This window comes from Crinia signifera, chromosome 4 (genome assembly GCF_055691185.1).
Source record: "Crinia signifera chromosome 4, ASM5569118v1, whole genome shotgun sequence".
NCBI lineage: Eukaryota > Metazoa > Chordata > Amphibia > Anura > Myobatrachidae > Crinia > Crinia signifera.
The window spans coordinates 27,863,182-27,935,270 of record NC_139220.1 but is presented as its reverse complement, the minus strand read 5'-3'; the positions used below and the strand labels follow the sequence as shown (position 1 = coordinate 27,935,270).

General features: G+C 44.6%; 2 protein-coding genes across 4 annotated transcripts in view; both read right to left on the bottom strand.

Moving 5' to 3' along the window:
* MRNIP (MRN complex interacting protein) overlaps positions 1–1,168 on the bottom strand; it is an 8,654-nt gene extending 7,486 nt beyond the window's left edge. Inside the window, exons 1-2 of the mRNA XM_083181480.1 lie at positions 985–1,168; positions 846–905 (exon numbers count right to left, since the gene is read on the bottom strand). Of these exons, the coding sequence (XP_083037606.1) occupies positions 846–905; positions 985–1,044 (120 nt within the window). The 5' untranslated portion in view covers positions 1,045–1,168. The remainder of the gene's footprint in view (positions 1–845; positions 906–984) is intronic.
* A 14,313-nt stretch (positions 1,169–15,481) lies between these two features.
* On the bottom strand, positions 15,482–59,919 carry TBC1D9B (TBC1 domain family member 9B). 3 transcript variants are annotated; one of them, XM_083181476.1, is made up of 22 exons: positions 59,608–59,919; positions 55,284–55,394; positions 49,984–50,102; positions 47,631–47,859; positions 44,500–44,758; positions 43,017–43,224; positions 41,250–41,474; positions 40,643–40,786; positions 37,539–37,689; positions 35,696–35,910; positions 34,527–34,644; positions 32,592–32,877; positions 31,988–32,117; positions 31,751–31,849; positions 30,542–30,610; positions 29,463–29,703; positions 26,500–26,565; positions 25,431–25,502; positions 20,884–20,934; positions 20,435–20,494; positions 18,715–18,824; positions 15,482–16,865 (listed from the first exon to the last, which is right to left on the bottom strand). In XM_083181476.1, the coding sequence occupies exons 1-22, from the start codon at positions 59,723–59,725 to the stop codon at positions 16,182–16,184; spliced, it is 3,765 nt and encodes a 1,254-aa protein (XP_083037602.1). In that variant the 5' UTR covers positions 59,726–59,919; the 3' UTR covers positions 15,482–16,181. The 3 variants fall into 3 exon arrangements, with proteins under 3 accessions (XP_083037602.1, XP_083037603.1, XP_083037604.1); XM_083181477.1 differs by having other exon boundaries at positions 20,896–20,934; XM_083181478.1 differs by lacking the exon at positions 20,884–20,934.
* Positions 59,920–72,089: the final 12,170 nt, after the last annotated feature.

The following is a 72,089-nucleotide window of genomic DNA, read 5'->3' as shown; positions in this document are numbered from 1 at the left end:
AATGTGACAGCTGGTGATACCATTTATAATATTGCTAAGTGTGTATGCTCACAATCGTCAATAATGGGTGCTCCCATGGGTCTTAACAATGCCCTCCGTCATCTATGTATAGATGAAAGAGCACAAGTCCACCCTCCACACACACACACACACACACCCCCACCAGTGTGGAAATAAACGATTTCTTAAGAAGGCATTATCTGTGTGGAGTTTGTATGTTTTCCCAATGGCTGCACAGGTTCCCCCTGGCCACTTGTTTCCTCCTACAGTCCAAAATGGACAGGTTAACTGGCTTCTCACAATAATGTATGTGTGTACAAGTGGCAGGAATTGATGGCACCTCTGGTGGCAGGGAGTGATGTAAATGACTGAATTATTCTCTATAAAGTGCTGCACAATATGTGCGCACTATATAATACCTGTTAATAAAGTGTTGCATATATGCAGAGATGAAATGCTAATAACGCTTTGCTGTAATTATTTTGATAAAATGTTATATCCCCTTCAAAAAGGAGAATTTTCATGTTAACAGCCGGCCTAGCATATAAGTGAGCATCGCCGTTCCCACCACCATAGCCGTAGGTCACAGACTGAATGTGGGACAGACTTTTTCAGAAATATGGCAGTGGTCGTGAGCAACTCCTGTTTTGGTTTGCACACATCTGTGGGTGATTTATAACCTGGAGGATATGTGTATGGTATTTTGAACATAACTGGTGCTAGACTTAGTGCCAGTCAACCATGAAAGGCCTCAGAGGATGAATGCAGCAAACAGAGAAGTACAATCGATAGTAGGATAGGAAGGGGACACAGTCCCCCATTCCTGCAGCCACATGTAGACTGACCTTCAGCAGTGACTGCTTTTCCCCACACAGCTTGCATGCCCATTTCCGGCTCTTTCTAACCTAAAGAGAAAGGGTGGGGAGTTACAGAAGCCAACAGAGACAGGAGTGATCATACCAGTGGCAGCCATGTAGTCAGTACCTGGTGCACTTGGAAGGTCTGACAGGAAAAGCATCTGAGGACTTGGAATTCCTGCACCATAATACTATGGGGTGTATAAGTGCAGAGCAGTAGTCTGTAAGAGAACTCTGATAACTTTACAGCCAGAACTACAGCAGGAAGCTGTCACTGTGTGTTCAGTGCTGTGTGTGTGCATTCTCCAGTCTGCAGCACCTCCCAGTTCCTGCCCAGTGCTCAGTGATGATGACTGTCTCTGAGCTTAAAGTTATAGACACACATCATCTCACCACCAGTCACCATCACACACGTAGCAGCCCTGGCAGGACACAGGCTGACAGTGCTCAGTGCTAGCTGGTTGCTCTCACTGTCCCTAACCTTATAATTGCTGCATATTTTGGACCAAAGACTATTGAGTATTAAATAAAATGTCTATCAGTATCTCCAGAAACAAATAGAAGTTTGAGGCACAGAGACTACCTCAGCATTGTTTTGGGTAGAGACTAGATCCCCTTCAGTTTTGATTACAGGATGTGATGTTCAGTGAGGGCGGAAGTTGTTAAATGCCCTCCCAACGTTTTTTATTTTTTTTATTTTATCTGTAATTCATGTAGGTGTAGGTTATTTTGTTTTATTTTAGCTGCATTGTACCCTCGCGGTCTCGCTACGCTCCCACACTTCGGCACGGTGTGGCTCCCTTCGCTCGCCACAGATTTATATAATTCCCCCTCCAGGTATACATGGACCCAAGGGCATGTGGGGAAAATTGTCAAAACTGAAGGGGATGTAGACACTACCCTGCTTTTTTTTGTACCAGGGATACATCATATCCTGAAAAAATATATAGCTGCACTGAGGGGTTGTAAAATTTTATAAGCCAGTAAATCTGTTTATCTACAGAAATATATACAGTAGAAAGTAAACAAAAAAACATAATAAGCACAATCTGGCCCTTAATCTGATTAATTTGCAAAGGCAAATTCCTTCTCAAATGGACAAAACCATGTGCACTGCAGGGGGGTGGGGGCAGATGTAACATATGCAGAGAGATTTGGTTTTGGGTGAGTTATTTTGTTTCTGTGCAGGGAAAATACTGACTGCTTTATTTTTACAATGCAATATATCTCACTTTGAATAAAAAAACCCCACCCAAATCTAACTCTCTCTGCACATGTTACGTCTGCCCCACCTGCAGTGCACATGGTTTTGTCCACTTGAGAAGGAATTTGCCTTTGCGAGTGAACCAGAATAAGGGCCTCTGATAAAAGGCCGGCCTATTAGTAATAATTTTGTTAATATACAGTAAATTAATTGATACCGGCGCTTTAGAGAGGTAGTCTTTTAGAGGTTTTGTTTCCAATATTAGTCCAGTACCCAGAAACTTGAATGGATATGGTGATTACGGATGTAATAATCCTCCAGATATAGAATAAAACAGAAACAGAATATAGTGCATAACGATTTTGACAACAAATTTAATGGGGGTATTGCACTTACAATTGGTAGGAGTTTAAAAAGCACACAACAAAAGTCCCGGGGCACAGCAGGAGGGATGGGGTCAGTCACAAAGGCAGATCAGCTCCAGACACTGAAACAGCCTGAACTCGTCCACCCACACGATTCCCGAAGTCCAGCACGGGTACACAGTCACAATAGTAGAATGGCAAGGCACACTAAACGCATTTCAGATCCTCATTGATCCTTCGTCAGTAGCATGCTCTTGCCTTGCCATTTAGCGTTTAAATAACACTGAAGATTATCCGTCCGGGTGGCGCTTCCGCCTTTACCCGGAAACAAGATGGCCGTGCGTTCCAAGCGCCGGCCAATATGCGTTCCAGATGTACAGGATATTGTAATCCCGGAAATAAGATGGCCGTGCGTTTCACAGCACGGTCATTACATTCTCCGGTGAATGGATATACATACCAATCTATTATATCAAGAAACATATCACCGCTAGAGTCAATATCCTCCTAACAAAACAGGTCATAGTTATATCCATAAATAATGTGCATATATGCGTGGATCTTATTTACATAAAAAACGTGTATATAAATCTCATTCCTTAAAAATCATATGCATAGATCTTCATTATTAAAAACATCTGGATATTGCATAAAAGAACAAGATAATAGAATTGTGTTAAAACAATACATAAAATACATATAATACATATAAAAGGAGAGACGGTCAGGACTAAAAGGATGGTATTAGGTTAAAAAATGTTTCAATTCAAAATCACCGTTTAAACCACCAGGGACGAGAGTATTTAACCGGTGGATCCATCTTATTTCATTTTGCGCAAGGCGCTTATCAATATCTCTCGTTCGCCATGTTGGTGTAATCAATTGGATTCCCCAGAAGTTGATTAGAAAACATTCTTTAGCTTGGTGTACCTTTTTAAAGTGGTCTGAAAGTGTATGGGTCAGTAGACCTTTACGTATATTATATACGTGTTCTGCAAGTCGTGTTTTTAGTGGCCAACTTGTTCTGCCCACATAAAAAAGATGGCACGAACACTCTAACAAGTACACAATGTTTTTAGAATGACAAGTAATGAATTTGTTGATTTTATAAAATTTTCCTTTGACCCTAAAATCTGCAATCTTTTTATTTGTTCCTTTTACTGTTTTGCACATCACACAATCTCCGCATCTGTGGAACCCCTTAGTACTGATGCTTTGTCTTGGAGCGTCATCTATAGTGCTTTTTACCAAGTGATTTTTTAATGATGCGGATTTCCTATAAATAAAAACTGGTTTATCAGGTAAAACATTTCCTAAAATCGGATCTTGTTTTATCATATGCCAATTATTTTTAAAAACATTTGGTACTTGTTTCCTATCTGGGCGCCCAGGTTTTCTACGTACGGCACCGTAATGAAATCGGACCGCATCGCATCGGATTCGGTACTCGATGATGTACGATGGCATACGATGCTATCCGATTTCATTTTAAATCGGATCACATCGCATGCGGTGCACAATGCTGTACGATGGCGTCCGATCCGATCCGACTACATTTTGTATCGGATCGGAGTGGATGGAAGGGAGGCACTTGGGAATCAAGGGAAGACACTTTGGTACCCAAGGGAAAATTCACAATTTTATCCCGAAGCGTGGCGAGCGCAGCGAGCCCCGCGAGGGGCGGCGGTACGCGTCCTCCGACTTTTTCATACCCCCACTATCCACGTCGGCGTGGAGTTGAGAATAGAAAGTGTGGCGAGCGCAGCAAGCCACCGAGCGCAGCGAGCCCCGCGAGGGGACGCGGATACCTGTGAAGCCTGCGAGGGGACACGGATACCTTCACAGGTATCCGTGTCCCCTCGCGGGCTTCACAGGTATCCGCGTCCCCTCGCGGGCTTCACAGGTATCCGCGTCCCCTCGCGGGGCTCACCACGCTTCGGGCTCGGTGGCTCGCTGCGCTCGCCACACTTTCTATTCTCAACTCCACGCCGACGTGGATAGTGGGGGTATGAAAAAGTCGGAGGACGCGTACCGCTGCGCTCGCCACGCTTCGGGATCACGTGGATAGTGGTGGTGTCGTTGGTAATGGGGCGGTAAATTGCCATTATCAGTCCACTAAAAATTGCAATAAACTTTTATCGCATCGTTCAATATCGTGTATGTGCATTTGTGGTATCCGATGCGATCCGATTTTTATACGGAGAATAGCATGGTGCGCAATTAACGTAGCGGGCGCCCAGATAGGAAACAAGTACCAAACATTTTCTATTTTAAAATGGAGGCTATTATATTGAGTGATAAATGCCCATTGGTGTTTATTATCTTTTTCTTTTTTCGGTTTTTCCTTTAATAAGTCCGATCTTTCTATATTTTCAATTCTCATTTTTGCTGTATCAATGGTAATCATTATCAGAAGATAATGGATCAGCCACAATCCCTGCCTGCTAAAAGAAAAAATAAAATAACAACTAAGGGCCTTATTTTGGTTCATTCTTTCTGTCAAAATCCTTCTTAGATGGACAAAACCATGTGCACTGCAGGGGGGGCAGATGTAACATGTGCAGAGAGAATTAGATTTGGGTGAGTAATTTTGTTTCTGTGCAGGGAAAATACTGACTGCTTTATTTTTACACTGCAATATAGATCTCACTTTGAAGTAAAACCCAACCCAAATCTAATTCGCTCTGCACATGTTACATCTGCCCCACCTGCAGTGCACATGGTTTTGCCCATCTAAGAAGGATTTTGTCAGAAAGAATGAACCAAAATAAGGCCCTAAATGAGGTAAAAGAGCAGGAACAAAAAGAGTACGGAAAACTAAAAATAAAAATAATTCTATCAACACTAGAATTAACACCAAAGAAACTAATACAGGAAGAGTATTTAACCTGACTGACCGTGATTTAACCGAAATAGAGATTCGGATATTACAAAAAGGACTAAAATTTGCCCCTACTTGCAAACCGAATAGTTTCAACCTTTTCATAGATATTCAAAAATTAATTCGCAAGTTGACTATAAAACGTTTTTTTTTAATCCAAAGACCCAGGGGAGATTGTTGAGCCCGCTATAACATCTACACCTTTTAAACCACCCTCCACTTTTTATCCCACACACTGCAGAGGGAGTTTTTTAGAATGTTTTGACCAAGTGGTCTGTGATGAGATCACTAAAATTTTAGATAAAAAAGGAAATAAATTTGGAAAACAATGCAATCTAACCAAAAAAGAATATGAGACTCTAAAAACTCTAAAAGAAGATAATCCATAATAATCAAGCCCGCCGATAAGGGCGGGAGTGTGGTAGTTATGAAAAAAGATCTATACCTAAAGGAAATTGACAAACAATTAACGACAGGGGACACTTATAAGAAATTAAAAAGCGATCCCACTGTACGTATCACTAATGCATTATTAGAACTTACCACTGATGCACTTTCAAAAGGCACTATTTCTAAAAAAGAATTTGACTTTTTAAATATAAAAGAACCTTCAGTGCCGTCTTTATATATCCTTCCAAAAATCCATAAGGATGAAAAAAATCCCCCTGGGAGGCCAATTGTCTCTGGCTGTAACAGCCTTACCAGTAATCTGTCCGCATTGGTCGACTTTTATTTACAGCCACTTGTTTTAAAAAACAATGCGTATCTGAAAGACACCGGAGACTTATTAAGAACCCTAGACAATTATGAATGGAAGGATGGAGATATTTTGTGCAGCGCAGACGTGAGCACTTTGTATACTATAATAAAGAAAGACATAGGTTTACAAGCAGTCTCATATTTTTTAAATTTATCGTCACTTAATGCAGATTTAAAATAATTTATTTTAAAGAGCATAGATTTTATCCTTTCTAACAACTATTTTTATCATAATGGATGCTTTTATCTGCAGTGTGTGATAAAAAGATTCGCCCCCAGCTACGCCAACTTATTCATGTCCTACTGGGAAATATCGGCAGTTTGGCATGATGGCCAACTGGAGGCGGGTCTGGTGCTATGGCGGCGTTTTATTGACGAAATTTTGTTTATCTGGAGAGACGGTCAGGAAAGTCTTTTTAATTTCTGTAATACTCTTAATACGAATGACATGTCTATTAATTTGGTTTTTATGAATAGCGTCAAGGAAATTTCATTCCTTGACCTAACTATTTATATCGATAATGGTAAACTTAACACGAAAATGTATCGAAAACCCACTGACTCAAATGGCTATATTGAAGTAACTAGTCAACATCACTCTAACTGGCTCCAAAGTATCTCCTTTAGCCAGTTTACAAGAGCCAAACGTAACTGCTCTAACCAGGAGATCTGTAGCCAACAAATAGAAGAGATAACAGAAAGATTGACATCCAAAGGTTACGCTACAGATACACTTGATACAGCAAAAATGAGAATTGAAAATATAGAAAGATCGGACTTATTAAAGGAAAAACCGAAAAAAGAAAAAGATAATAAATACCAATGGGCATTTATCACTCAATATAATAGCCTCCATTTTAAAATAGAAAATGTTTTTAAAAATAGTTGGCATATGATAAAACAAGATCCGATTTTAGGAAATGTTTTACCTGATAAACCAGTTTTTATTTATAGGAAATCCGCATCATTAAAAATCACTTGGTAAAAAGCACTATAGATGACGCTCCAAGACAAAGCATCCGTACTAAGGGGTTCCACAGATGCGGAGATTGTGTGATGTGCAAAACAGTAAAAGGAACAAATAAAAAGATTGCAGATTTAAGGGTCAAAGGAAAATTTTTATAAAATCAACGAATTCATTACTTGTCATTCTAAAAACATTGTGTACTTGTTAGAGTGTTCGTGCCATCTTTTTTATGTGGGCAGAACAAGTTGGCCACTAAAAACACGACTTGCAGAACACGTATATAATATACGTAAATGTCTACTGACCCATACACTTTCAGACCACTTTAAAAAGGTACACCAATCTAAAGAATGTTTTCTAATCAACTTCTGGGGAATCCAATTGATTACACCAAGATGGCGAACGAGAGATATTGATAAGCGCCTTGCGCAAAATGAAATGAGATGGATCCACCGGTTAAATACTCTCGTCCCTGGTGGTTTAAACGGTGATTTTGAATTGAAACATTTTTTAACCTAATACCATCCTTTTAGTCCTGACCGTCTCTCCTTTTATATGTATTATATGTATTTTATGTATTGTTTTGACACAATTCTATTATCTTGTTCTTTTATGCAATATCCAGATGTTTTTAATAATGAAGATCTATGCATATGATTTTTAAGGAATGAGATTTATATACACGTTTTTTATGTAAATAAGATCCACGCATATATGCACATTATTTATGGATATAACTATGACCTGTTTTGTTAGGAGGATATTGACTCTAGCGGTGATATGTTTATTGATATAATAGATTGGTATGTATATCCATTCACCGGAGAATGTAATGACCGTGCTGTGAAACGCACGGCCATCTTATTTCCGGGATTACAATATCCTGTACATCTGGAACGCATATTGGCCGGCGCTTGGAACGCACGGCCATCTTGTTTCCGGGTAAAGGCGGAAGCGCCACCCGGACGGTTAATCTTCAGTGTGACTGTGTACCATTGCTGGACTTCGGGAATCGTGTGGGTGGACGAGTTCAGGCTGTTTCAGTGTCCGGAGCTGATCTGCCTTTGTGACTGACCCCATCCCTCCTGCTGTGCCCCGGGACTTTTGTTGTGTGCTTTTTAAAAACTCCTACCAATTGTAAGTGCAATACCCCCATTAAATTTGTTGTCAAAATCGTTATGCACTATATTCTGTTTCTGTTTTATTCTATATCTGGAGGATTATTACATCCGTAATCACCATATCCATTCAAGTTTCTGGGAACTGGACTAATATTGGAAACAAAACCTCTAAAAGAATACCTCTCTAAAGCGCCGGTATCAATTCATTTACTGTATATTGTCCTTTTGTCTATATAAGGTGGTTTGATAATAACACCTTGAATTGTAATAGGCTGCTTGAGAGCACTGTGTGCGCACCCACCACAGTTAACCCTTTCTGTATCACGTTAATAATTTTGTTAGTTAGTAGTAGAATATCCAACAGGGTCCGTATAGTAGAAAAGCAGGATAAGACAGATATGATCTGCATTGACTATTGGCTATTTTTAGTTGTTTGTGATGTAGTTCAAATAGACAGCGCTTAGTGTCCACAGAAAATTATGTTAGTTGGTTAAATGTTTGTGAGATAAAAAAAACATGGGTCTGGTCAGACCAACAGGGACGCCGACAGGAGGGTGCCCTGGGTACAGCTGTCCTGGGCCCCAGCCTCTGGAGGGGCCCGGGCAGCTGCCCACAGCCACCCCCACCCTGCGGCCAGGCACACACAATACACAGTGCAGCCTGCAGAGCGCCGAGCCCAGGACACAGAGTGGCTCAGCGCTCTGCAGTGTGCGCGCCGGACTTGACAGTTGACACCAAAGGAGCCGGAGGACTATGCGTGCTGTGGGTGATGGTAAGTAATGGGGATGAGGTAGGGGGAGACGGGGTGCTGTCATGTGGGGGAGGCGGGCGTGCGCAAGGGGGGGGTCGGGCATCCGGAGGTATGGCGCTGTGCCTCTGGGGGCACGGACTGTAGGTCAGTCCCAGGCCCCAACATTTCTAGTGGCGGCCCTGCAGGCCAAAACAGGTACCTGCTTAAAATCACACAGACCTTCAGAAGGTACCATCTGTCCATGTCTCCCAGCTGCTGGTGCCTGTGACCAGTGTAGTAGTAGTAATCTCCATAGTTTACAGTGCAAATGATAGTAATAGCTAAGAAAGATACTGACAAACCCCTTGGCGCAGATAACAATAGTTCCCTCTGGTACTCTCATCGGTGTTACCCAAAACAAAGAGAGAGAGAACAAAAATAGTGTGATACAGTCAAAACCAATATTGTAAATATAGGATAAAATCCATAGGTTGTGACTCGTACCGTGCCAGAAAGTCTACTTTTTAGGGTAGACTGGTATTCGTATATTGGGGAGCGGTCACGTCACCAGCAATCGATAATTCTCCAATAAATCCAATGATCATATACAAATGAAAAAAAGCTAGTATAGTGAAAGTACCGCTTTTATTCCATTAAAATAACACAGTAAAAAACAAAGTGCATATGCTGACTATCACCGAGTGATGTGGTCTACCCAATGTGCAGTAGACAAACAAGCAGATGTTATCAACCAACAGGCGTCCCTGGCAGCTGGTCACTCGGGTAAGTACAGCAGTCCACCTTGTCCTCCGCCAACGCGTTTATCAAGGCTTGATAAAGAAACCAGAGGAGTTTCGAAACGCGTTGGAGGAGGACAAGGTGGACTGCTGTACTTACCCGAGTGACCAGCTGCCAGGGACGCCTGTTGGTTGATAACATCTGCTTGTTTGTCTACTGCACATTGGGTAGACCACATCACTCGGTGAGAGTCAGCATATGCACTTTGTTTTTTACTGTGTTATTTTAATGGAATAAAAGCGGTACTTTTACTATACTAGCTTTTTTTCATTTGTATATGATCATTGATTCAAACCCACCGGCAGCACTTAGCGCAGGGACCCACCCAATACCCCTGTTGTCGATAGTAATAGCTGGATTGCTGGTCTGGTGAAAAGATGAAACACCAATAGGTGTAGGTGTACTGTATATCGGTTATTTGTGCAGTAGTGAGCATAACGTCACCAGAGAGTACCAATGCATACAACTAGGCTGAGCGGATGGATAGACACAGTACAGCAAGTGTTCTCCAGAACTAGAAGGGTAAGAGGTTCAGTTATACTAAATGGGTTTAAGATTTCCATCAGGACTGATCCACTTGTTGTGTCTCTACTAGGGATGCCAATCCCGGGGCATTTTTTCAATCCCGGGAATCGGAATTAAAAAATGCTCTATCCCGGTATCCTGGGATTGGTATGCCTAAAAGAAAATTGTCCCTGTGCCCTACACCGACTGATACCCCTTTCACACCAGCCTAAATTCCCAGGTTGAGTCCGGGAACAACCCGGTACTACCGCTGGTGTGAAAGGTACCCGGGACAAATTACTGGGCTAATTTGCCGGCAATCCAACCCTACTTACCACCTCCTTCCCACCTCCACCGCCATCCCGACTGCCCACCTCCTCCCCACCTCCTGACGGGCTCCTTCCCACACCAGAAAATGCAGGGACTTTTCTGGTGTGAAAGGGTCCCAACCCGTGAATGTCCCTGCTTGTCTAATTCCCGGGTTTGTCCCTGCATTTCTGGTGTGAAAGGGGTATGACTTGTGGGGAGCAACGGAGGGGGGGCAGGTGGCAGCGGTGCGGAGGCAGGCAGCTGGTATAACGCGTGCGGCTGTTCCAGGGCCACTCTCACTTACTTTTGGGGAGCGGGGGAAGCAGGCAGCTTTGGCGCGGAGGCAGACGGCATCGTTGAGGAGGCAGGCGGCTGGGGGAGGCCCGGCGGCGAGCGGGTTCTGATGCTGGTGGTGCAGGGCTGTGGCCTGCGCTGCTTGACTTATGACCGAATCACACTGTGCAGGCTGCACGCCGGGTCGGGAACAGTCGGGCAGCGTCTGAGCGAGTGCTCAGACGCTGCCCGGCGCAGTCCAATCCCGGGATTGAAATCCCGGACATTTTGGGGCCAAATCCCATGATCCCGGGATTGGCCACCCTAATCTCCAGTCTCTGGTTACTGCAGAGAAATACCAGGCTCATAATGTTTTTGGATTATACTAGTCACATCCACTACCATGAGTCAATTGTTCTCCACACTTCTTAAGCTGGGTATACACAGAGCAATATAGTGTTAACGCTATGGTAGAAATCTTCTTATTATATATAAGTATATATATATATATATATATATATATATATATATATATAGTTAGTTAGTTATTATGTTACACACTATCTTGTTTTAAAGAGCACTTTGCAGTAATACCTAATAGTAGTTAATTTATTTATAAGGCGCCACAAAGTGTCTGCAGCGCCGTACATAGCAAACATAAAAACAAATTACACGGTAACGTACAGGGTGTGTTGATAAAATTCTCAGGATGGGTTCCGATAGGAGTTCGCATCCGAACGATCCACCCAGAATAACCCCCTTAATGGATTTCCACCTGTGTTGACCTTGTGCATGTTGGGCTATGATCCACACACGCTGAAAGCACTTTGTTAGTCAGAGTACAGCACTTGTGTGAAGAACGACCTTTGCAGAATTCATTTATTCGATTTTATTGAATACAGGACAAAAATAAAAATATATTTATTAAGCCATGTATGATTTCTTGTACGATTTAAAAATATGGTCATAAATTATTTTATAATCAGATAGCCACCTAGAGTAAGTGCATACACAACAGGGCCTATATATACACACACAATACGCTGTGTGTCAGGAAGGTGGAGCTTGACAACCTATCTGCAGGAAATGGGAGGAGTTCCCCCTACAGACAGGGTCTAGTACAGAACATACACTACTACGGCCATTTATGTGAGAGCATGTAGAGGAGAGCGATAATTAGGGTATGGGGCATTGGTTTGACACAATTTAGCTTACAAAAAATTTGTGCTGCGCTCCATCCTTGTATATTGGGCCTGTGCACTCAAACTGGTGTATCTATTTCACTGTGTAAATATTGTAGTAGGGGTATAAACCGCTCTTATTAAACAAGTGTATCTTAGGCATGTGTGTGTTCTACATTGAATGGGAATGACACAGTGTGATTGTAAACGATATTTTACTTTAAACCGATTTCTTACAAGTACTTCTGCTTCCAATCTATCAGCAATACTTAATAATGACAGCCCTGATTCTGGCAAATGGTGTAGCACTGAGCCCAAGTTGGTGTACCGGACTTGGGGGCAACCGTGGTCTCCAAATTGTCTGATCGGTGTATTGGATACTAAAAAGTTCAATAAGTCACAGATTTTATTAAATCCAAGTCTCTATTCGCGTTCGGATATTCAGATGTATAGTACTGCAGTCTTCAGGTACCCCTTTAGTTGCCAGGTGATGGTGCACGGGTTACGGTAACTACTGGCAAATATAGGGGTATCTGAAGACTGCAGTACTATACATCCGAATAATGTATAAGAGAGGTTTATACTCCCTGCTATAATATTTACACAGTGAAATAGCTTTGGGCCCAATATACCAGGACGGGGCGCGGCACAAACACATTTCTGTAAGGTAAATATCCATAAAGGGATTGGTCAAACCGTATTTCGTGTTTGCTGCTAGTCCAAGCCAAAAACTCAGCGTGCAGGTACAAAATCTATGTATGTCTCGCCCCAATTTAGGTTGACTTGCATTGGGTCAACCACTGAAGGTCGACACCTGAAATAGGTCGACATGGCTAAGGTTGATAGGGTTGGAAAAGTCGACACAAGCATTAGGTCGACAGCCGGAAGGTGGACATGACTTTTTCACGTTTTTAGTCCCTAGTGTTGACATAGTCGACATGGACACCGTCATCGTGTACCGCGTCTGCTCACCATGCCTCAGGCAAGGTGCCTTGCGCCCTAGTGGATGGTAGGGCATGAACTACCGCCTGGCTCATATCATGTTGACTTGCCATGGTCGACCTAATGATTGTGTCAACATTCCAACCCTGGAGACCTTAGCCACATCGATCTGTTTCAGGTGTCAACCTAAGGCCTCTCAGCCATCAGTGGTTGACCCAATGCATGTCGATTATTAATTAATAAATAAATATATATATATCATATCTTTGAGAGAGAGAGATAAGTTCCAGCCAGTCAACTTCTGTCATTTTATAGGCTGTGCGAGAAAAGCCAGACAGATTAATTGGCACTTTATCTCTCTCCAAACTTTGATACATTTCTGTGATAGTGTGATAAGGAAATTAATGAATTTAAATAGGTCCCAACAGACTTTCATGAATGTTAAGAGATGTTCTTTTAAGCTTCATTCCGTACATATATGTTGTTATAGCAACCACCGCACAACTGGATAAGAAAATGTTTCCATTTCATAACAGAACTTGTAACTTCCGCTCAGTGAGGTACAACGACAATGTATGACATCACTGCAGTCAGATGATGGTGTGTAGTGTGGTCATTGTCCAACTGGCAACCGTCCCCCTCCCCACTAGTCTTGGTTGAAAGCTGAATGTTCTCCATTGGATGCAGACTGGGGTTGGGTCCCCTCTGTGCGCCCCTCACACTATACTAGTGAGCATGTAGACTGATCCCAATGTAAATCTACCAGTACACACAGGTTGCTAAGACCGTGGCTAACAAGAAGTAACGTTCTATACAACACCCAGTTTCTTAGAAGCCCACGTTAAGCGTCCATTGACTTTAATGATCCCAATGATTGGCCGTGTCAAAGCCAGATTAAAAAATAACAACAAATAATGGTATACAAACACTTATGTCTGAACTATTATAAGGTAGAGCAATGTGAAGCCTAAAATCTAATGATATAAATGCATCACTATTCACACATTTTATTATAAAGCTCATACATTACATACATAGTGTTCTTTCTAGCACCCGCTATCTTTGAAAACCCATGCAGTTCCTGATCCCTGCCCGGGGTGTTGCTGTCTGCTGTGGTGTTTCTAGCACAGGTCTGCTTTGCATATCAGTACTGATATACAGACCAGACTGTGCTAGAAGCACTACAGCAGACAGCGACACCCCAGACAGGGAAGAGGAACTGCATGGGTTTTCAAAGCTAGCGGCTGCTAGAATGAACACTAATACATGCAACAGAAATTCAGAGATTTGGTAAGAAATCGCCAGTTTTTTTGTTTAAAGCGGCAATCATTTACACTTCAGAATCAAACTGGTTTTGCAGTGTAAATGATTGCCGCTTTTTACCAAATCTCTCACTTTCTGATTCTCTCATCCTATGAAATTTCACACTAGGAGAATGATGACAGAAGCTTATTAGTTATGCACCTTTTATTCGTATTTACCTGTGCCTCAGGAATGTCTTGTTATGTTCTGTCTGTAATGACTTTACATAGGGCTGTGAATATTGCAAAAATCCATGTCACAATGAGACTAGCACAAGTCTGCCAGGTGACACCAGTCTCCACATGCATTTCATTGATAAAGCCTAACGATTCTATCAGAATGCATGAAAAACCTTATTAATATCCTAAATCGTTATATACCCTAATATTTGGATAGGATATTGAGAGTCTGCAATTTCCTATTAATAGGCTTTGGCATTTGAACGAATGACCTCTCAGTGATTCTGTGTCATTAAAACCGTATAAGCTGTGTACAAAACTCTCTCATTCTTCTTAATACTTTCGGAAATGACGGACAGCTATAGATGCTGACGTTATGGCATATGCTGGTCCCAAGGGCATCTGCGAGGCTGCGGATGGCATCATTATCTCCCTAACCACTTCACCGCAGATCTGAGAGGGCCTATGCAAAGTTCCCCTGGACATTACAGAACAGTGGGTACGTTTGTTTACGGTTGCCCAATCGTTTACGTACGAAATGAGTCAGCTTTAATGAAATGGATTATAATTGGTCTTCCTTACTGAAGCGCAGACTTTCTGGCCTGATCTGTAGGATAGTGTGTGAGCATACAGGCCCTAATTTAGCATCACACGGAAAGGGGCAGCATCGAACATCTTCAGCTAGTTACATACTCGCCGGGCCGTTCATTGCGGGAAGGGAGGGCCGGAGGAGGGGACATCGCTGGACCATGGGAACGCTCAGCGTCAGCTGCCCGCCCTGTCTTTGTTGTTGCGCTAGTAAATAGAAGTCCGCTTTCACTGACTTCTAATTGCGAAGGCAAAATCATTCGATGGTCCGCGACCATGGGATGATTTGTGTATTCGGCCGGGCAGCAATGTGTGTAGCTTACCGAGCCAACCTGAATAAGGGCCACAGACCTGAGCGTAGGCATGTCGACTATAAACGTGTTGCCCAATCTCTGTCCTTGTATTCCTAATATATTACTCTTATTACTACTGTAGGTCACAGTGGGCTTTCCGTTAGAACGTGTAGGATTCATTCTAGAGATATAATGTAATCAAATCATAAACAAGCACAACAACAACAAAAAAGCTGAAATGTTTTAAATACCAGGACGACATAATAGCAGCAGTGTATCCTGCCAAAGTATGGCTATATCTAGTGTACATACAAGTTGTTACTGAGCCAAGGAGGAAACAAATCATCGTCATCACAAATATACAGATGCCAATCATAAAGACACATAGAAATGACAAAAAAAAAAAAGTGCGGGAAGATACAAACATGATCAAAGAACATAACGTACAGCGAGAGTGAAATGAAAAGTCTTGGACACTTTTCAGTATACCAATATATTGCACATTAGCTACAAGCCTAGGACACGGCAGGTGTTAGGTGTAAGTTAGATTGCATTGCTCAGACACCGGGCAACAAGCGGAGAGCCATCAGTGGTAAAGGCACCTGTTACCCTCCGCTTACCACGGGGCACAGCGCTGTTTCTTCAGTACGACACAGGATAAACATCTGATAGTAAGTGTGAAGCAAACATACAGCGCTCGGGACAAGTGCAGCGGATGAGGAAAGCATGCAAAGGTGTAGCCTAGAACTGAACAGCTCCTAATGCATTTACATGACTTTGAAGCTCAAGATTATTCCAATACGCAGCGGTTTCCCAGGCTTGGGGCGGCTGCTGATGGGGAGAGGAGAGAATCCAGAAACCGTGGAGAACATGTAAAGTGGTCTCCTCTGTTTCCCAGCAAGTTTACGCCCAACATCATCACAAAGCTTCAGCCTGAGACAGAAGGCATTTCGTGCTCACTGGAGGAACTGATTTGTCTTTCCACTTTCTTCTGCTTGATCTTCTGAACAATGTCCACCTTCTTCTCAAAATAGCTGACCAGGGCCTGCTCAGTCAGCATGGAAGCCAGGATCTGCTCGAAGGAGATGGACCACTCCGCATCAATGGTGCTGCCATACTTCGGGGTTGCGTTGCCAGCTTCGCATCCGACCAGCACCGTGTCATCTGCAATATCCTCGCACTGGAGCGAGCTGGCGCTGACCATAGAGTAGGAGGAGACTGAAGTGTCATCCTTGGTTTCATCGTCGGAGGTTGGCTGCGTGGGGGGGCTGCCATTTCCGCTTTGCTTCCCTAGTTTTTTAATGTCATCTTGGGTGAGCGCTGCCTGAGAGTTGCTGGGGACTGGGATTGGTCCCGTACATGGATCGTGCTCTGTAGCACTTGGTCCCCTGTTCTCCAAGGGCGGCTCCTCCTCTTCGTTAGAGGGTTCTCTGGTTAGACGTGTTTGTGCTTCCTCAGAGTTCCTGAGAGGAGGATTGGAGAACTTTTTGCCCACCTCACCAATGCGCAGCAAGAGACTCGCAACTGTGGCTATGGCGTGGTACAGTTCTTGCTCCACTGGGTCCTCGCTGAACATGTTGTAGAAGGTCTTGCAAAGCTCAATGAACTGTTCCTATAATGACACAATAATATTAGCAGTCAGGAATAAAAAAAATGCATTTCACATATTTGAATGGCTTATGAACCATGGGCCTGATTCAAGATGGAAGCAGGGAGCAATGCTCCTGTCCAACGATGCACAATGGTATGGTAATGCAGTAGGGATGGCCATCGACCATCGATGATTCTAAATCTTCGATGGTTCATGGTCAATGTCAAATACTTTTGCCATTGATGGGGAGAACCAGATGGTTTACCTCCATCGATGGAACAGCAAAACAATATTTTGCTTTTTTTTCTTCAAAGTGCCGGGACACGGAGCATAGCTCCGCCCCCGAACCCCGTGAAGCCCCGCCCCTGCGTTTTGATCGGCCCGCAGGCCAATCAATCAAACACAATGGATGACCATCGATATGTAAAAATATCGATGGTCATCCATTGCATGGTTTAGCACTATCGATGGGCAGTTGCAGAATTGCCATCGATGGCAATGGCAACGATGGCCATCCCTATAATGCAGCAGGTGGCATAAATAGGAAAGACACTTCCGGCTGGAACAGCAAAATCTGAGTGCTGCATCTGAGGATGTCCCTGTTGCCACCCCCGCTCTACCCACCGAGCGCTGCAGCATACCAATCATGATGTGGCTGAGTGGGACTGCTAGTGATCTCGCAGAAGGAAGGGGACATGCGCAGTACAGATTCAGTACAAGCAGGGCTATTTTTCAGCAGGCTCCAGCAGGAACTGAGGCCCTTATTCTAGTTCACTCTGACAAAATATTTCTTAGATGGGACAAAACCATGTGCACTGCAGGTGAGGCAGGTGTAAATCCCCACCCAAATCTAATTATCTCTGCACAAGTAACACCTGCCTCACCTGCAGTGCACATGGTTTTGTCCATCTAAGAAATATTTTGTCAGAAAGAGTGAACTAGAATAAGGGCCTCAGTTCCTGCTGGAGCCTGCTGAAAAATAGCCCTGAGTACAAGCACTGATTACCATCAAACAGAGATGTGAGTAAACCAATTAAAATGCACATCAGGGGCATTGCCATTATAACTAGTCCTTATACATATCCTTGCCACACCAGCTCTTCATGCTAAATGCATTTTCAGTATGCTCATCCCTTGCTTAAACTTCCTCCACACCACCTAGGGCACGAAGACACTCAATCTTAACCCCTGACCCTACCATCAATATAATATAGAGTGGGCGGGGCTATTGCAACATTACAACTAGGATTCAGTTGAGAAATGATTATTTTGAAAAGCCATGCTGTATACAATGTCAGGCATGTTATGCTATTTGCTAAAAATGGACTTTGGTGGCAGATTATGGAACAGAACTTGTTATAGAACATTAATCTCTTACTTTCTTGGAGCTCAATCTTCACTGCCGCTGGGGACTGGTAATATGGGTTAGAGCTGGGCCTAACCAATTTTATACTCCCTATATTTTATATAGGTGCAGCATAACTTGCTGGGAAGGGGCATGATCACACAATAGTATCAAAAATTCAAATTATGCCACTCAGTAGTCCCCTTATTCACATTACGTCATACAGTAATGACCCTTATTCTTTTTAAGCCACACATTAGTATCCCTTTATCTTATACACATTATGCCTCACAGTAGTATCTTTTCCATGCCAAACAAACCCTCACATGGCCATTAATGATTTGAATTACTGATAAGATTGCTACTGGTCACTGCGATGTCAGACTTGCTCCCGGATATCAGCTGCAATATCGCAGTGTGTGCAGTCAGCATATGTAAAACATCAATATCCACAGATAAAAGATACAACCAATAATTTATCATCATGCAGAAGTTACATTTACCCGGAGAACGGTTTCCCTTTACCTGATTCATCTTGGGCATGTCTTTAATGTTCTCTTTCCTCTGCTCCTTCTCAATAGCCCACATGCGCAGGTAATACTTATAGTCAGGGGCACTGGCAGCAATCTTCTCCTCTAAAACAGAGAAATATCATTATGACCAGTACTATTGATGACCTAATATCCACCCTCTTCCTGCAAGCCACCAAAAGTCAAACATACAATATATTGTATCAACATAACTATAATTAAATGTTTGTGTGTGTGTGTGTGTATGGTTGTTCCACGATAGCTCTCGAACACTTTAAATAATCGTCTACAAACTTTGCACACTACCTTATCTTCTTAAGGGACAATATCACTTTGAAGATGGGTTTAATCGGACGAGCCCTTATGGGTGCTGTTATAAGGGTCCATGCTATTTCTGTTGTTTTCATGCATTGTGATATGCCATTGGAAAGCTTCTGACTTTCTGAGTATAACCAGAGCCGCTGAAAGCACTCTCAGGCCCCAGTAAAAAGGGGCATGGTCAATGGTGGACTGCCAATGGGAGCGTGGCCACACCCCTGTAAAAAATTGCAGGGGGTGCGGTCTGTGTGCCAGTGCACAGGCTGCTGCTGCTTCTCTCCCCCACTCAGCATACGGTACTGAGCATCGTGTACTGAGCGGGGGGAGCAAGGCTTTGCTGCTGCTGCGGCAGCCTCTGTTCTATACTCAAAATGCCTGCTCTCTGTAGCAGGGGGAGGGGGACATGGGACCCTCCAACATACCCGGGCCTGGGTAAATAGTACAACTCCCCAGTCGTCAGCACTGCATACAACACAATAAACAGACTCCTTTAAGTGGACTCCTAACCCCTTGAGTGGTGGGTTTTCCTGAGGCAGGACAAACCTACCAAGGCAAGTTTGTCCTACCCCAGAAATACTCACCACAGAAGGGGCAGCCGCTGCTCCCCCGGGTCTGTTGCTGCCGGCTTCGGCTGTTTGTGGCCGCTTGGAGAAGTTCGGCGGCCGCTGGGGGGGGGGGGGGGGGGGGGGGGGCGGGTGCTCGGGTGCAGTCAGGTGTTCGGAACTCAGCAGTTCCATTGTTTGGGCATTCTAACGCATGGAAGAGCGCGACTGAACCTCCCCAAGCGGTGATGGCGAGGTGGGGTGGGGGAGGGGGTGGACAGTTCAGTGCGCCAGTTCTTCAGCACTGGAGGCACCACTAGCGCACCCTTTCTTTACAGTGGCATGCATGTAAATTTTTTGGGAGCTCCCGCTCCTGCAGCGCAGCTCAGACCCAGAAATTTCCAGCCATACCACCGAAGGGGTTAAAGGCCTATAAGGGTACAATAAATGAAAAACATTTTCACTTTACAAAACTTTTGAGAATTGCATCCGATGGGCCTTAAGACTAGTATTAAAGAATTTATTAATATATCATTAATATATTAAATAAATGATCAGTATGGCAACTTTTAGCCGTCATGTAGTACATATCGAGTTCTGATATCAATACAAAAGCCGGGAAAAGAAACACAGAGACAGACTCGGATCTCATTACAGCACCTGGTGGCTGTCATTGTCAGCTGCCATAAGAGGCTATAGAGTATGCAGTGGGGCCAGTGGAGGTCTGCGGTATGGCACCGCCCCGTGTGGCACATGTAAATATAATTTAATCCTGAGATTTATTGACAATGTGAAATGAATAGCTGAATGTGTAACATGATTCTTCTGCTGTTGTTGCACAGACTATATAAATACCTTTTTTCTCCTGGGAGTCTTCATTCTCAGGTGCGGGTTCATTGCCCTGGACGTCAGAGTCTAAAAACAAATTTTAACTGTTGTAAAACCGAAAAATGATTAAATATCCCTGTCCAAAAACACCTGTCGCCTCTACACAGCGGGGGACACCTCTGTTGCCAGGGATTGAGTGCACCCTATTAGTAACGCCATCATTTATATTGATTAGTGCAGTCACCAAAATGGATTCCTCCGCCGTATCTAAGCAACAGGTGCCCTTTACTCTGAAAAGTGTCCAACAAGAGACTATGCACCATCAACTCTGGTTATAACCAACGGAAGCAAATCATGGAATATATTATATATTACACTTTATTTGGGGGGGAGAAGACGACATCTGTGCCCGCATGGGGGTAAGGTTATTTACACACTTACAGGGGGCTCTAATCCCGTACAGAGGAAAAACTAACCTGGGAACTCACTCTGGAGAATAAGATCCAACTCGGAGAGATAGGGAGATACTGCAGTCAGAAAAAGAGGGTTGAGGGCGGCAGGAAAAGGACAAGAGAGAAAGGTGAGAGAGGAGAAAAGATAGGAAACCAAATAAAGGTAACTTCGGAGACGGAACGGCATGCGATGACCTTTATCTGAGGATAAGTGGAGGAGTTACAGCCGACACATGCGGTTTTGTGGTATCACCCGGTGCATGGTCGCTACTGTACAGAGATTACTCCCGTTAGACTGTTCTCTCGCACTAGATGCTATAATCTCTTCAGCAGTTTTAGGTTTACCCAATAATACACATTTATGGCATAAAGAATCACCCTAGCCGCAACCAACTGCTTTTCCGAAATAAGATCACAAAAAAAGGGACAATTCTACGAAGCAACACTGCAAACAAATAAACTCACATTCTCTGTCTTACGCCAAGGACGGTAAGTGGCCACAGTTACCATATGATGATGAACTGGGACCAAGAACTCCACCACTGATTCTGACATCTCACAAATCTCCCCAGTATAATGAAGAAACTGAACTTTTGTCACTGAGATAAAGCCCATTTATTGAATTCTCTATTTGTGTTATAATTGATGACTTGTGCCCAGTACAGGGGGCATAAGTGTTAGACATAAGCATTTTGCGTTGGCTTTTAGTATGTTTCTTGGAATTCTATTACACTGGTGACTGTGCTTTACCGCAGTTCTCTAATGGTCGTGAGGTTACCCCCATGTCCATTAGGCAAAGCCTCCAAGCCAGGCCTGGCGACAGGGGTGGGCCAAGGGGGTTAAGTGTTCTGAAGGGCCCCAGAACTTCCATGCCCCGGCCACCTGTACTAGCCTGTGCCCCCCACAGCCAGACCGTCAGGCCGTCTACTGTGCCATCCGCCCCCCGTCTGTGTGTGGCTCTGTGTGCCGTCTACTGTGTTTGCTGTGTGCCCAGCCTGCGGCCAGCTCAGCAGTCGGAGACAGAATCAGTTTGCACAGCCATATCGTGTGCGGACCGCTGTGGCCTCTCCGTTTCCTGCACACCGGGTCGTCTGTTCCACACTCTGTGGCTGCCTGCCCTGCCAAGAAGGATGGACAACGGGAGAAGTCCCCGACTGAGAGCAGGGCCCTGAAGCCACGAAAGCTAAGGTGAGGTCCGGGAGCTCAGCTCTGCAGTGAGTTGTGTGGATTTGGGATTAGGGGTTGGGGGAGGGGAGGCAACAGAAATCATGGGGCCTCAGAAATATCAGTGTACAGGGCCCCATGATTTCTGTTGCCGGCCATATACATACACATATATACACACACACACACACACACACACACACACACACACACACACATACAGTGCCTTGCAAAAGTATTCACCCCCCTTGGCTTTTTACCTATATTGTTAAAAAAAAAAAAAAATTATAAGTTGCAATGTATCTGAATTTTATGTTGTAGATCTGCACAAAATAGCCTAAGGGGGGTAATCAATGTGCCGCCTCTATTTCCGACGGGGGAAATAGCGGCGGCTCCTTATTCAATGCTGTCTTTAGCGACAGCATTGAAGCGGGATCATGGCAGAACAGGCCCGACTTTAGAAGCTGTCGGGCCCGTTCCACCGATAACGGCCGCAAATTGCCAATCCACGGCAGTTTTCGCGACCATGCCCCCTTTGTGTCGATCGGCAGGCAGGACTTTGAATCCCACCTGTCGTTCAGCTGTCGGGCTGACCGCAAACGGGCCGGGGTCACGACTATTGGCAAGGATCGACAGCCGTGATCCTAGATTGAATCCCCCCCCCTTAGTTGGTGAGGTGAAATGAGAAACATATTTATAAAAAAGAATGTTTTAAAAATAAAAACCTGAAAATTGCCATTTGCATATTTATTCACCTCCTTTGCTATGAAGCCCCTCAAAAGTTCTGGTGCAACCAATTACCTTATTACAAAGAAATAAGGATTAAAAAGGTTTGAGATTACCTAAAGGGTAAAAAAAGGGGCAGACTAGATGGGCCAAATGGTTCTTATCTGCCATCAAATTCTATGTTTCTACAGTATGTTTCAGAAATCCCATAATTAGTGCGATGAAGTCCACCTGTGTGCAATCTAAGTGTCACATGATCTGACAGCGTAAGGTCTGAAAGGCCCCAGAGGCTGCAACTCCACTAAGCAGGAGGCATCGCACCATGAAGACCAAGGAACTCTCCAAACAGGTCAGGGACAAATATGTTGAGAAGTACAAGTCAGGGTTGGGTTATACAAAAATATCAAAATCTTTGATGATCCCCCGAAGCATCATCCAAATGGAAACACAACACCGCCTACCAAACACAACACCGCCTACCTACACTGCCTACCAAACACAACACCGCCTACCTACACTGCCTACCAAACACAACACTGCCTACCAAACACAACACCGCCTACCTACACTGCCTACCAAACACAACACCGCCTACCAAACACAACACCGCCTACCTACACTGCCTACCAAACACAACACCGCCTACCTACACTGCCGACCAAACACAACACTGCCTACCAAACACAACACCGCCTACCTACACTGCCTACCAAACACAACACCGCCTACCAAACACAACACCGCCTACCTACACTGCCTACCAAACACAACACCGCCTACCTACACTGCCTACCAAACACAACACTGCCTACCAAACACAACACCGCCTACCTACACTGCCTACCAAACACAACACCGCCTACCAAACACAACACCGCCTACCTACACTGCCTACCAAACACAACACCGCCTACCAAACACAACACCGCCTACCTACACTGCCGACCAAACACAACACTGCCTACCAAACACAACACCGCCTACCTACACTGCCTACCAAACACAACACCGCCTACCAAACACAACACCGCCTACCTACACTGCCTACCAAACACAACACCGCCTACCAAACACAACACCGCCTACCTACACTGCCTACCAAACACAACACCGCCTACCAAACACAACACCGCCTACCAAACACAACACCGCCTACCTACACAACATCGCCTACCAAAACTCACAGACCAGGCAAGGAGAGCATTAAGACCAAAGGTAACCCTGAAGGATCTGCAGAGTTCCACAGCAGAGACTGCTGCATCTGCGCATGGGACCACAATAAGACGTACACTCCATTAAGCTTTATGGAGGAGTGGCCAGAAAAAGCCGTTAATTAGTGTATTTTGAGTTTGACAAAAGGCACGTGGGCTACTCCTCACATGTATGGAGGAAGCTGCTCTGGTCACCTGGGACTACAATTTAACTTTCTGAGCCACCAAGGAAAATGCTATGTCTGGTGCAAACTCAACACATCCCATCACCCCAAGAACACCATCCGCACAGTCAAACATGGTGGTGGCAGCATCATGCTGTGGGGATGTTTGTCAGTAGCAGCGACTGAGAAACTGATTCACCTCAAGGGAAATATGGGTGGTGTTAAATACATATATTCTAAAGCAAAACTTGGCCTGTGAGTTCAGACTGGGACGGAGGTTCACCTTCCAGCAGGACAATGACCCGAAGCACACTGCTAAAGCAACACTCCAGACTGAAACATTGAAATGTGTTGGAATGGCATAGCCACAGCGCAGATCTCAATCCGATTGAGAATCTATGGTCAGACTTGAAGATTGCTGTTCACCATCCAACATGAAGGAGCTGGAGCAGTTTTGCTTGAGGAATGGGCAAAAATCCCAGTGGCAAGATGTGGCGAGTTCATAGAGACTTATCCAAAGCGACTTGCAGCTGTAATTTCTGGTGGCTTTACAAAGTACCGACTTAAGGGGGGTGAAAAGTTAATACACGCTGAAGTGTTCTGTTATGGTGTGTACACACTTGTACAATCCTATATTACAATTTAGACTATCTGCATACAATATATACAATTTAGACTATCTGCATACAACTTAGACTATATAGTGCAGATCTGCACTATATAGTCCATGCAGCCAAGACTTTCTGGCTGCGATACAGGAGCACGCATCTGGATCGCATCGGGATCGCAAGGGTTAAAACCTGTGCGATCTGCATGAGATCCAGATGAGATTTTGACTATATAGTCAAAATCTCATGCACATTGTACAAGTGTGTACACACTTTGTCCTATTTGTTCATTACTTCACAATAAAAAAGCAACTTCTTCAAATCTGTGAAAGAAATGATAAAAACCTCCAAACAATCCATTTTAATTCCAGATTGTGAGGTACTGTAACGAAACACGAAAAATGCCAAGGCAAGTGAATACTTTTGTAAGGCACTGTGTGTGTGTGTGTGTGTGTGTGTATATATATATATATATATATATATATACATATATATATATATATATATACATATATACATACATATACACACACACACACACACACAGTATATACTTTTATAGATTTGCCCATACATGCCGGTTTGTAATGTAATGGTAAAAAAAAGTTTACAGTCCCTTTAGACGCAAGACTAAAGGTGTCATTGAACTTTCCATCCCTTCTAAGCCCCCTCAGAAGATCACTGCACAGGTAACTTACTCTCTGGAGTGACGTCCTCAGTGAAGAAACTTGTGGCTTCTAGGGCAGATTCTGTTTCCTCGGGGCTGAGCGCTATAGAGAGACAAAGTCAGCAACTCAGACTAATATGGGGAGACAGAAGGCAAGCTCTATACAGTGAGTGCATCTGACACTGCACCAGCCCCTGTCCTCCTACCACACACATCTCCTACATAAATAAAGGGATAACACTGCTCCTCACCTGAATGGGGGGAATACATGTGTTGTGCGAGTAGCCGGAGGCCACTAGATGGAGGCAGACAGAGCAATACAAGTGTTGCTCGGTTTGAGCGCACACACAACGGGCTGATATCTAGTATATACATAAATCTGGGCACACACTACAATTATCTGGCAAACCATCAGTTTAATCTGGTGGGTTGGAACAAAAATCTGGTAAAGCACAAGTTCTTAAACTCGGTCCTCAGGGCCCCACACAGTGCCGGTCTTCTCACAGAATCACAAGTGAAATAATTAGCTCCACCTGTGGATCTTTTAAAATGTGTCAGTGAGTAATGAATGCACCTGCCGGGTGACCTGGAAAAAGCATACTGTGTGGGGTCCTGCGGACCGAGTTTGAGAACCCCCATGTAAAGATATTGGAGCAAATGACAATAAACCAGGTGTCCATACACGGAACAATAATTGTATGCGCTTTGAACTAGATCGCATCGCATCCCATGCGATTTGCTTACGATGCGATCCAGTTCAAAGAGTATGTGCAGCGCATACTTTTTGAGCTGTGCTATGGGATGTGCGTGGGAGCGCACATCGCACACAAAAAACGCACCGTGTATGGGCCCCTTAAGGACTGCAACATAGACAAAAATGATTGTTCAGATAAGTGAGTTAATTAGCCGGAACAGATGTTCTGTCAATTTTTAGTCCATATTTGGGGGCAAATAGCCAATCGTCATTTGCTCTCGTAAATTACCAGATTTTTATCAACCAGATTGGACAGATGGTTTGCCAGATAATTGTATAGTGTATGTGTAGTTTAAGATTTCTACTAGTGTAACTGGCTTATTGCCATTAAACATCGCCTACTCACCAGGAGGGAGGTGCAGTTTGTATAGAAACTTCAGCTTCTCTGTCATATCACCGTGATACATTCCACCTGATATAGGAAGAGGGTATAATGTTAGTTTCCCACATCAGAACACTTGAAGACATGTGCTACATACTAACACTATCTGTACAGTACACAAACCATTCACTAGTATAAACAAAAGGGAACCTTATACAATGAGCAGGTGGTGGTGCAGAATGTGGTTCTCACCAGCGGACACAACATCAGGAAGATTACTGTAGGTCAGTGTTTCCCAAACTTTTTAGAATTACAGTACTGCACCCTAGAGTATCAGAATTGTTTCACGGCACCCCTTGGCGAAAAAAGTTTCTTATTGAGAAATTTAGAAAAAAATATGAAATTAAGTGAATTGTGTTTATGTGTCATCCTTATGGTGTGTACACACTTGTACAATCATGACTATATTACAACTTATGGTGTGTACACACTTGTACAATCATGACTATATTACAACTTATGGTGTGTACACACTTGTACAATCATGACTATATTACAACTTATGGTGTGTACACACTTGTACAATCATGACTATATTACAACTTATGGTGTGTACACACTTGTACAATCATGACTATATTACAACTTATGGTGTGTACACACTTGTACAATCATGACTATATTACAACTTATGGTGTGTACACACTTGTACAATCATGACTATATTACCACTTCGAGTTAATTGTGTGGTGAGGGACAGCATTCGCTTCTGTTTGTCCATATATTTTGTGACTGGAGGATGCAGACACCTGAACCACCAACCTGAGGCACTCCTGCAAGGGTCTCATGGCACTCCAGGGTGCCACCGCACACAGTTTGGGCACCACTGGGCTAGGTGACAGATGAATGATAATGTTGCACAACTTCAGGCATGTCACAATGGAACAGGTTGTTTGACGGACAGGAGAAGTTCTGGAGAAACCAACCTTTGAGTTCCGCTTCTGTGTTGCCTTTGTGACCATAGTGACATACCTTTGACCTTGATTTTTTCACTTTTCTTGGTGACTATGTTGACATGAACACCGTATAACTGTACCACGTTCACTCGCCATAGAGTTGGATTATAATCTAACTCAATGTCCACTTGGATAGTAAAGTATGAAAAAATACCTTTTTTGGGAAAATAAATGTGAAAAACTCATGTCCACCTTTTTCATGCCGACCTATTGCTTGTGTCAACATTTTGACCAAGGTTTGTCAATATATTTTGTCTGCCGACCACAATCAGAATCTTGCAAGACATTGGGCCAGATGTATCAAGCGATAAACAACCAGCCAATTAGCTCCTACAGATGGAGCCCCTGTCATCCTGGCAGGAGCTGGCGAAATTATCACCAGCTCCCGCCAGGGGTTGCACGCGCACGAGTTGCTCGCGTGCCCCTTGGCAACGGAGCTTTCCCCGGGTCCCCGCCGCCTCCCCCGGGCAGGGATGCACTGCGCCGCTGTTGAAGACCGTCTGCGTGAGCCGCACGCGCGTCCCAGTTTTAATGGAGTCCCTCTCCGCCTGGGTGTTCGCCAGAGGGGAGGTTCTGGCGGGCGCCGGGACTGAACGAGAGGGGCTACATCTGTACCTGACATTTTACAAACCCAGCCAGTAACATGGCAGTTAGGAGCTCATTTTGAAGCTTGATGCTATAAATGGAGGTAGAATTACAACAGTCCCATTACATTTAAGGCCCAGGTGACGTGGACCTGCTATTAATAACTGTCCTGTACCATCTTATAAAAGTGTGTATGTGATTAGTGGTACTTATCACTGACCCTGTGTGCACAGCACATGACAATTACTACTGTCTGGGTCACAGCAGTGCAAGCACAGCTGAAATTCATTCAATTCAACTTGATTAGAACAACAGAATTCATAATACTAGTTCTGGTTATTATTAGTGTATTCTTTCACACTAACTAGTAACTAAACACACTGGGCCGGATGCACTAAGCTTCAAAAGTGATAAAATGGAGAGTGATAAACAGCCAGCCAATCAGCTCCTGTCTGACATTTTTCAAACACAGTCTGTGGCATGGTACGCAGGGGCTGATTGGTTGGATGTTTATCACTCTCCACTTTATCACTTTTGAACCACGATCGCGCTCCAGGACCCTCTTCCTATTCTTTTTGATAGTTCTTGAACATTAATAAATCAAGCAGAAACAAAAGTGCGGTGGAAATATGGACTTAAAATATGTTATTACTATATTAATCAAAAGGAAGCTGATGTACTGAGCGGTCATGGTGGAAAGGCAGCTACCGTCACGGTAGCATAGGTTGAAAAGATGTCATGCCAAGATGAGCCATACAAGTTCTGTGGAACAAGTGGACTGGTGGTTGGCTGCAGATTCTGACAGGAGGGAATGGTCCTGCCCTAACTGCTTGGGGGACAAGATCGTAGTTATAACAATGCTTAGAAGTCTGGAAAACAGGATATCCCCGGCACAGTCAAACATCCACAGCGCTGGGGATATCCTGCATTCCACATAACTGCGGGCAAACAAACCCACAGATTAACCTTTAAAGTGCGACCCTATCTACTTTGTGTGTGAAGGTTTGCCAGCCAAGTGAGAGCTGGGGGGGACACGGACACAAAACAACTCCCAAAGAACGGATCCTTTAGAATGTAAGCTCGCAACAAGCAGGGCCCGCTCTCCTCATGCGCTTTTCTTAGAACAGATCTCTGTCACCCTGATAGTCACTACAGCATCCTGTCCCCTGCTGCAACTGTCTTTATTTACCATGTACTTGTACTAAATGTACTGTAATTCCTTATTTTCTTGTTTTTCGCTCATCTACGTATTGTCAGGTGCTACAGAACATTTGTGGCGCCATATAAATAAACGATAATAATAATAATGTCATCACCTCATAAACATTAGTACATGCTGTAGATACAATCACAAACTGATGGTAACAGAAAACTTCCTATACTCACCGAGCCCAGTTACAAACTCCTTAAAGTTTATTAGCGAGTCCTTGTTACTGTCCAGCAGGCGGAAAATGCGGGCGGCTAGGATGGGGGTGTGCTGGCCGAATAACCATGGCGTAAGCTGGACAAACAGCTCCTGGAACTGCTCCATGTCAATGCGGTATTGTTCCAGATACGGCAGGCTGGGGTCATGGCGGTTGCTGGACGAGCGGCCCCCTCCCCAGTAACAGCACATTAAATGCTGAGCCTGAGCGGGGGCGAATAAACACATCAATACACCAGTCATGTTGCTACTCATCTACTGATTATATATGGGAGAGAGACATTTAAAAATGATTGTGTGGGGTAAATTTACTAAGATGGGAGTTCTGTTGAAGATGGGATGTTTCCCATAGCAACCAGATTCTATCTATTATCTTCTAGAAAGTGCTAAATAAATCAGAAGTAGAATCATCTACAATATAATTACCATCCTGTTACATATACAGATGCGTCTCTTTATATCCTTGCTGCGATGAATAGACATTGCAGCAATGACAGTGCGGCATCGCAGGATGAGTGTGATCACTTGCTCCTACTATGCACAGACCTATAAAGGTGCCCATACACTAGTAAGATTTATCTTCAGATCTGGCTGGTTGCAATAAAAACATGGTTATGGATGAATGACAGTTTTTGGCAGTTTTCCGGCAATTCCAAGCAAATGGTCAACTGTCATTTGCTCTCATCCATAACCATGTTTTTGTTCCAACCAGCCAGATCTGAAGATAAATCTGCGTGTGTATGGCCATGGGAGCCAGCATGCGCCTAGCTACCATTGACATCAATGGGACCAGGGGCTCCCATGTGAACACTTGCGGCATGCCGCAATACGATTTCATCGGAATCCTGCTTCAGCAAGCAACCAAAAGCACAAGGCTGTAGTGCGACACATCCGTACCAGATTTGCCAACGAACCAAAGAGCTGCCTGCGAGATCTATACGAGGCCATGGCTCTCCTGTTTCCTACCACAGGTATGGCGCAGAAAGCATAATCACATGAATGAACAGCGTCAAGCAAGAATGATCACACATGAAACACTGACCTTGAACAGGACGTACAAATCTTCCAGCTCCTCCATGGAGAAGCCGAGATCGGTAGAGATGGATCTAACCTAATAGGAAAGAATACAATATAAGCATAGCTGCCAACCTTAAGTGTCTTCTTTCCAGGAGAAGCCTGGACTCGGGGTCGGGGAACTTGTCTATTTAAGCCCCGCCTCCATTCCTATAAATGATTTGTGGCTCTTCGGGGAGGGGGTGGTACTAAATGACTAGATTTGCATCATTTTAGCCCCGCCCCTTCCCTAAAGATTCACGAATGCCGGTATTTGACCGGCAGTGGGAGGGGTTGCAGGGGCCCAATTAAATTGGGGAGTCTTTCGAACCATTCCGGGGTGCCCCATTTTTCTTGACTCTACCGGCCATTCCGGGAGGGTAGTTAAGTATGAATAGAAGGAGACATAGTATAATTTAGAAAGTCTTCCCCATATTTTTTGTATCATTAGGAACACAAATGCCGGAAGTTTGAAAACCATAGAGTAAACCCTCTGCTGTTGCATGGTGACAAAGGGGGAGAGATGTATTCTATCAACACGTTGTGCTACTATAAGCTCTTCCTGTTTCACCATTTATGAAGTTGAATCAATATCATGAGATGGATTAACGGGATTGGGGAGAGGAACCTCCCGTCTCTGGCGATCCCTGTCAGCTGTGACATGCCTCCATTCCATTCCCAATGGGCATAGCAATATATAGCATAGAACAGTAGATCTTGTGCGTAGATGAATGCCATCCGCTGCTGGTTACTACAAATGCCAACCGCTAATCCAGATTTATGAAAAAAAAAAAAATTGATAAGCCCCCCTTCCAGCATACAATAGTATGGCGGAAGAATTGTTGTCCCCGATCTAAGGGAAGGGTGAAACAATGGAGGAAACATGCTATCCACTTAAACGGCTAAAAACACCTATTGCCTGTCCGAGGCCACAAAAGCGGGTATTTACCAAACAATGACAATGGCAATGTGATACAACTGTTAAACATTACACCAGAAAACTTTATTTTTTTTTTATTAATAAATAACCTTTATAAATAATAGTAATGTAGCTGTGGTCCCTCCACTGGAGACACCCCCCCCCCATGTTCTCTACAGCCCTTACATATAGCTCTGATTGATTTTTTCACTGGAAACCTTTTTTTTTTTCCCCACCGTTTCAGGCTATTTTCAGCCAGCTACGCCCATTCTCACTTACCACGCTCCTCTTGGCTGAATCCTCCAAGGACTGTATCACCTTGAGCCTCTGCTTAAACCGCATCTGCTCAATTTCATCCGCTCTCAGGCTGCTGAACTTCTAGTATGAGAAGATGGGACATCAAAGGTGTCACAGAGGAAATAACGCCTGCACCCACTGTATACGGCCAACAGGGGAATGCGGAACAACAATGACAAAAGACGGACTGTAAATGTGATGTTATTTGTTGAACATTACCTCATATGACGCCTTGATGAGGTCAAAAATATCAACTTCCACTGGAGGTTCGTCGCCGCTAGTGAGAAGGGCGTGCAAATGCGGGATTGGGGGTGACACACTCTGCTTGTTCACTACATTGTCCAGGTATCTACAAGAATAGAGAAGTGCATGTAATGATTGTTTACTCATACACTAATGCAAAGGGGGGCGGCGTTACCCTGCTTGTGAGCCAAAATGAACCAGGCCTTCAGTATGAGTTCGGCTTCCAATGTGAGCAATTTAGCATCTGGATTTGCAACAAGTTCAGCAATACATCCATAAAACAAACCATGTTCATGGATCTGACTGGCCAATGCCCAGCACATTTCCCAATATATATTTCCTAGACAGCACATCTCAGTTGCAGCTGCATTGCGTGCACTCAGAATCAGGACCCCATGCATTTGAAGTATTTAAATGGACATTAACATACCAACTGTAAAACTTCAAAGCATAGAACCACAGACATATTAAGGAATGCTATGCGTTATGGACTCCGGAACGTTGTGGTAATAATATTGAATTCCATAACCATATCCATTACGATGTAAATAAACATAGTACATTACATTGTAATCCGTACCTTCCAAGTATAGTCATGGCTTCCCCTTCATCACTGGAGTTTAGCAGGCTTTCCATGTTGGCCTCTAGGACAGCCAAGGACAACTGAAGAATCAGCTTGATGCCCTCATAGAAAAAGCAGTCTACCACCACCACCGCACTCTCAAAGGGCATGACACTGAGGAACAGGGTGAGGAACCAGGAGAGGGAGATGGTGGAGATGACGCCCAGTTCCTGCATCTTCTCAGACAGCTCGGCTAGGTACTCACGGGTCAGATCCTCAAACACACCCTGGTCCACCAGAGCTCCTGAGACACCCAAGAGACAAGTTATAAGATTACTAGTAACTAAGGACATTTTGTAAATAGTGTTTATTATGAAAGCAGTTTTTCATGTGTTTTTTTTAACAACACAAATAAAGGTACTTGTTTCCTAGCACGGCGCCCAGATTTTCTATGTACGGCACCGCAGGGAAATCGCATCGCATGGGCCATTATAGCGGCATGCGATGCGATTTTTTCATGTATTTTTTTATTCATTGTGCACCACTATATTGCATCGTATTGCATGTCCCGCAAAATCGCATGCGAGCGCATGAGATTTTATAGGGTGTGCGATGCCATGACATTAGGAATACAATAATATGATTGTATGTCCCAAAAATAGATTTAACGCACCCCCTCCCCCCCCCACTATCCACGTCACCTCGAAGCGTGGCAAGCCCCGCCAGGGGCGGCGGAACGCGTCCTCTGAATTTTTCATTACCCTACTATCCACGCCGGCATGGAGTTGATCTTATATAGTGAACGAGACTGAAGCGTGGCGAGCGCCCGCAGATTACTTCACATGTATTCCGCACCCGCTCGCCACGCTTCTGGGCTCGGTGGCTCACTGCGCTCGCCACACTATATAAAATCAACTCCTCACCAACGTGGATAGTGGGGTAATGAAAAAGTTGGAGGAACAAGTTCCGCCGCCGCTCACCACGCTTTGGGGTGGTGTGGATAGTGTGTGTGTGTGTGTGTGTGTGGGGGGGGGGGGGGGTGCGTTAAACCTATTTTTGGGACATACAATCATATTATTGAATACCTAATGTCATGGCATCACACACCCTATAAAATCGCATGCGATTTTGCGGCAGATGCGATGGCCCGGGGCTGAGAGGGCGCCGTTCTAGGAAACAAGTACCCAAATAAATTATACACGCATTACCTGTACCAAAATACTCATGGATACTTGGCCAGGCATGAGAAAACTCCCTGCATGCTCCACAGATGGGAGAATTATGCTCACATCAGACAGTGGCTATATTCCCCATGAGACCAATTATCTGTCAATGTATGGCATTTGTGATCTATTGAAGATGAGATGTTGCCCATAGCAACCAATCAGATTCGATCATCTTCTAGGAGGTGCTAAATAAATTAGAACTTCCATCTTCACAAATTGACCCCTATGATAGGTAACACCTAGATAAACGTATATAATATGTCAGTACTAAGGATGTTCGGAACCCGCATGATCAGGTCACCATGACACGCTAGGTGGACCTACATTATTGGCCAAAAATTGGGCTAAGAACCTCAATTTCACTCCATGTCAAACTTTAGAGCGTATGAGAATTATTTTGATTGGTTCTTAGTGCTTCCAGTGCGCCTGCATTTTCCTTTGTTCTTTTTTCCGCATGCAAAAACCCCAACCATTGGGGCTGGGCGCCGAATTCCGATCGCAACGAGTGATCCTGAATCGGCCCCTTGGTTTCAATGAGTTAGAGATGGGTTTTTTTGCCTTTGCACCAGTTAAATGCGCCCCAACATTGTTTCGTTGGGGGATCTCCTGTAACGAGCTTCGTAGCCTCAGCTTAATAGCAGCGTAGATGACCAATACTCAGCATAACACAGTCATATAAGAGGACAGGACACTGTGCATGCCCAGAGCTTGGTGACTGGTGACTTACCCACTACCCGCGTGTTATAATAATCCGGCAGCATCCGCTCACACAGCGAGACCAGCAGCCAGAAGGCTTCCTCCTCATTGCAGTACAGCAGGAGTACAGACGTCACTATATTCATGGCCTACACAAAGGAAACAACTGTCATGTTTGGAGAACTGTACCTGAAAATACAGTTGTGAGCACGCAGTACTAAGGGTGACATTTAATAGGATGCGATTTTTAGTCATTTTTAATTTTGCCCATTATCGCACTTTTTTAAAATCGCATTTTTTGCTGCAAATTCGCATATTTAATGAGGTGCGTATTCCGGCTAAAAAAAAGTGTGATAATGTCCGATTTGTGTTAAAAAAATAATAATGGCGCGAGGTCCCCCCCTCCTGAGCAAAACCAGCCCCGGGCTCATTGAGCCGGATCTGGTTCCAAAAATACGGGGAACAAAAAATCTGGGGCTCCCCCATATTTTGAAACCAGGTCCGGCTCAATGAGCCGGGGCTGGTTATGCTCTGGAGGGGGGACCTCACACCATTTAAAAAAAAAAATTAACATTTACACATTTTTTTAAGACAGGACCATGCAAATTCGCCTGTCAGAACCTGGTCTGCGTATGTGGCGAATTTTAGTAACATTTTCCCGTTTTCGCATCTCATTAAATATGCGATTTGTATACTTGATTATGGGAAAACATCTGGGTGCGAGTTCCGGCGTCACTAAAAATCGCACTTTCAGAATGTGCTATTTTCTGGCAAAATCTGCGGTTTTTACAGCTCATTAAATATGCAAATTTGGGAAAAAGTGCGATTTCAGCCGTTTTGGGTGGAAAAAACCCACAAAAATCACTTTTTCGCATCTCGTTAAATGTCACCCAACGGCGCAGATTTATTAAGCTCGTGAAGTGATAAAGTGTCTGGTTTTTATCACCGGCCAATCAGCTCCTAACTGTGAAATTACAGGCTTGGTTTAAAAAATGCAAGGTAGAAGCCGATTGGCCGGTGATAAAAACCAGACACTTTTTTATCACTTCACCGAGCTTAATAAACCTACCCCCCCAAATATCGGGTAATGTTGTCCTGGAAGTGACAGCTGGAGAGAAGTGAGAGGTGTAAGTACATACAACTGATCACATAGTGGACATGCTATGGGGCAGAAGATGGGAGTGGATACTACAATGCTACCTGGCAGTATCCAATGTTGGGGTTCCGGAAAGCATATGCCGTAAGTACGCGGCGCAGGGCCGCTATGCCCAGCTCGTTCTGGAAAGCAGGGTGTTCCGGCATGGAGCGGTGGAGGTCGCGTTCTATCTCGTCTGTCGCAAGGTTGCATTTTCCCATGGACTTCTCCACAAGGTCAGTGTAGTAGCCGGGGTGTGTCGCCATCTCGTTTGATGCTCCTAAAGAAGCAAAGCCCTTTCTTTAATATAAGAAATAATGCTAATAATAATAATTAGTGGACAGATTGAGAAATGGGAAAATTATTATCTGTTCATTTCATTTTCATGATTCTCTCCATGGCGGTAGACAGTAATGGGTTAAGTGTGCCCCAAGCATGCTGAAGGGGAACTCCTAGCTATACTGAACTGGGATCTTATTTACTTTAATCCTTCTGCAGTCTCTGAGTTTTCCTTAGATACAAATGATCCTCTAGTACAGGGATGGGGAACCTTTGGCCTTCCAGCTGTTGTTGACCTAAACATCCCAGCATGCCCTGTTACAGTTTTGCTATTTGGCCATGCTAAAACTGTTGCAGGGTATGCTGGGATGTGCAGTTCAACAACAGCTGGAGTGCCAAAGGTTCCCCATCCCTGCTCTAGTAATTACTTAATCCAGTGCGTTAAATCTGTGTACTGCTCCAGTGGCTGGGGCTATATCTATCTCTTCTGTTTGTAACAATCACAAATAATGTTTCAGAAGGTGGTATCCCATTGCTAGCTGCCTGTACTTTACCATTTAGGTTTTCTGCAGAGCATTAAAAAGAATAAAAGTGATCTGCTGCAATACCGGCTACAAGTGACAGGGGGCAGTGCACTATTGTCAGCTTACAGAACCAGAGCACATTTTTATATAGCCTATTGCTATCATGGGAGCTTCCAATTAAGGCTATAAAAGGCCTATTTGGGTGTGACTCTGCATCTGGGAGGTGAGAACGTGTAACTGCTTGGCACATATGCTATTGTTGGGAATATTGGGGTGGACTGACGTGGGCAGAAAGTGAAAAGGTTTTGATATTATTATATTGCCACATAGCCGTTACCATGTAAATGGGTAACGCAGAGCATTGGCAAATGTTTGTCTTGTTTCAAAACCTTTTTATGCGGCACTTCTATCACACTCAGCAGTTTGTCTAAAGGTCAACACAACTGAGGCTGAGAGACCGCACCTATGTGTAGCCTCCATAAAGCCACCAGGAGCAAACTCTACACCTTATAGGGAGCTGTAAAAGGTTTAGCACGTTTGCTTTATATTGCGGTCATCCTCATCATTTACACTTCTATCTTCAACCCAAGGACTGCAGCTTTGTCCATTATCCCCCCTTCTTGATTAGTTTTCCCGCTAGGCTGTTTTAGTGAGGTGCCGCACCCTGCCCAGTTTTTAAAGGGCAAAATGCGCCGTGCCCCTCTAGCAGCGCCCTGCTAGAACAGCCTGCTGCCGATGCGCACCTGGAATCTCAGAGCCCATGTTAAAGCCCAGCTCTTCCTTGGCAGTTGGGGCCTGGCCCGCCCCCTTTGGTGATGTCGGCAGGCCGGCCCGCCCCCTTTGGTAATGTCGCTCCCCAGGTCTGCCCCTTTTGTTGACGACGGCGGGCCAGCCCGCCCCTTTGTTTCTGCCACCGCCACGCCCAGTTCCCAGAAGGAACACTATTGATCATCCAAAATTATGCACTCAGAGGTTCTCGAGAGAACCCAATGGGGTTCCCTGAATGGAACTTTGAGTTTCTGGCAATCCCTTCTGGTGAGATAAACTGAACACACAAAGCTATGAGGCTTCCTACAGATACAGATAGTGGAGGCATCTGGCTTACCTGAGAACAAGAGCCACAGCTCTCCCCGTAAATTCTCCGGAATTCCTTTTAGAACAAGTTCCCGAGTCTTTGAAGTTCGGTACATACACATCCCGCGACCATACTCAAAAAAATGTATGTTCCAAGATTCCTCCTTCATTTTCTCCTTGGCCTAGAGAAGAAAAAGGTGATGGGGCTTATTTAGAGCTGATCGCAGGGAACATTTTTTAGCAAATGGACAAAACCATGCTGCACTGCAGGTAGGGCAGATGTAACATGTGCAGAGAGAGTTAGATTTGGGGGGCGTAATTTGTGTCTGTGCAGGGCAAATACTGGCAGCTTAATTTTTACACTGCAATTTAGATTTTAGTTTGAAAACACCTCATTTAAATCTAGCTATGCACATGTTACATCTGCCCCACCTGCAATGCTACATGGTGTTGTCCATTTGCTAAAACTCATGCTTTGTGATCAGGTCTGAATAACCTCCTATGTACTAATTCCACATATATATTGGCCTATAAGCTTATTGCATAACAAAACAAAGGGTTCAATTCAATTGCGGACCATACTAGCTATGCCGGCAATGGGCAGTATTCGATGAAAAAAATCGCGGTGTGCAGCGAATCCTATTAGGATTCGCTGCACACTCGCTGTAATCCGGAGGGCTGGCTGCCACTCGCTCTCCCAGTATTCAATGTCGCAGGGGCTTGTTGCCCCTCACGGGGAATCTTAACCCCTGCAGCGGATGAGCGTCCGCAGCAGGTAGCCGTGGGACGGTGGCAGGCAGGGAGATTGAAGTCTCCCTGCCTGCCCCAGAACATATGTGGAGGGGAGGAGGGCTCCCCGAGACCCAGGCAGCACAAGCTGCCACCCCCCAGAGCCAGCAGGGGACCGGGTATAGTCACTGCTCCCGATCGTGCATATGTAATGATCGGGTCCAGTGAATATATGAATATCTAATGAGCGGCTCTCGGCCCCCTGCTGGCTGTTATGTGTATAAAAAAAATATATATATATATTTTTTTTTTTTAATTAAATATATATTCATGTGCTATAAGCACATGAATAAAAATAGCATGCCCCTTCTCAGAATAAAATTCCTGATTTTTTGACACCAAAATTAAAACAAAAAAACTGGTACTTGTTTCCTAGCACGGCCACAATCTTGTGGATCATGTACCATTAAGTTAAGGTACACGATCCACACGATGGACCCGATTTCCTTTGAAATCAGGTCCATTTTGCCGGCAAAGGCACAATATCGGGGGCATCGCGTCGGTCGGGACCATTAACATTGGTCCCGACGCGACCGACGCGATGCCCCCGATTTTTCCATAGGCTTCAATGTTAAAAAAATATTTTAACATTGAAATCGTGTAAAAATGTGAAAAATGTGAAATGGGCCAATATGACCCATTTCACATTCCCCGTCGTCACCCCACTATAGACGCCAACCCGAAGGGGGCATCGCGTCGGTCGTGACCATTAACATTGGTCCCGACGCGATGCCCCCGATTTTTACATAGGCTTCAATGTTAAAATATTTTTTAACATTGAAATTGTGAAAAAATGTGAAAAATGTGAAATGGGCCAATATGACCCATTTCACATTCCCCGTCGTCACCCCACTATAGACGCCAACCCGAAGCGTGGAGAGCGCAGCGAGCCCGCGAGGGGCGGCGGTGCGCGTAATCCGACCTTTTCATTCCCCTACTATCCACGTCGGCGTGGAGTTGAGAATAGAATAGTGTGGCGAGCGCAGCGAGCCCCCGAGCCCGAAGCGTGGCGAGCCCCGCGAGGGGACGCGTATAACTTCACAGGTATACGCTGCGCTCACCACGCTTCGGGCTCGGTGGCTCGCTGTGCTCGCCACACTATTCTATTCTCAACTCCACGCCGACGTGGATAGTAGGGGAATGAAAAGGTCGGAGGACGCGCACCGCCGCCCCTCGCGGGCTCGCTGCGCTCGCCACGCTTCGGGTTGGCGTCTATCGTGGGGTGAGGTTTACGCCGTTAAATTTGGGGGGGGGTTGGGAATATTTTACATTGAATCCAATGTAAAATCGGGTCCCAGGGACCCGATTTACATTTCATTCAATCAAAAAATCGGGTCGGTCGCGTCGATCGCATCGCATGCGACCAAATCGCATGAGATGCGATCGACGCGATTTTTCAGACACGACCACCCCGATGTAAATTGGTGTGGCCGTGCTAGGAAACAAGTACCAAAAAACTTTTATTTTAAACGTTCACATTCCACTTCTCCATGAAAATTGTAGCAAAATTGAAATTGCTACACGGAGAGACACTGCGAAAATCACTTAGAAAGATGGCGAAACGTGCACGTTGAATAGGGTTGTTCGGTTTTTGAGACCAAAATTCTCCGTCCAACGCGAAAAAAGCAGAAATTCTCCATAAAACACAGCAAATTTTCCTCATTGAATACTGCCCAATGTCTGTATGTACGGTGCACCTATTCCACAATTATGGTAGCAATTATGGTAGCTCTGACATGGGCCCTTATTCTGGTTCACTCGCAAAGACAATCTCCTTCTCAAATGGACAGAACCATGTGCTCTGCTGGTGTGGCAGATGAAACTTGTGCAAAGAGAGTTAGATTTGGGTGAGTTATTTTGTTTCTGTGCAGGGTAAATACTGGCTGCTTTATTTATACACTGCAATATAGATTTCACTTTGAAGCCTCAATTAAATCTAATTCTCTCTGCACATGTTACATATGTGACATCTGCCCCCCCTGCAGTGCACATGGTTTTGTCCATTTGAGAAGGAATATGCCTTTGCAAGTGAACCAGAATAAGGGCCATTGTGTATATGAGGAAAGGGGTCCATTTTTTTTATTTTTTTATCTGTAGGTGCCAAAATTATTTCCTGTGTGATGGCAAGGAAGAGTTGGCACCACTGGCATTAGAGGTGCTAGACTAGAGCGGTGTATCACACCCATCAATAAATCATTACCTTTTTCCATTACGCTTTACTGTATTAAACCTCATCTGATCCAGAATCCACTCTGCAAAACCCATGTGGCACCATATAAATAAACTATAATAACAGTAATAATAAGGGGGACCGAACTCTTTCATTATAGAACAAATATCTATTACCCATTTCGGACCCAGGTCTTCAGCAGCTTCTCTTGGGAAGAGTTTCAGGAGCCCATGAGAAGTGGTGGGTGCGTCTCCGCTGCTCGGCTTCGTATGGATGTTGGGCCCATCCTCAGTGGGATTACTGGACGGAACCTTTGTGGTCTACCGGAGTGGAAAACAAAACACAGAACCCCTTTTAATATTTAAATATGTCCAAGCATCTGAGTCACCCGTCCTCCTCCCTTTTTAACTCAATGTCGGCAGCGGGTCACCGCGTGCTTATACATTTGTTTAATAAAATAATTACAAACCCTAATTTACAATTTCAATATTGCGAGTCCCATTCAACGTTCAGTAGACTTATTGGAGGAAGGTAATATAACTGGCGCACAGAGGGAAAGTCATTTTCTGGACTAAAATAATAAGTCCATTTGTTTGCTATAGGTTACAGCAGCCCGCTGTCTTCATACGCCACAGATTACATAAAACGCAGAATGGGAAAGAAAAAAAAAATTCTATAAAACTTGAAAAAAATAAAAAAGTTGGGTATCATGGTAACTGTAACGTGTGCATTGCTCTTATAGAGACTGTATACAATTGGAGAGAGTAGCAGACTCCTGTGCACCTCATATACGTTAGATCCGCTACTTCCTTTCCTGGTAATATCTCGGTGGCCGCCGCCGTTGTCAGCTTTCTGCAGTGACGTCTTCTGTAGGAAGTCTGAGATGCGCTGTACCAGGAAGTTTCGGTCTTTCAGATTGGCGAATAGAAAAGTCATTTTCCCTTTAGTGCTGATGGACAATGGGCTGGGCAGCACGCTGGAACTATCCGCCTTCTCCACTATGGTCACCTGTGGTGCAGAGGTATTGAGATAGACAAATTGGCATTCTAAAAATATATATACTTGGTATATATAATATTATTAGGGAGGTAAATAAAGTTAACCCCTTGAGTGAAATTTCCGGGTATACCACTAATATAGAATAGATGTGCGTCAGTAGTGTCCAGGTGTGCACCACTGGCGCAGCACTTCTGGAGCCCCCCCCCCCCCAAATCCCTCCAGTCCCCCCCACCCGGTCACCTTTGCTCTGGTGATTGGTGCGCCGGAGCTCCCCTGCCCTGACCTGCCCGTCACTCGTTTTACAGTGATGTCGGCAGCAGGCTTGGGTATGGTCGGCGTGGCTTGGGGGGACTCGGGAGCGCTCAGGCACCCGAGTCCTCCCGAGCCGCCGCGGACATCCCCGAGCCTGCCACCGACGTCACTGCAGTGCTGAATGTGACAGTTGGCTTAGGCAGGGGGGAGAGCGGCAGCAGGGAAGCTCCGGCGTACTAATGCCGGAGCGGAGGTGAGGGGGGGCTTCCAGCTTTCTGTGATGGGTTTTGCTGGGGCAGGACAAACCTGTCCTGGTAGGTTTGTCCTGCCCCAGCAAAACCCACCACTCAAGGGGTTAAATAAGGTTATATTCCATATTCATATGATGTACAGCTTGGACATGGTGCCTAATTCAGACCTGATTGCTGTGCAGCTAATTTGTGTAGCCTACAACGCCCCGCCAGAGTGAAATCCCGCCCCGTACAAGCCTGTGAATTCCTTAGCACTGGTTGCGGAAATTAACTGGATCGGCAAATCCATTCGCAATCACTCACCACCAAATTATTTTTACAGTGTATCCCAGGACTTACTCCCTGGCTGTGATAGAAACAGGCTGATCGGGGCCGGAGCAGACGTCACACACCTCCCCCTAAAATGCCTGAAGACGACCGTGTTTTCCCCGACACTCCCACAAAACGTCCCGTTACCACCCCCCAAACGCCGGCTTCTTGTTAATCAGCTTGCGTACGGCCAGCGATAAAAAAAAAGTAGCAGGATTTTATTGCAGGATGTCTTCGCGCGGGGGTACTACGGGCCGTGCGCAGTCTATCAATAATCACTGGCCTACGAGTTCGTAGCCATGCGATCTGGTCTGAAATAGGCCCATGGCTACAAACACAATAAAGCTGAGTAGTCCAATGCTAATTACTGCTCCCTGGATAAATGTAGAACCACTGCATAATCCACAGCAGAGGTCTGCCAGGTACTTGGGAAACACAGGTAAAAATAGCTGTGACTGATAACATGAATACAAAAGCAGCGGAAGGCAGTGATATATAGTCCCTGTGTATACGCTCCCTGCTCTTCCTCTGCTGGCGTTGGAGCACCTGGTGTTCCAGTTTTAGCAGCAGAACTATTTTGGGCTATAGGAGTTATATGTGGCATCGTCATTACCAGGGAACATCCTCGCTCATTGTCCCCTGGGCACAGATGTAGGTGAGCTGCATTTATCTAGGCACAGGTGAGCTTTTACCTGGATGACACCGGAGCCTGACACCCAGGTCAGCAGCCCACACTTACTTCTCGGAGGGGTATAATTAGGTGACAGGCCTCCTCTTCCTTGCTGGCGAAGCAGATGTAGTTATTAGAGACAAACATTTGGCCCGGGATATGCATCTTGGCGAATGGTGTCCACAAGGTGCAATCTGTGTGGCCATCCAGCCGCTCGTCTCTGGGGAGTCGGAAAGTGGCCCGATACTGCTCGTTCTTTGCCCTGGCGTCCAGGTCTCTGACGAGATAGATGCGATACGGGTGAGAGATCCAAGGTGTATGATATGTATTACACAGGATGTAACAATGAGACCTCTCATCTGTGGCCAAGTCTCCCTCACCCTGCATCTCCTGCTGTGCATGTTCTATACAATTTGCCCCGATCCTCTGCCACCAGTGGATGGATCCTAAGGAGTCTGATTATACACTTCCCACCTAATTATCTCAGGGATCCTACAGCCAAACTAAAAACATCTCTAGCAGACCTGGTCTGGGATCTGGGCGCTATCATCTGGTGCTCTACCTGGCTTGGTGGGGGCACCAGAACCTAAGGGTCCAGCTCAGGAAAGTTAAGTAAGCCAGACAGTAAATCTCCCAACCAGAACTGAGTTAAGTAAATCGAGTGGGCCCTTCCTACACATTAAATTGTCAGTGAGGAGACAGGGAGCTGATTGGCCGGTGATTAAGTACCAGGCACTTTATCACTTCTCCGTAATTACCCCAGAATCCTGTTTTACATTTAGTGAACTATTCAATTAGGAAAGTGGTTTGGGGCATGGGTGAAATATCCAGATTTCATGCCCGGAGCTAATCAATTGCTCAGCATTTTACCCCACGGTAAACGATGGGGTAATGAACACTGACCTATAGATTCCAGTGCTGACCTGCAGATTAAACAGTTTAAACATTAAATAACGGCTTTTCTCCTTACCCAGCAGTCCTGATTCAAAGTCTGGTGGATTCAGAATACCCTGCAAAAACGTCACTGTAACATTACGTAAGCAGTACTGGGTGGCAGAGCAAGAACCTACTGATGGCAGTTATTATACTCCCCTAAAATTGGGGCACAAAGAGCGTATTTAGGGGGCTATTCAATCCCTGCAGGCAGAAATATCATCGCCTGCAGAGACAAGAACAGGTTGAATCTACATTCGACCTATTCAATGTCAGGTCTGTGTTTCCGACTGTCGGAAAGCCTATGGATCGGCAAAAACTGCCGCCGATTGTCGTAACCGGGCGCGCATTCCACAATCTAGATTCGGCTTTTTAAAGTAAAATCTGCATAGACGAGTCCCGGCATTAAATACTGATGGCCGATATTTACGCTTGTTGGGAATATCGTTCGGGACTGAATGCCCACTTAGTGACCTCTCTCAGATAAAGAGTGACTAACACCCAAGTAGCACTAGTAGGACTTATCAGTAACCGCAGGCAACGGACTGTACGTAAACCTCAAAACAAAGCTGTAAAACCCTGCCCCCGAGGGTGGCAAACATTAGCACAAAGCGCACACCTTTTCAGGGCAGAGATGTTTTTGAGCGAGCGTGTAGGTTTGGGCAAATTTCGGTCCTCGAGGAAGCCCTCGTTGTCCAGGAGCTGTCTCATGGCGATGTTGGCCAGTTGCTCCATCAGTTTGAAGGTCTCGCTGATGTTAAGGAACATGGAGAAAAAATACTCGCTGTCCCGGGTGCTGACTTTGATGCATTCTGGGAAGAGCAGGGTGGCGTTCTTTTCCAGCTGAGTTACATCCAGCCACTGGATAATCAGGGTCACTGAAAGAAGAAGTTATACACTACAAATTGAGTGATATGATTCATTTGTAATATACAGTACTACAGGGCCGTCTTTTCGAATGGGCTTAATGGGTACTTGCCCAGGGGCCCCAGGTGTATAAGGGCCCTATTCTGATAGCTGAGGATCTCCTTTTTCCAGAGATACCAGAATTTTGAAAATCTGCCCTGGGGAACGGGAGATATCCAACTTCAAAGCAGCAGTCCACATCCGACCTATTAATTGCAATTCCCAGTCATATTTCTCAGATTCTCTGTGACCTAGAGTTTTTCTGAGAGGCTTGTCTCTATCATGCCCAGAACCAGATATAACAGCCTTCCAGCAGCCGGTCCCGGCACCAGCTCCAAACGTCTGGTGTACAGTTTTATATTTTTGTCGATGGATTGCTCTGGCTCCTGATCTCTGATCCCCAAGTCCCCAGCACCTCCTGAAAGTTGGGACTCTAGGTTTTTATACTATTGAAGGCTAAGAAAACTATTTCCAGATAATGGCGATATCTGCAGTCAAACAAGCTGCACTTCCACAGGAAAATGACGAATATTAAGCCAACTCCATTATCCAACCCTCCCCTGCGTATAAAACACCCCCTACCTCCCTGGAAGTAATTTACAAGGAACCCTTCATTCAGCTCAGTGCCTCCTTCCACACGTTAGTGTTCACCCTCCCACCACCTGTGCAGTAAAGGAGTAATTAGCAGAAGTTACTGCTCCAGGTCCTACATGTTGAGTGGAAGATAGAGCACCCCCTGCCACATCAAAGCTGCTGCTGATAGTACCCCCCACCCCTAGGAGGGGAAAACGGGTAGGGGCCCCAGTGCATTGCTTTGCCCAGGGGCCCTCACTGCTGTTAAGGCGGCCCTGCAGTACTGTAACCCATTAGTAATGACCTTCAATACAGGGGACATAAAATCTTATCTAATAAAAGACCCGAACTGCATAATATTGGATTATACATAAAATTTGATATATTGACATAAGTCGCTGTTCTTCCCTTCAATAGTCTTATAGGCAGAAAATATAATAAGCACAAGCCTAATTCAGAGATGGTGATTTTACAGCTTTCATGCAAAATCAGGCGCTTTCTTTATTAAATGGTCATTCAATATGTTTTCTTACAAAAGTCAGTAAAATCAGCACGCGATAATGTGTTGTAGATCTTCACTAAAAAGATTAAGTTAGACAAAAAAAAACCCTGAAAAGGTCTATTTAGCAGACACTTTTACATGTCAATATTAACCCTTTGCCGTGCAAATGTTTTTTTTTGCAGTCTGGTTTAAATTAATTGTAATATATATATTTTTTATTTAAATGGTCTACATTGAATGATGTTAATGCACCATTGGATCTGCGCTAGAGCTGTTGAGCCTGACTAGACGTTGGAGCTGAAAGGGTTAACATTGCACTAAGGGCCTAATTCGGTAAGGCTTAGGGAGCCCTTTAATGCCATGCGTACATCCCCACCGCAGTGCGAATAGATGTCTCGCTATCACATCCAATCGCATGGCAGAGTAAGGGCCAAAAATCATCCAGCGGCCCTGAACATGCATATATTGGTATGCGCAGAGCCAAGACATCAGTCCCCGGAGCGAATACGCCGGGCACCGATTGTTACCGATTTACCCCTAAATACAAGAGATATATCATATACTTTTAAAAAGCACTTTTTTTTTTTCTTGAGCTGGTCCTAAAAATTCATTGCAGCTTCCTAATACCTATAAGTACAAAAGGGTGATTATGCACAAGACAGAAAGTAATCCGTTTGTAAGTTCTAAGAGCCAACAATATATGGGAAGTGTAAATGACAAAGGGCCAGATTCAGTAAGCAAACAAGGAAGTAACTTTGTGTCTGGAACAAACCAGGGGCCTTATTCAGATCTGAGCTCAGTACAAATTTGTTCGTAAAATGGGCAAAACCATGTGCACTGCAGGTGGGGCAGATGTAACATGTATAGAGAGAGTTGGATTTGGGTGAGTTATTTTGTTTCTGTGCAGGGTAAATACTGGCTGCATTATTTTTACACTGCAATTTAGATTTCAGTTTCAGCAAACCCCACCCAAATTTAACTCTCTCTGGACATGTTACATCTGCCCCACCTGCAGTGCACATGGTTTTTCCCATTTTCCGAACAAATTTGTGCTGAGCTCAGATCTGAATAAGGCCCCATGTTTCAATGCAAGGGGTGAAGATGCATGTATATTGCTTCTGTGCAAGGTAAATACTGTCTGCTTATGCATATAGCCCACACGATAGACAGCTAAATCTCTCTGCACATGTTACATCTGCCCCAACTGCAGTGCAGCATGGTTTTGCCCAGTTGCTGGCCCCGTTTTTTTTTTTGGGGGGGGGGGGGGGGGGGATATCTGCGTCCCGGGAGGGGGGGGGGGTGTCTATTCTTGAAGCCAGAGGGGCTGGGAGGATAGCAAGCATGTCCCCGCAGCGACGAAAATGATGGGGCATGACTTCACGGTAGCGCAGCAAGTACAGGCCATGCCCCCTTCCCGCTAAGCCATGCTCCCAAAAATTTCGCTGCACGCACTGTCCCTCCTTGCAGGCATCCAATGTTGGGAGGTATGGGGCCAGACAACAATAACATCAAATCTGAGCGGGCCATTTAAATGGGGCATCTAGAAAAACACTTCTACACAAAAGTGCAACTTGCGCAATGCGTCCCAATAAAATTATAGGATGAGACCTGCCATACACAGCTGGTACTATACAGCAGGAGCCTTCCGTGCCAGGCCTCTCACATGTGCCCTATTCTGTGTTTGGTCTGGAATTAAATTCACAATTTGATGGAGCAACATGAAATGGGTATAAGTTTATTTCATTCTGATTGTAATAAAGAGGTCTCACCTTCTTTCCCTAACAAGAAGGAATAGAAGCAGAGATGGTTGACGGACAGGTAGAGCCAGCCTTGCCGGGGAACCCGCCCCTTCCAGTAGCTGCAGGAGTAATAGTTTACCAGCTTCTCCCCATCCGGCATTCCAAACTGTTTGCGCATTTTCAGCTCAGCCTCCTTGAACTTCCCAGGATCTTCTTCATCCTTGGGCAGCAGGCTCTTGTTCTCCTCCGCAATGATGCCCTTTCATTAAAGGTGACAAAGATGTTTATGAACCCCATACACATAGCTTTGTACAGTCATAGTATGCATTTTTAATGCTGCAAGCCCTGACCCCACATTGCTGCCTTATTAGTGGGAACAAGTGAAGTGAATGTTCGTAATTAATGGTTTACGAATAACACTTTTTGCCAAATAGCCGGGTCGCACCTGGGATTTTGTACCCAGCTCCAACACAGGTGTGATCCGGCTGGCGACCATTTTAAATTGCCGTCGATACCCGTCATTTTGCCAGGTGTTTGACGTCAGTGAAGGCAGGTCCTGAGCCAGCGCTTGGAGATGAAATCAACTTTCAGCGCGGCTATTTTATTGCAGTGAATGGGTGACCACGAGCTTGGTTGAATCCACGTTCTACCCTGCTCACTTCCCGTGTTTAATTGCTGGATTGTGCAACCCGGAATATTTTAACTGGGTGCATTTACACAGCACAATATCCCAGGTAGCTGCACATTTATGTATAATAACTCGGGATATTAAGGGTGGGTGTGGTATAGGGTTCCGACAGTTGGGATCCCGACTGGCCGGACTCAGACAGCATGGCGAGCACAGCAAAGCCCCCTGCGGGCACAGTGGCTCTCTACACTCGCCACCTATTCTATTCTCCCTCTATGTGTGTCGTGGACCCCACGAGGGAGAATAGCCGGTGGCCGCCGGGAACCCGTCAGTCTGTGTTTTAAGTCAGGATCCTGACGTCGGGTAAATGACTGTGGGGATCCCGTCCGGCACCCATTTAGGGTGGTATAAAAGCGATAGGGAAGAGATGACAGCAATGCTATTAACAGGATCTACAAAAAAATACATGTTGACTGTATAAAATAGGAAATGCAATTATTACACCTAAATGTTCAATTATAAGAAAGTAGCGAATGAGCTATACATTTAAGATTTTTGTTGGTTCTATGGAGATAAATGCACCTATGTGTAACTTTGACCTACAACTGGTTTGCTTCAATTAAAAGAATTGCCCTCTGTAAAAAATAAAACACAATTTTAAATAACAGAATTCTGGGCAATAAAAGCATTTGTGTTACTGTGGCTCTTTATCCGTACGTGCATAAGGCAAGGACACAGCAGATTTTTATTTCATATCTACAGCACTAGACATTAAGTGGATTAAACACTGTAGTACATGTAGTCTAATCCCATAGGAAGCAGCTACGGTACGAGATGAGATATTTATCATAATGCAGTCTGTTAAATCACCAAAACAAACATGGAATTACCGAGTTACTGTGAGCAGGGAGGTGAAACGTGCACAGGCACCATTACCAACAGTTCCATGCACACTTTGGGGGGTATTCAATCACCGACGAGCATCTCCCGATGGGGGAGATGGCCGCCGGGCCCAGTTCAATGCTGTCTCCCTTGACAGCATTGAGCAGGGGATCTCGCAGAACGAGCCCGACTTCACAAGCAGCCGGGCTCACTTCTCGCAGCCACGCCCCTTTCTCGCCCCGCGGCAGGCGGAACATTGAATCCCACCTACGATTTCTCGGTCGAGCTGACCGAGAACGGCACCGAACCAGCTCCACAGCCGTGACCCCACATTGAATACCCCCCTTTAAATCAAACACATATTACCTTGAAAAACTGACGCTGGCACACGGAATTATTTACTTGGACTTGGGACTTTGCAAATACTAAAGGGAGAACAAGGACTGGCCATGGCAAGAACACATAATAAAAAAGTCCATTGCCTGGGACTTATCCCAGTTTGCTCTGCATTTTTCTCAGGGACTGGTGCTCAGTTCGCATATCGCACATTGATATATGACATTATCTAGGACAATTATTACTCACATCTTCCCAGACTAATAGAAGGATCACTGAGAAATAGGTTTGTTGCTTTCCGCACCCTGACAAACTGTAAAAGCCACTTCTAGGCAGCCCTCACTTGTAACATCACTGAGGCGTGGCGTTTCTGACCAGCCACGCGTAACTACCACCACTGACTACAGAGCTGGGCCAATATCACTCTGTGCTGTCTGCCAGGGTAGGCTGTCAGTGCCATCAGTGAGCTCACAGACAGCATAGAAAAAAGCCTCGCCCATTCAGTGTGGGTACCAAACTGCCAACACTAGGCCTTACATGGATTTTCCCTTTGACGAAGGTGGTGATGTCATCCTCATTATCGAAGATTGAGAGAGTCTGCAGCAGGTTGTTTTCCAGCCATTCCCAGTGCTCAGTAATCTCCTTCCGCGATGATCCTGAGGTAAAAAGTGTATTAGAATCTGCCAAAATCACACCCAAAAATAATCTGCCAAAATCACACCCCAAATTACATATGATCAGCCCCATATGTTTACATTTTCAGCCAATGGGAGCTTAGGAATCGGACACGATTTATGCTGTGGGTTGTGGTAGTATTTAGGCCAGTGCTGATTACGCTTACAGGACACCTAAACCTAACTTAGATGCAATTCACCCTCAGTAAAATATATCAGTATTCTAGCACACTGCACCCATCAAGTAAGTCTGTTGGAGTTTTGCCCTATTTGCCTCATATTATATATATTCCTGCCGAATATTGTTCTAGCCAATTGAAAGTTGATACTGTACATGATGCTCTATTTATTGAAATCTGGGCAGTGCCGCCTTAGTGGGTGAGCACACTGTAGATATATCATGAACTGTAAAGGTCCATACACACTGGGAGACTATGCACAGCGTGTATGGACAGCGATGATCGCTATCATCGCTGCGGGGAAAGCCGCTCAGTGCATACACACTGAGCGGCTTTCCCCCTGCCTGGCGCAGACAGCGGGGGGAGGACGGCGTAGAAAAGCGCAGCGCTATGCAAAGCCGTCCTCAAAGCCGCTCATCTGCTGGTATAACCAGCAGATGAACGGCTTTCCCAGCGATGATGCGGGAGCACGCGGCAGCACTCTTTGCTGGAGCATACACACTGGGTGGCTTTGAGCTGAAAGCCGTTCAAACCTGCTGTTTGGAGCGACTGTCAGCTCAAAGTTGCCCAGTGTGTATGGGCCTTAAGCAGCACTCAGATGTCATTTCAAAATGAAACAGGAACCTGTTGAGTGTGAAAGTCTCTCTGAGTGTCCCTCTCTGTGACATCCGCTTTAACAACAATATCTCTCAGGTTTTTTACCCATAGTACAACACTGCATAATTCTAATATCATGCAGTGATGTCAACTCGGAATCACCCCACACAAGTGGGCAAAATTTCCTGGAATATTTTCTTACCATATTACTTTTGTGCTGTAATGACTGACCCAAGGTATCACCTTCTTGCATTCTCTCTTATTCCTAGGCTGTAATAGTTATTCCCTAGGAAGATTAAGAGCTTTTTTTCCTCTGCACATCCAAATCAGCTAATGGGTATCCTCTCTCTAGGAAATGGTTTGTAGGGATGTCAAATATATATTCTTGAAAGAGCCAGAACTCCCATAACATCACTCTAGTTCTCCTGGTGCCAGCAACGGCCACATAAAAACGGCCATATGTACCTCTAACATGCGGCACGCCTGGGTATTGGAAAACAACACTTCACACTAAAGTTTGTAATCAACGTTTCAATGTTCTTTACAACATTGTCACCAGGAGGATATCAATCTTGTAAAGAACATTGAAATGTTGATTACAAACTTGTACTGTATGAAGCATCTTTTTTCCAATACGCAGGCGTGCCACATGTTGTCCTCGGGATCTACCGACAGATCTTGTATTCCAGGCCACCTGTGGATCTGTAGAGTGTGTGTCTGTTAGGAATGAATGCAGCACATGTTAATGACTGCACCTGTGCGCCAGCTAGGTGGCCTGGTAATGTGACAGTTAGTAATGACTGCACCTGTACGCCAGCTAGGTGGCCTGGTAAAGTGACAGTTAGTAATGACTGCACCTGTGCGCCAGCTCGGTGGTCTGGTAATGTGACAGTTAGTAATGACTGCACCAGTGCGCCAGCTCGGTGGTCTGGTAATGTGACAGTTAGTAATGACTGCACCTGTGCGCCAGCTAGGTGGCCTGGTAATGTGACAGTTAGTAATGACTGCACCTGTGCGCCAGCTCGGTGGTCTGGTAATATGACAGTTAGTAATGACTGCACCTGTGTGCCAGCTCAGTGGCCTGGTAATGTGACAGTTAGTAATGACTGCACCTGTGCGTCAGCTAGGTGGTCTGGTAATGTGACAGTTAGTAATGACTGCACCTGTGCACCATCTAGGTGGTCTGGTAATGTGACAGTAATGACTGCACCTGTGCGCCAGCTAGATGGTCAGGTAATGTGACAGTAATGACTGCACCTGTGCGCCAGGTAGGTGGACTGGTAATGTGACAGTAATGACTGCACCTGTGCACCAGCTAGGTGGACTGGTAATGTGACAGTTAGTAATGACTGCACCTATGCGTCAGCTAGGTGGTCTGGTAATGTGACAGTTAGTAATGACTGCACCTGTGCTCCAGCTAGGTGGCCTGGTAATGTGACAGTAATGACTGCACCTGTGCGTCAGCTCGGTGGTCTGGTAATGTGACAGTTAGTAATGACTGCACCTGTGCACCAGCTAGGTGGTCTGGAAAACTTGACCTGTAGGACCGGTTTGGCCAGCCCAACCATACATTGACATAACTAGAGCGCATTTTTTTTTATAAGGTAGTGTCATGCTGGCCATAAACAGAGAATGACGGAATATTAGAAACTTTTCATAAAGACGAGAAATATAGTTTTACACAGTGCTGCAATTCAAAGAAGTAGCTATCTGCAAACCCAAGGTCTCAATTCCTTGAAACAACCTCTAATCTTTCATCTACAAAGCAGCATTTAGTTAACAGAAAATAAGAGGAAGAAAGAGAGAGGGGGGGGGGGGAAGTGGGAGAGAGAGAGAGAGAGAGAGAGAGAGAGAGAGAGAGAGAGAGAGAGAGAGAGAGAGAGAGAGAGAGAGAGAGAGAGAGAGAGAGAGAGAGAGAGAGAGAGAGAGAGAGAGAGGGGGGGGGGATGAGAAAGCGCAGGAGATAGTAAAGAGATTGAGGTTAAACAGTGAGAGGAAGAGGGATGAGAGGATGACATTGCAGGGGAGGGTGGCGATAGAGGTAGAAGTTAGGGTGCAAAGCGGAGAGAGGAAGATACACGGAGAAAGCAACAACATAAGATTTGTTCTACACACTGAATAGGGGATACGTATTACAATTCTTATAGCACAGGAGTAGTGTGAACTGTTTTTGAGTAGTTACGGTTTATAAAAAAAAAAAAAACACTAAATGAGTCATTACAATATCATGGATATTACCAAAATCACCAATGTTTATTATATAAATAGCATATGTTCAATAAAGTGTAACCTGTCCTGTTACCTATACACAGTGGTTTGTACTAATACGGAGAGGCAGCACAGCCATTATTGCATGCACATTGAGCAGAGCCTACTAGAGCAGGGCTGAAGAAAATGTTTTGTAAGGACTGTCATCCCCACTATAGCCTGTAGATGTCACTGTTAACGTACAATCAAGTTTTTTATTGTCGTAATTCACAGGGTTATGGTATATAGCAGGGCTGGGCAACACCGGCCCTCCAGATGTTAATGAACTACACATCCCAGCATGCCTTGCATCAGTTTCAGCATGGCCACATAGCAAAACTAATGCAAAGCATCCTGGGTTGTGTAGTTCATCAACATCTGGAGGGCCGGTGTTGCCCAGCCCTGGTATATAGGGTCGACACCAAAAGGTAAACATAGATAAAAGGTCAACACATTCAAATGTCAACATGAGTTTTTCAGTGTTCATTTGTAGATTATCCAAATTATTCAAGTGCTTAGATGGATCGGGCCAAGAAATCAGCAGTGTTTGACGTCCCTGTTGGGTCCACTCCGCGGTCCCATGCACTTTGGACCTGCTGCCTGTTTGACCTCCGACTCGCCGCCCCTCCCTGCGGTGGGGGGACAGGTCGCATGTGATACATCACATGTGAAAGGACAGCATGCGATGTATCGCATCCGATCCTGCCTTCCAGGAAGGACCTGGGTGGCTCAGGAGGGTCAGGTGGTCCATACACTGCTGCGATAAATCGCAGTAGTGTATGGGCACCTTATATCGGGAGATTGTATCAAGAAGCACCTGCCTCGACAGCAATTACAAGAGCGGCAAGACACCACTGTGGTATGTGGGTGCTGAATGACATCGGAATCCCGGCTACTGGTGCTACGACGGGGGATCCCGACTGACAAGGTCTATTCTCCCTTGTGGGGTCCAAGACCCCCATAGAGGGAGAATAGACCCTGTGGCGAGCGAAGCAAACATCCGAGCCTGCAGAGTGGCAAGCGCAACGAGCCCACAAGGGGCTTCTTTGCGCTCTCCCCCTGTCGGATCCCGATTGTCGGGCAGTCCTACCACACCAGTAGTATGTACCTGGCTTTGTTTGCTATTACATAACATTTTAGAGTGATTCTTGTGTCCACCGTGTTATGAAGTTAAGCCCCGTATACACTGGCCAATATAATGAGCGATATTGCTCATCTTGGCACGTCTGAGAGATATTATTCGTTATATTGCCCTGTGTGTACACCTCCAGTGACGATGATGCGCGACCCCTCCTGGACAGTAACACACCGGGGAGTGCATCATTAATGATGGCTGTACTGTGTGTATGCACGTGCCGATGATGGGGATCACAGTGTGTGCGGAGCTTTGCTTGTTGCTCTATATCTTATACTACTGGTACCAGAAATGTCTTTGTGGTATTTATCTACATGCATCTTATACCCCTTTCACACCAGAAATGCAGGGACAAGCAGGGACATTCCCGGGTTGGGACCCTTTCACACCAGAAAAGTCCCTGCATTTTCTGGTGTGTGAAGGGGGTGGGAAGGAGGCGGGCAGTCGGTGGGATGGCATCGGGCAGTCGGCAGGATCGCGGCGGAGGTGGTAAGAATACTCACCCCGGTTGCTGGTCCTCCGCGCAGGCTGGGGATCCACACAGGCGGCGCAAATGGCGGGACACGCGGCGGATGAAGAGGACGCAGCTCTCCGGCGCCCTCACTGCCGCCGGAGAGCTGCGTCATCATTATCCAACGGCTGTCCCGTCATTTGCGCCCGCCGCCTGCATCAAATCCCCGCTGAACAGGACACAGAGGACCCGGCAACCCGGGTAACTTATTCACACCAGCCAGGTCCCCGGGTTAAACCCGGGAACAACCCTGCTACCTAGCAGGGTTGGATTGCCGGCAAATTAGCCCGGTAATTTGTCCCGGGTACCTTTCACACCAGCGGTAGTACCGGGTTGTTCCCGGACTCAACCCAGGAATTTAGGCTGGTGTGAAAGGGGTATTAGTCTTCATAGCAATTTCCAGCTAATAAACAATAACTGAGGAAATACACAAGTTTATTATTGGACCATCATTATGATTGTACATAACCTCTAGTCTGACGTAGGACACCTACCACAAGCCACAGTCCAGTAGATCTGCGATTCCTGGGTCTGATGCAATATCCTGTAAGGGGCTACACGGGCGCTGGAATCCAGTACAACATCTAGTGTCCCGACCAGCAAACCTGGAGAACATGACGGCAAAAAGTGTTAGTGCAATACCATGTAATGACACCAAGTTGTCTGTGATGGTCATGTGACTGCGTGTGTGCAGTCTGCAAAACAAAAGGCATGTGACTGCCTATTAATCAGCTAAGAACACAATACACAAAGTACTTACAAAGGTCACATAAGCTGCCTTCTTTATTCGGGACCACAGAGAGACCAAGGCGACCGTCATGTACTTATCTGAGTGTGGTCACTACCACAATTACACTAAATTAGATAGATAGATATCATCTATATATATGTCTAGTGTCCGTTTGTCCCCGAAACACTGCCATCTGTTGGTAGCGAGTGAAACTACATCTCTTTCTCTCTCACACATGCAAATCACAATGTAGCAGACTAGCTTTTTAAGCTTTTTTAGATATATCGTACTTGTGTAGTTTCGCAGCGCCCGATATATGCAATATCGGCCGATATATTGATGCGATCCGATGTGATTTTTTTACCTGTTCATAACCCCACTATCCACTACGCATGGAGTTGATTTGATATAGTGTGGCGAGTGCAGCGAGCCACCAAGCCCGAAGCGTGGCGACTATAGCGAGCCCCGCGAGGGGACGTGGATTACTGCGCTCGCCACACTATATCAAATCAACTCCATGCGTAGTGGATAGTGGGGTTATGAACAGGTAAAAAAAAATAATCGGATCGATATATCGGCCGATATCGCATCCGATATATCGGGCACCGTGAAACTACACAAGTACCGATACATCTATCTCTATCCTTACATAGTATAAAAGAAAGTCCCCAAAGTGCATCTGTCTGTCTGATGGCGCTAAACTGGAAACCGCTGTACAAAATTTTTGTGCAGTTTTAACTATTATGTAGTATATATATATATATATATATATATATATATATATATATATATATATATATATATATATATATATTATACATACACACACACACACACACACATACACAATATGTTGGAGAAACCGCACACTATTGGGTTAAAAATCTGCAGGTGCTGGAAAATAAACAATGATATATCCGAGGATGGTGGATTAGCTGTCCAAGAGATAGGCCGGGGTGTGGGCTACAGTAGGGGACACTGGAGCTTCCTGAAGTGCTTATACTAGGCTGCGACCTGTATGCTGCAAATGCTGTAACCATCATTACTGTGCTGATTACGTGGTATGCAGGTTTTTCTGCTATGAAAAATAAAGATCAAGACTTTATCTGTTCCAGTGTATGGGCACAATTCATCACAACACACACACACACACACACACACACTCTCTCTCCTTCTTTAGCAAACACACGTTAATGTCACTACACACAACGTAAAAACTCAATCACATAGAGTAGGTTGTCCTTAATCTGTTTTGGCAACTGCAAATCCTGTGACTCACCTATTAAGGCCATGGCTTGGTATTGAATATCTTACTTCCCTTTAATTGCTTTACTGTTCTCCATAAATAAAGCACCATTGTTAATAAAAATGACTATAAATGAAGGCCATTCGCAAAATAAAAAACTTCAGACCAATTCAGAACTACTCGCAAGGCTGCAATTTTCTCAGATGGACCAAACCATTTTGCACTGCAGGTGGGGCAAATGTAAATGTACAGAGAGACTGAAATCTAGATTGCAGTGTAAGAATAAAGCAACCAATATTTACCCTGCACAGAAATAAAATTACTCCCCCAAATCTAAAGGTTGCCATGCATTACAGCAGTGTATGGCCCTCTGGGATCTTCCCAGGTAGCAGGATCGCATGCGGTCCTTTCACATGTGATGCATTGCATGCGACCCTGTTTCCCGTGGCTGGGAGGGGGGTCCGAGTCAGAGGTCGAACCTGCATGCAAGTCTGACCTCTGGCCAGAAATTACGGCAACCCCTCCCCCCTTTAAAAATAAACCTCCCCATAACCCTGCCTTACCCCTCAAATGTGCCGCCATCAATCCCCTGTCTCCGGCGCGTCAGTCCTAGACAGCCCCCACCCATCCTGTACACAGTAATTAATAGCTGGCTCTGTGTACAGGCAAGTGAATCGGGTGGGGGGATTTGTCTCTGTATCAGTCTGTCATGCCCACGCCGCGGATGACTCGCCTCCGGTATTCAGCCAGCAGGCAGTGGCACTGCATCAGACTCAGGTTCGGTGACCGCGCACCGAACCCGATGGGACATCAAATGCATCTGATTTGGGCTGATTTCTCGGCCCGATCCATTGGTAATGGGAGAAATCGGCCCAAAACGCAGTAGTGTATAGGGGCCTTAAATCTACAGTATCTACCCCACTTGCAGTAAAACTCGGTTTTGTCAATCTGCAAAAATTGCAGCCTTGCTAACAGATTTTAATCAGGTGCTTTGAACCATGTTATGGGCCCCATACATCAGCAATCACAATATATGGATTTACAGATCCAGGGATTTTTTGGCCAGATAAATGGATTTTACAATCTATCTGACTTTGCCCACACATTACAGATTTATTTCAGTGATCGGCAGATTTTTCCATCTAAAGATTGCATCTTCATATCTGGAAATTGCCCAATCGATTGCTGTTCATAATATAAATAGATGAAGAAGACGAATTGGGAATGCCCCACACATATAAAAAAGATCTGCAGATAATACCAGATTATTAAACATGTTTAAAAACCTGATTAAGCAATCGATTGGCGATTTTGATTGGGATTGCCAAAAGGGGGAGCCCACACATCTAAAATTAATTGTGGCAATCATCTCCATATCTGAAAATTGTCACAATTAATTGCTGATGCATGGGGCCCTTTAGACCTACTAGAAGTGGAATCAAATCTTATAGGAAACAATAAGGGTGAATTGTTCTGCACATAGAGCCACATAAGATTAGCAGTGCTTATTGTTATACTGCTTTCACATTGCAGAAATGGGTAATGACACGTTATTCTTAAATGGGACTTTAAAACGGGTCTGAGCCTTGAGACCTTTCACATCGCAGGTTTCAAGTCATTGAAATAGAGCTGTTCAAACTGCCAAAAAACGGCTTTAAAACGTGTAGGACTCGTGTTGAAATACCGGTTAACTTTAACCGGTAAATCAACTTTGGCACTTTCACAATGCAGCCTAAAACGTTTTAAAATGGTAAAAAACGGCAATATACCGTTTTAAAAGTGCGATGTGAAAGGGGTATTACTGTCAAATTATAAAGGGTGGAGCAGTCTAACCAACAGATGGCACTGTGAATGTTTATATATATTACTGTAATAGTTACCATGTAGAATATATACAGTATAAACCAGACACATTGCTAATAATATAAAATATTGAGGAATCTTCTTTAAATGTATAATTCTTAGCCCAGGATCATTATTATTATGACAGTGGGCAATAACAGACATACTGTATAGCAAGGACTATTACATGGCTACCAGGGACAGTCCTGAGTCCTGGCAATCTATGAGCCTGGGTGAGAGTTCCAAAAGATGGGTAACAAATATGAGCAAGGGCATAGAATGGGAGAGAATGGCCAGCAGCTGGTAGAGAGGGGCAGGAGCTGAGTGAGATAGGCAGAAGCTGATAGAGAGGCGCAGAAGCTGATAGAGAGGCACAGAAGCATATATAAATGAGAACCAACTGGGTGAGGTAGGCAGCGGCTGATAAATAGGGGCAGAAGCTGGAGGTGAGGGGATGTCGCTGGGAGAGAGTGGAAGCAGTTGGGTGAGGGGGCAGAAGCTGAGTGAGGGGGAGGTGAGGGGGGGGGCAGAAGCAGGGAGAGAGGGGAAGCCGCTGGGTGAGGGGAAGCCGCTGGGTGAGGGGGGGGGCATAAGATGGAAGAAGAGGGCAGAAGCTGTTTGAGGAGGGCAGCTGGGTGAGGGGGGTGGGGGAGAAGGTGAGCAGAGGAAAGTCGCTGGATGAGGGGGTAGCAGCTGGGTGAGAGGGGGCAGAAGCTGGGTGAGGGGGGCAGAAGCTGGGAGATCTTGGCAACAGTTGGTACTTGGTAGAGAGTGGCAGAAGCTGGGTGAGGTGGGCAGAAGCTGAAAGAGAGGGGCAACAGCTGGGACAGGGGCACAGAAGCTGGGATACATGAGAACCAGCTGGGTGAGGGGAGCAGCAGCTGGGTACTATAGGATATATACAGTAAGAGTAAACAGTGGGATGGGCATAATACAACAACAATAACAACCACACACATCGCAGCTGTCACAGTGCGCCCCCGTTATTCCCCGGCGTTACCTGTCAGGCCCCCGCCTCTCCCGTGCCCCCGGCGCCGCTGCAGGATGAAGAAGGGGTTGGCTCGCTCGGTCACCCATAGCGCGTTGGCCAGCAGCACCTCCTCCGGGTTCAGCCACATCCTGGGCGGCCGGGCCTCCGGGAGCAACGTCTGGTGCCAGTGCCGGGTGTCGCGGCGAGACCCGGGGTGTGTGCTCCCGGTACCGGGCTCTGCTGCTGCCGCTTCCGTAGCCCGGATCACTGCCTGCCCGGTAAGTAACGCAGGAGGCCTCGGAGGCCGCAGAGCTCCGGCACACAGCGCCCCCTGCTGGACAGTGCGCAGAATGGCAACTGCCTGTGCTCTGTCCTCCTGTCAGGTGTTATTGTTGCAACAGCTGTGCGGTGCCATGTGTATCATACACACTACAGCTGTGCCATGTGTATCATATACACTACAGTATGTGCCATGTGTACACTGTATCATATATATACACTACAGTATGTGCCATGTGTATCATATACACTACAGTATGTGCCATGTGTACACTGTATCATATATATACACTACAGTATGTGCCATGTGTATCATATACACTACAGTATGTGCCATGTGTACACTGTATCATATATACACTACAGTATGTGCCATGTGTACACTGTATCATATATATACACTACAGTATGTGCCATGTGTATCATATACACTACAGTATGTGCCATGTGTACACTGTATCATATATATACACTACAGTATGTGCCATGTGTATCATATACACTACAGTATGTGCCATGTGTACACTGTATCATATATACACTACAGTATGTGCCATGTGTACACTGTATCATATATATACACTACAGTATGTGCCATGTGTATCATATACACTACAGTATGTGCCATGTGTACACTGTATCATATATACACTACAGTATGTGCCATGTGTACACTGTATCATATATATACACTACAGTATGTGCCATGTGTATCATATACACTACAGCTGTGCCATGTGTATCATATACACTACAGTATGTGCCATGTGTACACTGTATCATATATATACACTACAGTATGTGCCATGTGTATCATATACACTACAGTATGTGCCATGTGTACACTGTATCATATATATACACTACAGTATGTGCCATGTGTATCATATACACTACACTACAGTATGTGCCATGTGTACACTGTATCATATATACACTACAGTATGTGCCATGTGTACACTGTATCATATATATACACTACAGTATGTGCCATGTGTATCATATACACTACAGTATGTGCCATGTGTACACTGTATCATATATATACACTACAGTATGTGCCATGTGTATCATATACACTACAGTATGTGTCATGTGTATCATATACACTACAGTATGTGCCATGTGTACACTGTATCATATACACTACAGTATGTGCCATGTGTGCACTGTATCATATATACACTACAGTATGTGCCATGTGTGCACTGTATCATATATACACTACAGTATGTGTACACTATATCATATATACACTACAGCATGTGCCACTGTATCATATATACACTACAGTATGTGCCATGTGTATCATATACACTACAGTATGTGCCATGTGTACACTGTATCATATACACACTACAGTATGTGTACACTATATCATATATACACTACAGCATGTGCCACTGTATCATATATACACTACAGTATGTGCCATGTGTATACTGTATCATATACACTACTACAGTGTGTGCCATGTGTACACTGTATCATATACACTACAGTATGTGCCATGTGTACACTGTATTATATATACACTGGTGCTGTCCCAAGTGGCCCTGTGCGGTGGCCACCGGGCTGATTCAGTGTAAAAAAAATAGATTTAAAAACTATTGTTTTAAACTGTGGAACTATGAGTCCCAGCAAGCCTCCCCCTCAAGCTGGGACTTGGAGAACCACAAGTCCCAGCCTGTGGGGCATTAAAGGGCCCGCTGGGTCTTGTAGTTCCACAGTTAAAACAAATAGATAAATAAATACACACTGACACACCAGAAAAATAAAACTTTAATACATACATAACACACACATACTGATACTTACCTATCTTGATCCCGTAGGTAGGTCCCTGTGTCCCGGGTCCCTGGCTCCGGTGTCCGGGGTCGGTGTCCAGTCTGAAGAAATCCATGGTGGACCTGTTTATTGGGGGGGGGGTCCCCACTCCCCCAGGGCCTCTGGCCAGGCTGACTGGTCAGAGGGTTAATGCTTTGGCTGGGGGGACTTTTATAAAAAGTCTCCCCTCTTCTGTGGCATTACCCTGCTGGCTGGTTTGGCCTGGGGCTGGTTCTTAAAATATGGGGGACCCCTATTTGTCGGGTTCCCTGATTTTTTATAATTACCGGCCCCGGCTCTGTCAGCCTGGTTCTGGTTACGGCTGTGGGGGGGCCCCACGCTGATTTTTTTTTTTTAAATTATTTCTTTTACAATTTTTTTAACACTAAAGCCTGCACAGATCTGACTGATCCGTGCAGGCTTCTGCCAAATACGACAGGAAAATAAGGTGTATTTTCCTGCCGTATATTCGTGGCAGTTTTACACTAATTAGCAGCCGTATTTTCAATACGGCTGCTTAGTAAATCAGGAACCACCATTCTTTTGAATGGCGATTCCTGTCGTATTCTATCGATGGTGTAGACATTCGTATTTGTAAATACAAATACGAATGTCCCATCAATATGAATTCGAATATTTGTATTTTTGGCATAGTAAATGCCAAAAATACGAATACACCCAAAAATTTCGTATTTTTGTAGGAAAATACGATTTTTTTCTACTAAATCATCTTAGTAAATTTCCCCCTATGTGTGAGGCATAATGTGTAATGGGCATTATGGTGTGTGTCATAATGTGTAATGGGAATTACAGTGTGTGCCATAATGTGTAATGGGCATTACGTTGGGCAGCATAATGTGGATCGGGCATTATGGTGTGCTACATAATGTGTAATGGGCATTACAGTGTGCGACATAAGGTGTAATGGGTACTGCAGTGTGTGACTATGTGTAAGTGGCATTACAGTGTATGACAAGGTGTAATGCAATTAGGGTGTGCGTAATCCTGGCGCAGTGTGTCTAAGGCGCTCTTTCAGATCACTATCCCCTGTCAGACCCTGGTTATTCAGTTTGGTGCTTTCACATCGCACAACGACTCAGCAATAACCTGGTTATAACTGCGATCAGAAAGGGGTATGAAGGGCCTATACCTGGTGCAATGTGTACAAGTGGCACTATTATGTGGTGTAATGTGAGTAATGGACACTACTGTGACCCTATTTGTCCATGCCACTTTCCCACAAAGCTATGCCCTCCATTTTTTACACCCACCTTTGGCGCACACTGTTCCTATTTTGAGTATATTTTTGCACCTGGGCCCACAGCTTGCTAGTTCCGCCTCTGGGGGTTTGTGCAGTGCAGAGGGGTTGGTGCTGTGTAGACTGCAGAGGGGTTTGTGTGCTGGGCTATATATAATATGTATAATATACTTATATTGTAGTAATTGTACTGGTCATGTGTTAGGCAGGCTGTCAGTTAATTTTTTTTTTCATTGTGGTGTGTGGTCATTGTGGTGTGCTGCACTGCAATCCAATACACCATATATAATATATATACTACTGTCAGAAGCAGAACAAGTTCCGTGTGTGATTGTTCTGCCTCCACGGTCCACGCAGTGTTATCCAAGGCCCTTCCATAAAGAAAAATACAGTATAAAAATATATTTTGATTTTTTTGCTGTATACTGCACCCCAATAGTATACTCCACACTCTCCGTGTGTGATTGTTCTGCGTCCACGCAGCGTTATACAAGCTGTGCATTAAAAACAAATTAAATAAAAAAATCCTAATCAACTTTCGCTCACCACGAGCGTACGGGAAACGTACGGTGAAACGGACCGTACGTACGTTTTACCGACCTAACCAGAATAAGGCCCATAGTTACATAGTAGGTGAGGCTGAATAAAGACTTGCGTCCATCTAGTTCAACCTATGTTTATAGTAGCTAATCCCTTGTTGTATAGTATGTTCAATGTTATTTTTTTCAAGTTCCTTTTAGTTTGAAAAAAGTGAACAGCTAAAAAATACGTGTAATTTGATTAATTGTTTGTTTTAATCTCACCAGTGGACACACATTAATATCTTGTAAACTCTTTGTTATTTAAGTCTTTTAGTGAAGGCTTTGCTTGTGTTACCTGGGTGCAGATTATTATAGCTCTGTAGATATTAGTCATTTCTATTTGATACCACTTTGTGTAGTGGCTGGACCTCTTTTCGGACCATTGTGACACCGTGCGGTCGGGATTAGGAGTGTTAGTGGCCGTGAACCTAATCTGAACCCTATCAAGAAATTTTGCGTTGGTTTCATCCAAATCAGTCCAACAGTATCCGAATGCATACCAGACATTGGGGCAGATGTATTAAGCCTTAACACGAGATAAATGCAAGGGTGATAAAGAGAGATAAACATCCAGCCAATCAGCTCCTTACTGACTTTTTTCAAACACAGCCTGTAACATGGCAGTTAGGATGTGATTGGCTGGACGTTTATCTCTCCTTATCACCCTTGCATTTATCTCTTGTTAAGGCTTAATACATCTGCCCCAAAGAGACAAATAACAACAAATATGTAAAAAAAAAAACACCACCCCACAAAGCTCTTTCATCCGACTTTTCGGACCTCTTGTTATGCTTTTGTTAACGTTATGGGTCTTTTTGTACATTTTTATTCTTTTTCACTGCGCTGTAGACCTGTCCTCTTCCTTTATCTCTTTTTTTTCTCTTCCTCGCCCTCCTGTTTTTCTCTCCTCCCCTTTTCTAATCTCTCCTGATTTCCTTCGGCCTTGTTCTCCCATTTCCTCTGTGCCTCTACCTCGGCTTATTACAGTATCAATGAAATATCAGTGTACAGGGCCCCAAGATTTCTGTTGCAGGCCTTGCAGGATAAAGATATTAACAGTACAATCCCAGCGCTGAATGGAGGGGGCGGAGCTAAAGTTTAAATTTGCATTTAGCTCCGTCCCCTATCCACGGACCAGTTAATGGTGGCATTTTGGGAGCTGGGCTTTGTGATGTGCATACCTGCCCCACCCCATACAGCAGCTAGCTGTGTCTCAAGTCCATTACTACTTTTAGCAATTCCCCCCATTCTTTATTTGGAATTTTTTTGTAAAATAAATGACATATTTCCAGTGACATATGTTATCTTCCATTATTACACAAATGGTCTATCTGTAGTTTACTGAAACTGGGTTTAGTTAATTGAATTTGAAGAGAAGAAAAGTTTGATTTGTGGGTTGCAGAAATGCAGAGTCATTTGACTAATGATATTGGGGATGTTCAACGCCTTGGTGTCTCCCCCCCTCCTCTGATGCTGCAGAGAAATAACACATCATCCGATGCAGCCTGAGACGCAGGAGACTGGTGTGGGGACTCTGAAGGTCACTGGCACTGTTCTCTAGAGCCACTTCTCAAAGAGAAATCTGCTGCATTACTGAACCATGGTGTCAGCTTAAATAGATCCAGCATCACTGCAGATTGCCGGTGCAATGAGAGCTTCAAGAGATAACAGTCACAAGATTCTTTAAATATATATATATATATATATATATATATATAGACACATACACACGTTTACAGGTTCATATTCTATATAATAAGAAAGTCACTCAGGCATTGAGTGATATACAACTGTAGTGCCGCTCATCCAGCGTCGGCGCTCGCCAGACCAGCCCTGCTGGTGAGCGGGCGCTACATCTGAGTGGGACGCACGAGCATCCCACACGCAGAGCCAGCCCTAATCAATTTGTTGCCCTAGGCAAAAATTTGGCTGGTGCCCCCTAGCACTGCCTCTGAGCCAGCACTGATCACCCAGCAGCACAGATCATCACTGCACTATATCTCTTCTATACACTGCGTTACATCATTTCACAACATCCCACTAAATAGCTACAGTACCTCCTCCTATATTCTGCAGTACATCCCTAGACTACATCCACCCTATATGCCCCTCACTACATCGCTACACTATGGGGATTATTCTGGTTCGGTCGGTGAAACGTACGTACGGTCCATTTCACCGTACATTTCCCGTAAGCGGGCGGTGAGCGAAAGTCCACCCACAAAACATCCGCATACGGACGGTCACAAACACCGACAATAGGGAGTGGCGTACACTTGAGCGTACGCCACCGTGCACGGACGGATCTCCTCTTAGACACCTATAACTGGCGTACAACAGTGGTCACTGCAGATGTCAAATCATTATACACCATAATTGAGCATCAAGATGGCCTAGCTGCTATGAATCGATCATTGCATGATAGTGACCTGGACAAAAACCTCCAAGCTTTTATTGAAGAGGGAGTACATTTTATCTTGAATAATAACTATTTTTTATTTCAAGACTGTTTTTATATCCAGAAAACGGGGACAGCCATGGGCACCAGATTCGCCCCTAGCTATGCCAACATCTTCATGGGGGCATGGGAAGATGATAAGGTATGGTCTAACAACCCATATGGGGCGAATCTGGTGTCATGGAAACGTTATATAGATGATATTATTTTTTTCTGGAGGGGTAGTGAGGTTGACTTAAATTCCTTTTGTGCATACCTCAATACAAATACTGTCAACATTGAACTAACTTTTAACATCAGTCGAACAACAGTAGACTTTTTAGATATTACAATTTTTATTGAAGATGGTGTTTTAAAGACGAAAACATTTACAAAACCTACGGACTGCTTATCATATATTCACCACGATAGTTGCCACCACTCACAATGGTTGAATGCAATCCCAGGGGGGCAGTTCAAAAGAATACGACGCAATTGTACTGACAACACAGTCTATCAGGAACAAGCAACGAACATGGCCCAGAGATTTGTCAGAAGCGGATATGATTCGCACTTTATTGAGACAAAAATGGAAAATACCAATCAAATCGAAAGAAATGAGTTGTTAAAAGACAAGGATAAAAACGACAGTACAACCACAAACAAAGATTTAAAATGGGCCTTCATTACTGGCTATAGCGCCCAACACAAAAATATAGAGAGATCTTTTAAGAAAAATTGGGGGGTATTAAAGAAGGATCCGATCTTGGGGTCAATTCTACCCGACCGCCCGAATTTTATTTATAGAAAAGCCCCAAATATAAGAAATAAGATTGTGCGAAGTGCCTTGATAACCAATAAACCTAGGGGAACCATTGCCACCAAGGGTTTTCACAGGTGCGGGGGTTGCAATGGTTGTAAGGCAGTTAAAAATAATGGGATCACTAAATATGAGAGAGTCGAGATCAATGGATTTTATCATGTCATAGATCAATTTTTAACATGTAACAGCAAAAACGTTGTATATGCCATCGAATGCACATGTGGACTCTTTTATGTTGGACGGACCAGCAGACCCTTTAAAGTCCGTCTTAACGAACATTTGAATAATATTAAAAAAGGTCTAGAATCCCATTCACTTTCACAGCACTTTAGGGTTAAACATAACTCCTCCATTGGAGCCATTTCCCGTTTTTTCTGTATTAAACAAGTTTGTGCAGACATTAGGAACAGAAATTTGCCCACTAGGTTGGCACAGGAGGAGATGAAATGTATTTATAATTTTAACACTTTAAAACCCAATGGTCTTAATTTAGACTTCGAGGTAAAATGGTTTTTATAGTGTTATTTACAACCCTCCGAATCCTGTATTCCTGCACATTACCTGTTTTATAATTCTTATGGTCTATTTTTATATCTGCTATTTTTATATTGTCTATTTTAAAATCCCCAATTTTTATATTGTTATGGTTAAATACTTTATGCATATATGAAATTTTACTTATACCCAATATGTATATAATTTTCAGTGATTCCGGATTTTTAGCACACTATGAGACGTTCATATGAATTCCAGCCCATCTATAACGTTTCAGAGGTGCACCAAGATGGCCGCTAATACTATGAATATCCGGAAGTTAAACACTATTCCCGGAGGTGCACCAAGATGGCCGCTGACACCACGAATATCCGGAAGCATAACACCATTCCCGGATATGACGTCACACGCCGGACCACGTACTTCCGGTATCGTCACTGGATACTTACTACCGCGGACCGGAAGTCGCGGCATTTACCGCACATCCTGGACTTTAGCGTCTGTTTGGACTTATCCTTTGTTCAGGTAAAACTCGAATTCAGTTCTGATTGGCACAGGGACGTGTCAATCACACTATATTATGCTCTGATTGGACACTTGTTCAGGTAAAACTAGAATTCAGTTCTGATTGGCACAGGGACGTGTCAATCACACCATATTATGCTCTGATTGGACACTTGTTCAGGTAAAACTAGAATTCAGTTCTGATTGGCACAGGGACGTGTCAATCACACCATATTATGCTCTGATTGGACACTTGTTCAGGTAAAACTAGAATTCAGTTCTGATTGGCACAGGGACGTGTCAATCACACCATATTATGTTCTGATTGGACACTTGTTCAGGTAAAACTAGAATTCAGTTCTGATTGGCACAGGGACGTGTCAATCACACCATATTATGCTCTGATTGGACACTTGTTCAGGTAAAACTAGAATTCAGTTCTGATTGGCACAGGGACGTGTCAATCACACCATATTATGCCCTGATTGGACACTTGTACTATATAAACCCGGAGTATAGAGTTTCCCAGCACTCTTCTTGAAAAAGACCTCAGTGGAGGTCGAAAGCGCTTGGAGCTGGGTTACCCTTTTTGTATGGGGATAGCGTTTATGGACCATTTGGACTCTGTGCCTATTGCTGTGGACGTTTGACGGTCGAAATCCCGGGCTCACCGTCATCCTCTTATGCCAACTTTGAGGACTGGATTGCCATCCAAGTTCTCCACGCATACGGGTAACAGGCCAATCTTCCATTTACCATCCGCATTGTTTATGTCCCACTTCTGTATTCTAAATGTGTTATATGTATTAAATGGTATTACACTATTTGTGCCATTTCTCCCAATTCCTTTTTGGGGGGAGCACGCTAAATTCTTGTGCCTATCCTTCGATTTGAGTTGGACGAAGTTTATCTAACACAGAAATTGAGTATACAGAGGCGGAGAAGAGGATCGCTGTTTATGACAATGGGATGTATGGTATTTATACTTATACTGCAGTGATCGTATATATTTGGGAGAAGAGGATCGTACCTCCATTTTAAGGAAGGTACCATCCTATACAGAGCGCCAGTGGAGGAATCAGTCTTCACCTTGGTTTTAGAGCATACGCCACCGTTTACGGACGTCTCTCGTCCGTTTTCCCACCGACATCTTGCGGATATCTGAGCATACGCCACCGTGCACGGACGGGTCTCGCCTGTTTTCAATGGAAAACTCAGCGTATGTCACCGATCGTGAGAGTGAGCGTACGTCCGTGCACGCTGACATACCCTTCACATATATGACCCTGCTAATCTAGCCTTTCAACTATGATTAAGGCAATTAAATAAATTATTCTAATTGTTATTCAATAATTGTTTTCGATTACCTCAATTGTCTACCTTAATGAACACCCTAATAAAAATACATTTTAACCCTCATTACATGTATATTTATTATGTTCTAATGTTGTATTTTAATCACTATCTATGTGTCCCCACATGTGCAAAATAGTGGCCATGGTCTTAGGACATTGCTGAAACATCCTTGTAGCTCTTAGATGTGGTATATGTATTTGTAAAATAAAAAAAAATGCTATGTTTGTGTTAGAGTGAAAACGTTGACACATGTCGACTTCTGTAAATTGAGTGTCCTGCTGTTTAAAGTATATAAAAACACTTACTGAATGTGTGTAAATGGTTATAAACTAACTACCTTGACATATATAAGCAGGTCTTAGAATTAATCTTACCTTAAACTAAACCAACCTTTACATGTAGAGGCTGTGTGTGGCTTGCAGGTAGTGAAATAATGGTTGTGACTTAATAGACTGCAGCATTGCTTATTACATTCAGGTGTATGAGTTTCAGTAGTAATCAGCGTTAATTAGCAGACCCAGGCGTCCGCTCTCATACGGTATCTCTAGGGGTTGTCTGGAGGTATCGTTGGCGTCTGCCTGTTTTCTGGCCGAAATGCACGGTGCTTTCGCCGATCGAGTGGTTGTAGCACCGTACATTTTTGGTGCACACCCCCGTGTACGCCCATGTTTACGCCCAGTTTTCCTCATTATTTCAGCCGCTCCCCTCAACACGCCCCTATGCTGCCCACAATGACCGTACTCTTGCGGACAGGTTTTTTCGCACGGAAAGACCCGTCCGTGAGCGGTGTGAAGTCGCGCGCCTGCGCATTGCGAAAGCTACGCATGCGCAGAACAAAAAAAAAACCGATCTGCCCGTTTACGGTCCCACCGTAGCAAGCAGAATAACCCCCTATATACCCCCCATTACTCCCCACTACATCACTACAATATATACCCCCTGTACTCCACACTACATTGCTACACTATATACCCCCTATACTCCGCACTACATTGCTACATTATATACCCCCTATACTCCACACTACATCGCTACACTATATACCACCTATACTCCGCACTACATTGCTACACTATATACCCCCTATACTCCGCACTACATTGCTACACTATATACCCCCTGTAACGATCAGATCAGGTGGTCGGTCAAATTAAAGTATGCCTCATGTTATGATTATCTGTTCGATCAATGTATGTCTGATATTGTTGTAAAGTTATGTCTCCTGTGAGTATTGGAATCAGGACATGTCTTTTATTATGTGTGTAAACTGTAGGTGACCCTGGGTTGAGTTTGAGGCCTGTATTCCCTCTGGTTGACATCTGTGGACTCCTCTGGAGTTAGGATGTAAGATAAGATCTGAGACCCCTCATAAACCAGATTGGGGGGGAGAGCAATAGTGTCCAGCCAACAGGCCAAAGTTGCTCTGGCCCTCCACTAAATTACCTCTTATCACTTGAGGAATGTGTAAAATCTACTTCACAGCAGTGGACCAATTCTTCATTTATCCAGGGAAAAGTGATCAGCATGGAAAGAGTCAAATCCCAAGGGTGGGAGGGATGAGGGAGTCTTCAAGGTATAACTAAGACCCTTCTCCCTATAGTCAGTGTCACTACCTGGGGGTGTAGCAAACAGGCTGTAAGCGACCAGAGATTTCTTGTGGAGATCCCCCCCCACGTCAGGATTGGTACTTAAGTGTAAGATACGGTTCTGTCATTTTTCCCTTTTATTTTATTTCTGAAATTGCATTTAATCTTGTGTGTACTTTTAAAATCATTGTAATATCTTGTAACCATTTTTTTAAAGCTCTGTAGTATTCCTAGGAATAAATAATACATATTCTCAGTCCTGGTTCTGTGTTCTTAAGACTCATTAGCCTCTGAAGAGAAACGCGAAAAACGTTACCATTGTTATATTGTATTGTGCGGTCAGGTGCGAGCCAAGCCGCCCCTTGCGCAGTTTCAAGCGCTAAAATCAGGTTTTGGCTGGTGGCAGTGTACCTCAAGGAAAGGACCCGAGTGTCCTAAGTGAACCCCCAGTCACGGCCGGAGCTGCTCAGATTGACGTATCGGAGCAGGCGACCGGTGGGTCTGTGACACCCGCTATACTCTGCACTACATGGCTACACTATATACCCCCATACTCTGCACTACATCGCTACACTATATACCCCTGACACACCGCACTACATCGCTACACCATATACCCACTATACTCCATACTACGCCACTACACTATATACTCCTTACTACATCACATTAGCACCACCCTCCCATATGCTGAACTACATAACTGCATTGCACTACATTCCACAATAATATTAACACATATGTGTGCCCCATAATCACACCATGAAGTATTCTATTTGTCCACCAGAGCTTCAGAGTAGAACAAGTAAGGATGGAGGAGAAAAAAGGGGTGAGTTAGGTGTACTGTGCACCGTTTGTATGGTGTCCACCTGGGGGCGCTTGGTATGTGTGGTTGATCACAGCAGCCGCACTGTCCGGTCAGTTGTACCCGATGAAAGACAAAAAAATGGAAGTAGAACACAAGGTTCTGATGCAGCGCTAAATGGATTGGATGTTTTTTGTGAAAATATTGTGTTCTTTTTTAAAATAAAAGGATTGGATGATCTATTACAGGGGTATGAAGTTGTAATAAACTTTTAAAATATGGTTTTATAAAGCAATTATAAAAAACATGAATTAAAAATCAAGGCATAATACTTGACAATGGAGACACCATGTTGACACCATGCATGTTGGATCCAGATAGATAATTCTGAATGTGAGGATCAGTCAAAAAGGTACGATACTGGTGATTTATATTGGTATATTTACCACTCTCTGGAAGATGGTGTGCGAAGGTATGATGGAAGTCCTCCTACCAGTTGGCTGTACGAAAAATGGATGTCCCAAATTTTTCCTGGTGAGTGGGGTATGCTTGTACCAGCTT

Coding starts and splice junctions, on each gene's coding strand:
- TBC1D9B (XM_083181476.1), bottom strand. CDS start 59,725: ATGTGGCTGAACCCGGAGGAGGTGCTGCTGGCCAACGCGCTATGGGTG. Junction 37,690..40,642: donor AAGACCTGGGTCCGAAATGG/GTAATAGATATT, acceptor TTTCTTCTCTAG/GCCAAGGAGAAAATGAAGGA. Junction 30,611..31,750: donor ATTCAGCCAAGAGGAGCGTG/GTAAGTGAGAAT, acceptor CTTTCCTATTAG/GTTAGATCCATCTCTACCGA.